Source organism: Phyllobates terribilis, unplaced genomic scaffold (genome assembly GCF_046119375.1).
Source record: "Phyllobates terribilis strain yellow unplaced genomic scaffold, ASM4611937v1 Scaffold_3__8_contigs__length_932513732, whole genome shotgun sequence".
NCBI lineage: Eukaryota > Metazoa > Chordata > Amphibia > Anura > Dendrobatidae > Phyllobates > Phyllobates terribilis.
In genome coordinates, this window is record NW_027362763.1 from 34,843,806 (window position 1) to 34,915,894 (window position 72,089).

The following is a 72,089-nucleotide window of genomic DNA, read 5'->3' on the forward strand; positions in this document are numbered from 1 at the left end:
GCGTAACATAAACTCAGCCATGCGTGCCAGACTACTAACAGGCAAGACTTCTGTGTCCTCACCAAGAGGATGACTGACCATGCTCTTCTGCTCCTCCTCCTCTCTGTCCTCTGGCCATCCACGCTGAACAGACGGTATGACAGCTGTGCAGGTAGTACTGTTTATAGTGCATGAAACTAGCTCCTGTCCTTCCTCTTCCTCCTATTCCTAATTGTCACCCAATTCACATTGGGATGAGATGAGGCTTGGCTGTGTGTAATCACCCGGTATGGTTCCTTGCTCCATCTCATCGTGCTCTGCCTGCAATGCATCCTCTTTGATTGTGAGCAGAGAGCATTTCAGAAGACAGAGAAGCGGGATGGTGACACTAATTATGACATAATCGCCGCTCACCATCTTGGTGGATTCCTCAAAGTTTTGGAGGATGGTCCATATGTCTGACATCTATGTCCACTCCTGAGGTCTTATGTGTGGAGTCTGAACTGAATACCGACGGCCTTGTTGATGCTGGTACTCAACAACTGCCCTCTTCTGCTCACAAATCCTTCCCAACATCTGCAGTGCAGAGTTTCAACACGTGGGGACATCACACATCAGTCTGTGAGACGGAAGCTGCAAATGCTGCTGAAACACTGCAAGGGCGGCGGAAGCTGTAGCTGACTTTCTAAAATGGGCACACAGGCGGTGTACTTTAACAAGCAGATCCGGCAGCTCCAGGTAGGATTTGAGAAACCGCTGAAACACGAGGTTAAGCACATGGGCCAGGCATGGTACGTGTGTGAGCTCGCCTCGCCTCAGAGCCACCATCAGGTTCCGGCCATTGTCACACACGACCATGCCTGGCTGTAGGTTCAGCGGTGTGAGCCACAGATCTGCCTGCTCTTTCAGAGCTGTCCACAACTCTTCAGCATTGTGTGGTTTTTCCCCTAAGCATATTAGCTTCAGCACAGCCTGTTGCCGCTTGGCCGAGGCAGTGCTGCAGTGCTTCCAGCTTTTGACTGATGTGGTCATTTCGGAGATGGAGGCTGAAGAGGAGAAGGAGGCTGAGGAGGATGAGGTGCAGGAGCTGTAGACCGTGGGGGCAACCCTGATTGACCTAGGGCCCGCAATCCTTGGCGTTCGGAGGACGTGTTCCGTCTCAAGGTCCGACTGGGTCCCGGCTTCCACTATGCTAACCCAGTGTTCCCTCAGCGAGATGTACTGTCCCTGCACACAAGCACTTGTCCATGTGTCCATGTTTAGGTGGACTTTACCGGTAACTACGTTGTTGTGAGCACGGCTAATGTTTTGGGACACGTGCTTGTGTAATGCGGGGATGGCACACCGGGAGAAATAGTGGCGGCCGGGAACAGAGTACCGAGGGACAGCAAGTTGCGGACTGCTTCCATCTCCACGAGCCTAAAAGGCAACATTTTGAGCGCAAGCAGTCGTGAAATGTGAGAATTTAGCAGTGTGGCCTGTGGGGCGTTGGCTGCATATTTGCGCTTGCGTTCCTAGGACTGGGGTATGGACAACTGAACGCTGCGCTGGGACGAGGACATGGACATGCTTCCTGATGCTGCTACTTGAGAGTGTGCAACGACAGGTGCAGGGCAGGAGGCGTCTTCGCATGCACCATGGACAGGGGATTGGCTTGCATGCACAACAGCGGAAGAAGCAATGGTGCCACCAGCAGACACTGTTCCTGGACCCTGGGGTTCGGCCCACAAAGTTGGGTGCTTTGCTGCCATGTGCCTGATCATGCTGGTTGTGGTCAGGCTCGTCATTTTGCCTTCCCTGCTGATGCTGGCCTGGCAGGGGGTGCAAATGGCCTTTTTGGGGCTATCGGCAGAGTCTTTAAAAAACAAGCAGACTCAGGAAGACCTAACAGTTGTATTGGCAATTTCCTTCGTGTTGGTGTTACGGGGAACAGTTGCCTGCCTTTTGTCTGCGGCTACCACACTGCTTCTTCCTGCCTGTTGGGGTGCTCTGCCTCCCTCCCCCTGTGTGCTGCTCTCCTCGCTCTGCATGTCCTCCTGCCAAGTTGGGACAGTTAGTATATCATCCACCACCTCGTCTTTGACTTCTGCACCCTGGTCCTCCTCCTGACTTTCTGGCAATTGTGTCTCATCATCGTCCACCTCTTGTGACACTTTCCCACTCCCGACTTCATGTGACCGTGGCTGCTCAAATATTTGGGCATCGCTACACGCGATCTCCTCTTGCCCCGCTTCAAGTGGACCGGGCGAGAGACCCGAATCTATAAATGGAAAAGTGAACAGCTCTTCAGAGTGTCCAAGTGTGGGATCAGTTGTCTCTGGGTACTCGGCATGGTGGGAGGAAGGAGGATCAGGGTGAGGAATATGCGGTCCAGACTCATGGCTACTGAGACTTGACCGTGTGGAAGACAGGGTGGTGGTGGCTATGTGACTGGAAGCATTATCCACTATCCAACCAACAACGTTTTAACACTGCTCTGGGTTCAATAGTGGTGTGCTGCGGTCCCCTAGAAAATAGGACAGGAAGGTCAGGCGAGAAGATGTGGGTGTTTGTTGTGGCACAATTTCGACTTGTTCACGGCCTTGTCCTCGGCCTCTGCATGCACCATTACCATCACGTCCAGTTCCCCGTCCCTTGCCACGTGCCTTTGCAATTTTAAATTGAGGACAGTATCTTCCACGCTCACTACAAATGACTGAGTTTGGAGCGAACTTATATGTGATCCGTGTGATGGAGAAAACAGAGTTTTAAATACCTGGCCTGTAGGTAAGTAGTTTGAAAAGCAAACTGCGGTGAATTGCTTCACTGACACTCTAAAGGAAATTTTTAATGGAGGCCAGAAATGGCAATATTTTCTGAAAACCTATATGTGATTTGTGTGATTGAGAAAACAGAGTTTTAAATAGCTGGATTTCTAGTGCTGTAATATGGAAAGGACCTAGCTGTATTCTGCAGTGCCAACAAGCAAATGGCGCAGAAAAACGGTGTTCTCTGGATTGCTTTTTAAGCAAATAATGAGTATTAAGATCCAAAAAAAACTATTCCTGGCCCCTGAGACCTGGGCCTTTGTATAGAGATATCTAACAGCAGCAGAAGGCAGAATTGAAATGGAGCCTCTTGTGCTAGATGCACTGCAGTCTGCTATATACACTGCCTGCCTGCCTATATACACTGCCTGCCTGATATCTCTGCAGATGGATTAGTCCTCAGAAGGACTGTTTGTTGAGATGGATATGTGTAATGTTCTTGTTTTCTCCCTACACTACCTAATACACGATCAAATCTCTCCCTAGCTCAGCAGCACCTCTCCCTACACTGTCTGATCTGGAGTGACTGTGACGAGCATGGCGGCGCCAGGTCTGATATAGACCTGATGACGCTGTGCGGCCAGCCAATCACTATAATGCCACAACCAACATGTCTACGGCATTACAGTGAGTGGCAGGCAATCCCTGCATGTTCATTAGCTCTCTAAAGAGCGCCAAATATACAGGGAGGAGACCCAAGCTCCCGCCGAGCAAGCACAGAAATACTTGCCGAGCGCCGAGCATCTCGAGCAGTAGCGAACATGCTCGCTCATCACTGCTCATAATGATCATCATAAAACAGAAAACAATTGATGGATTTGCATTTTTTTTTGCAATATCATAGTATTTTCCACTTTTCAGTACATTTTATAATAAGGTGAAAGGTTTCATTCAAAACTAAAGCATGACCTACAAAAAATAAGCTCTCATATGTTTATATAGACAGATTGATACAGATGTTATGTCTCTTCGAACAAAGGAAGGAAAAAGAGAAGCGCAAAAATGAAAATACCTGGGTTCTTAAATGATTAAGGTGGGAAAGGTAAAAGGTGTTTAGGCAAGTGGTTCCAGCCATTCCTGGCAGTGATCACTACAGCCACACAATGTACTATGCTCAGTACTTGGACAGTTTGCCCCATAGTTACTCTTCAGTAGGGTTGTCTCCTCTTTACCTTCATAAGTTTGGCACGGATAAGCTTAGGCTTATGTTATCTCCAAGGAAGACTGGTTCTCCACAGCAACAATTTATAGTTTCCCTTCTTATAGAATTATAATGTATCTGTAAAAATCGGATGCCACTGATGGTCTGTATGGCACCCATCCGATTGCAGAGTGAAATCGCAGCAAGCTGATAGCACTCGAGTTATGCACTAGTGCGAACGAGCCCTTAAGCCGAGGAGGGAGACACCAGTGGGACCATTTAAGATATTTTAAATTAGATAAATTTGAATTTTATAAAGTGAATTTCTTTAAATAGGGTGATAGAGGCATCATCTTTCTTCAATAAGGACAAAAAATTGACTTTTTTTTATTTGTGGCATTTAGTCCTTAATATTGAAATAAACTTTTATAATAGTTGAAGACTTAGGCTATGTTCACACATTGCTTTTTTTTCAGTGTTTTTTTATGCCTTTTTTTACACAAATTTTCACCTGTCTTTTACAGTACCAGCAAAGTTTATGAGATTTCAGAAATCTCATCCACACAGCTTATTTTTTTTGTCCTCACATTTTGTGCAAAACCTTAGAATGCAGCATGTCACCTCTTTCAGTGTTTTTCAGCATTTTTCACCCATTGAAAGCAATGGGTGGTGCAAAAAACGCTAAAAATGCAGGTATCAGGTTTTGTTGTGATTTTAGTAAAAAGAAAGCAATAACAGCAGTATGTGAAACCCATTTAATTTTGTGATTTTCCAAAGTTTACCATTTTGTCTTGATCGCTTGAGATGGCATGTTGGATTAGTACAGTTTAATTAAATTAGTGATGTGTAAAAAGTAAACATTGGCTGACCAAGGTGCGGCATTGATCAATGCCTGTGGCTGACCAAAGTGTGCAATTGAACAATGCCTAAACAACTCAATGGCAGACCACGGTTCGAAAGTAAATAGTGTCCTACAAAGTCAATGCTTTGCCTTTGATGTCCTGTGTTCATGCTTCTGTGGTGGAAGCAAAGCTGAACTTTGGAGTCACCAAAAAACGCACCAAGACCTGCATTTTTGATGCTGCATTTTTTTTCTGCATTTTTCACTCTTTGTTTCTTCAGTTTAGCAGACTTTGACTTTCCCACAATGAACCAATATTCAGTAATAGTGTGTGGAGGAAGTTTGATGTCGTCCAGTGGCATCCAGGACATTCAAGAGGGGATGTCAATTGGAGATAGCTGTAGACGTTCCCACACATGATGTAGGTCAGAGGGAGTACACATAGTGATCTGATTCCATCTTTGATGATAAATAGCCAGATGACCAAAGAGATACAACCAATAGTAAGCAGTGTCTCTTTCCTTATCTAGTCTAGGAATGTAGGAATGGTCTAAGTTTCCTTCATTTGCAGGAGGTTGTGGCAGACAGATTCTGGAAGAGCTTAGCTTGTGCCCCTTCATACATAATGTTAGAAAGGTCCCTAGCTTTGGCTAGGATTTCTGCGATGCACACGTAGTTCAGGAACAGCATGCAGTATGGTGGTAGAGTGTACAGTTGCACTTGTTAAATTTGAGAATTAAACTACGTATTCAAAAATTAAAAGGATTTTGATTTAGTAACAAAATTAGAGCAAATCAGTATTAGGGTCCGTGCCCACGATCAGGAATATTAGTGTTTTGGATGCTGCGTATTTTCGCTGGGTCCAAAACACAGTGCTCTACATTGCAGGCATAGTGGATGGGATTTATAGAAAATCCATGCCCCACTGTTCTTCTTTTTAACACTGCATAAACCCACCCGCGGTGATGCTAAATGTGTGGTTAGAAAGGTATGAGGAGATCCAGGATAGAGCAAGGTTTTTGACGCCAAAGGAAGAGAGGATCTGTAGTAGGAGGAAGTGGTCAAATATGTCGAAAGAAGAGGACAGGTCAAGAAGAAGGAGTACAGAAAATTGTCTGATAGCTTTGGCTGTAAGTCATTGGTGATTTTGGTAAGGGCAGTATCAGTGGAATGGTGGGGGCAGAAGCAGGATTGTCGGTTGTCGAAGAGAGAGTTAGATGAGAAGTGAGAGGAAAGTTCAGCGTTAACGTGTTGCTCAAGGAGTTTGGAGGCAAATGGGAGCAGCGATATGGGGCGGTAGCTGCACAAGGTGGTTGGGTCGAGGGATGGCTTTTTGAGGATGGGTGTGATTGTGGCATGTTTGAAGGCAGCAGGGAAGGTACCAGAAGTTAGTGATAGGTTGAAGAGATGAGTTAGGGATGGGATGAGTGTGGGGGTGAGGTTGAGGGGGAGGTGGGGTAGGATGGGGTCGAGTGCACATGTGGTGAGGTGTGATTTGGAGAGGAGACGAGTAAGGTCTCCTTCCGTGATGGTTATACTAGTTAATACTAGTTAATGCTACACAGCCACTCACATATCTTCCAATTCATTAAGGGGGTGGCTGTTGCATCAGTATTTCGCACCTGTGCCGCCCCCACCTTTATCATGGGGTTTGCCGCATCCTGCTTGTGCTTGGTAATCTGACCTGGTGTTGGTAAGACTGCTTTTTTCTGTGATGTTTTTTTCTCCTCTCTATGGGTGTCCACCCAAATCGGGGGGGGTACTGGTTGAGGTAATTGGCCCTGGAAATCCCAAAGTCGCAGCTGCTCTACTCCTGGCGAGCCAGCAGAAGGCTGAGACTGTGTAATTTTGCACCATCTTGGGTATTTGCTGAAACTGTTCTATTTGTTTTTTGTCTGCATGGTGGTTTAATAAAGAATTACCACACTGTTTTACTCTCACCCTGTGCTGCCTGAGTAATTTTATGCCCACAGAAGACCTCGGGTCTTCATTCCCTACATTTATAGGTTTATAGCATTATCCATTATGATGGATTACATTTAAATAATTCCCAAAAGGAGGATAATTTTTGCACGAATAATATAAGCCATTGCTTATTCATTGGCCAATACTCTCTTGCTTTGTTTCATACTATTAATGTCCTGGCAGGACTGGTATTTAGGGGAGGAGTCCTGAGGAGATAATTTGCATATTCCCACTGCATTTTGGGGTAAGTGAAGAGTCTCCACGAGCTCAAAGAACACTGGATTTTGGCTGTTGGAGCTGAAAAGAGAACATCGGTAAACCGCGCGCCGATAGGCGCGCGCATTTTGAAGCTTTTTTTTTAAGCTTTTTTCACTGTTTTCAGAACATTAACAATAAGAACATGGAAGAGTCCAGGAGCCATTTGGTGAGCTGCATATCCTGCTACATGTTCACAGACTTGCCAGTGGAAAAGCCAAACTTCACATGCCATAAATGCAAGCTTGTGTCCCTGTTGGAGGAAAAGTTGCGAAATCTAGAAGAGAGGTTAGCTACCTTGAAAATCATTAAGGAAGGTGAAGAGTTCTTAGACAGAGCAGAATTATCTCTTCATGATTCAGAAAGAGAAGAAATTCTCACTGCACCTGACGAAACAGAGGAATGGAAGCATGTGACCCACAGAAGCAGGAGGATCGAGAGGCAGTCAGCACCCATACTGCTCAGGAACCAGTACCAGGCTCTCACGCAGGAGAACCATGAAGAAATACAGCAAAATAAGACTTTGCCAGCAATGAATAACCTTGTAAGCCCTCAGAATCCTCCTGGATGGAGAAAGAAGAATGTTGTGAAGAAAAAACGGAGAGTGGTGGTCATGGGGGATTCCCTGTTAAGAGGAACAGAGGCCGCTATCTGCAGACCAGACATAACCTCAAGAGAAATGTGCTGTCTTCCAGGAGCAAAAATTAAAGATGTGTCTGACAGGATATCAAGACTCTTCAGACCTACAGATCACTACCCATTCCTGCTAATACATGTGGGGACAAATGACACCGCAAGAAAGGACCTGGAAACCATCTGCAGTGACTTTGAAGACTTAGGCAAGAAAGTGAAAGAATTGGGAGCGCAGGTGGTCTTCTCATCCATCCTCCCAGTGGATGGCCATGGAACAATGAGGTGGAATAAGATTCTACAGGTGAACAACTGGCTACGTCGATGGTGCCGTCAACAAGGATTTGGATTTCTGGATCACGGAATGAATTACCTATACGATGGACTACTTGCTAGAGATGGGGTGCACCTTACGAAGATTGGAAAACATGTATTTGGAAGTCGCCTTGCTACACTCATCAGAAGAGCTTTAAACTAGAACAATGTGGGAAGGGAAGCAAAAGGCCAGAAAAAACCATACTGCTACTGGAAGTGGAAAGGAAGAACAAAGACAAAACAATTTAAATAATAAAAATATGGGAGGAAGAGAAACCAATCACAAACTAAAATGTTTTTATACAAATGCACAAAGCATGGGCAACAAACAAGGAGAATTGGAACTACTAATGCAGGAAAAGGAATATGATGTCATTGGAATCACTGAAACATGGTGGGACGATACACATGATTGGAATAAAAGGCTAAAAGGATACAACTTATTTGCAAGAAACAGACTTGATAAACGAGGAGGAGGTGTTGCATTGTATGTTAGAAAAGCGTATATCTGCACAGAGATTGAAGCTTCAGAGACTGGGAGTTCTGTGGAAACTGTTTGGGTAAGAATACAAGGAGAGAACAACGGAAAGGACACCATTGTAGGCATTTACTACAGGCCACCTGGGCAAGCTGAAGATATGGATGAACTCTTTATGTATCAAATGACCAAGTTCTCCAAAAATATGACGTAGTGGTCATGGGAGATTTCAACTATCCAGACATTTGTTGGGAATCTCTCTCAAGTAAAACTAACAGGTCAAGCAAATTCTTATCCTCTCTTGCTGACAACTTTATCTTGCAAAAGGTAGGGGAGAAAACAAGGGGATCTGCTACTTTAATCTAATCCTTATAAACAGGGAGGAAATGGTTGAGGAGGTAAAGGTGGCTGGGACCCTAGGAGGCAGCGATCATGCTATTATAGAATTTTGGATAGCTAGAGGAGGAAGACATGTGAAGACTCAAACTTTAAGGTTAGATTTTAGAAAGGCAGATTTTAAGAGACTCAGAAAGAGAATAGGAGGGATCCAATGGCTGGATGTCCTTAAGGACAAAAATGTCCAGGAAGGATGGGAAATTTTTAAAAATGAGATTCTCAAAGCACAATCGTTAACAATCCCGAAAAGTAGGAAGAATGGGAAGCATTTAAGGAAACCAGGATGGATGAACACAGAACTTAAACACATGCTAAAAAGAAAGAAAGAAATGTTTATTAAATGGAAAGAGGCAGGCATATCTAAAGAAGATTATAATGCAGTCTGCAGATCCTGTAGGGCACGTATCAGGTTAGCTAAAGCTGACAATGAATTAAGGCTTGCAAGAGATGTCAAAAGCAATAAAAAAGGATTTTGGGGGTATGTCAAAAGTAAAAGAAAAGTCAAAGATGCTATAGGATTTTTACAGGATGAAAATGGAGAAATGGTAAGAGAGGATGTTGAGAAGGCCGAACTTTTTAATTCCTATTTTGCATCTGTTTTCTCTCAGAAAGAAAATGTAACATCAACTGATCTTCACTGTCCTTTTAAACGAATAGAGGAATCCAAGTTATCTGTAAACAGAAAGATTGTGAGGGAATATTTAGCTAACATAAATGAGTTCAAGTCTCCAGGTCCAGATGAATTACACCCCAGAGTACTGAAGGAGATCGTAGAAGAAATTTTAGAACCACTCTCCATAATCTTTGAAAATTCTTGGAGAACAGGAGAAGTCCCAGAAGACTGGAGAAGAGCAAATGTTGTTCCTATCTTCAAAAAGGGGAAGAAGGTGGACCCAGGGAACTATAGGCCGGTGAGTCTGACTTCTATACCAGGAAAGATCTTTGAACAAATTATTAAACAACATGTATGTAAGTACATGGATAAGAATGAAGTGATTAACCAGAGTCAGCATGGGTTTGTAACTAACAAGTCATGTCAGACTAACTTAATTTCCTTCTATGACAGAATCACTGACTGGGTGGAAAAGCATTTGACAAAGTATCTCACACCATCCTTATTGAAAAAATGACCAAGTATGCAATGGACCAGGCAACTGTTAGGTGGATTCATAACTGGCTTAGGAATCGGACTCAAAGGGTGGTTGTAAATGGCTTCACATCCAGCTGGATGAATGTCTCAAGTGGGGTACCACAGGGCTCCGTCCTGGGACCTGTATTGTTCAACATCTTTATCAATGATTTAGATGAAGGAATTGAGGGTAAACTGATTACATTTGCTGATGACGCAAAGCTAGGAGGGATAGCTAATACTAGAGAAGAGAGAGAGAGGATTCAAAAAGACCTAAATAAACTGGAGCAGTGGGCAGCAACCAACAGAATGGTTTTTAACAGGGAAAAATGCAAAGTACTACATCTGGGCAATAAAAATGAAAAAAGCATATACAGAATGGGAGGAATAGAGCTCAGCAACAGTACATGTGAAAAAGACTTAGGTATACTAATAGATCATAGACTGAACATGAGTCAACAGTGTGATGCAGCAGCAAAAAAGGCAAATACAATTCTGGGATGTATTAACAGAAGCATACAGTCTAGATCACGTGAAGTCATTATCGGTCTTTACTCCTCTTTGGTCAGACCTCATCTGGAATACTGTGTACAGTTTTGGGCACCACATTTTAAAAAAGACATAGACAAACTGGAGCAAGTTCAGAGAAGAGCGACCAGAATGGTGACTGGTCTGCAAACCATGTCCTATGAGGAACGGTTGCAGGATTTGGGAATGTTTAGCTTGCAAAAAAGAAGACTGAGAGGAGACTTAATAGCTGTCTACAAATATGTCAAGGGCTGTCACATTGTAGAAGGATCATCTTTATTCTCATTTGCACAAGGAAAGACTAGAAGCAATGGGATGAAACTAAATGGGAGGAGACACAGATTAGATATTAGAAAAAACTTTTTGACAGTTAGGGTGATCAATGAGTGGAACAGGCTGCCACGAGAGGTGGTGAGTTCCCCTTCAATGGACGTCTTCAAACAGAGGCTGGACAGACTGTCTGAGATGATCTAGTGAATCCTGCTTTGAGCAGGGGGTTGGACCAGATGACCCAGGAGGTCCCTTCCATCTCTACCATTCTATGATTCTATGATTCTATGATTCTATGATTTCATATAACAGTAAGTAGCATTGAAGAATAGAGATGAGCGTTGTTCTACTTGAACTGTTCGCCAATCTCAAATTCAAGCTGTTTTGGGCGGTGTTCGAGCCGTTCGGCGAACACGAACGATTTGAGAAAAATTCGGCTGTTCGAGGTTATGTTCGATAACTGTTCGTGCACCAAAATCATAACTGGATTTTTTCTCAGTAATGATGAAAATTAATGTTAATACGCAGTTTGAGTGTACAGCGGGGTGGGGGGAGGGGCAGGGGATGGATCTCTGCAGGAATAATGAAGATCTCCATTTTTTTTTCTCTTTCCCGCATTTACAGTGGGGAGGTGCAATCTGTCAGCCTATCAGCAGCGCACACACGGCGCGAAGTGCTTTTTTTCACACAAGCAAGGGCATGTGTCATTGGCAGTGTATGTCACATGTCCTTGCCCTATAAGACCAAGCCATTTTCCCCGTCGCCACCATTTTCTCACTGCTGCAGCTGCGTGTTAGACGGCACCGCTGTTGCTGTGTGCGCTATACCTTGTTAATTTCAAGCCAATTTTCGCACAAATCTACAGATAGCTTGGGAGTAGGGAATAGTTGTGATTGCAGTCCTTTTCAGGACTAGGTTACATCAGTTCCTATCAGTTTTTGCCAGGCAGGTCTGTGCCAGTGCTGTGCAAGTTTTTTTCACAGCATTTGGCTGAATCTAGCAAAGCTAATCCTTTTTGGCCTATTGCAGAGTGTGTTAGTCAGTGGAGTAGCCTATCTGTGTTGCAAGATATACCACCTGTGTATAGAATACCAATTTTTTTACTGCACCTAGTGAAGTAAAATCTTTTGGGCAAAGCATCATTCTATTAGTCCATCTATACTAACCTCCATCAGGTTGCAAATTGAATATAATTTTTTTCTGCATCTAGCTCTGAAAAAATATTTGGTCTTCTAGCAGTGTGTGGGACTTTCTCTATTAGTGCATCTATACTGACCTCCATCAGGTTGCAAATTGAATATGATTTTTTTCTGCATCTACCTCTGAAAAAATATTGGGCTTCTAGCTGTGTGTGGGACTTGTTGTATTAGTCCATCTATACTGACCTCCATCAGGTTGCAAACTGAATATATTTTTTTCTGCATCTACCTCTGAAAAAATATTGGGCTTCTAGCTGTGTGTGGGACTTGTTCTATTAATCGATCTATACAGACCTCCATCAGGTTGCAAACTGAATATAATTTTTTTCTGCATCTAGCTCTGAAAAAATATTTGGCCTTCTAGCAGTGTGTGGGACTTTCTCTATTAGTCCATCTATACTGACCTCCATCAGGATGCAAACTGAATATATTTTTTTCTGCATCTACCTCTGAAAAAATATTGGGCTTCTAGCTGTGTGTGGGACTTGTTCTATTAATCCATCTATACAGACCTCCATCAGGTTGCAAACTGAATATAATTTTTTTCTGCATCTACCTCTGAAAAAATATTTGGCCTTCTAGCAATGTGTGGGACTTTCTCTATTAGTCCATCTATACTGAACTCCATCAGGTTGCAAATTAAAAATATTTTTTATCTGCATCTACCTCTGAAAAAATATTTGGGCTTCTAGCTGTGTGTGGGACTTGTTCTATTACTCCATCTATACTGACCTCCATCAGGTTGCATATTGAATATAATTTTTTCTGCATCTAGCTCTGAAAAAATATTGGGCTTCTAGCTGTGTGTGGGACTTGTTGTATTAGTCCATCTATACTGACCTCCATCAGGTTGCAAACTGAATATATTTTTTTCTGCATCTAGCTCTGAAAAAATATTGGGCTTCTAGCTGTGTGTGGGACTTGTTGTATTAATCCATCTATACAGACCTCCATCAGGTTGCAAACTGAATATAATTTTTTTCTGCATCTAGCTCTGAAAAAATATTTGGCCTTCTAGCAGTGTGTGGGACTTTCTCTATTAGTCCATCTATACTGACCTCCATCAGGTTGCAAATTGAATATAATTTTTTTCTGCATCTAACCCAGCCAATAGTTTTGGCCTAATACCACAGTTTGGCCACTCAGCTCTGCTCGGTTCCCATCCATTGTTTTTTTGTGCAAACAACTCCAGAGTTGTGAATTAGTTAACCACCAAAATGAGTGGAAAAAGGCCTGCTGCTGGTGGAAAGGGGAATAGGCGTGTTGGGAAGGGGAAAAAAGGTTGTGTCTTTATGGTAGGTGTTAAAGCAACAGTAACATCTGCAGAAGAAAGACCATCTTCCAGCCAAACTAAAATGTCTACTTCTTTTAGCGGACAATGTGATAAGATCCCTTTCTTACGGCCACGCCAATCGCTACAAATTCCAGATGAGGCACAAAAACAGCAGGTGCTTCAACGGATATCAAGTGCTCCTTTAAGTGGGCTCTCCTCCACATCAACTTCAACATCACAAATACTCCAGTCCTCAAAGGTGTTACCCCAATCGCACTTGCTTCCTCACAGCTCCCAAATCTCCAGCTGCCCGTCTGAGTATGAGGTAGAACAGATGGTTGAGTCTGCAGAGCTGTTTACTCATACTATAGCCTGGGAATCAGAGGTCGACTCCAGCGTTTCTGTGAATCCAGACGAGGAAATGATCTGCACTGATACCCAGAATCTTTATGAGTCGGATCCAGGACCAGACGCAGAAGGTACTGACCATAATGTAGACCTTCATTCCCAAACTGTAACTCCTGTTGGTGGAGACAATGAGGAAGACGATGATGAGACTCAAATACCTGATTGGAGCGACAACTTTAGTTTTTTGTCAGGGCAGGAACAGGTTGGCTCTGAGGACGACGGGTGTGATAACGCACAGGGTGATGATGATGAGGTTGGAGATCGCACTTACTGTCAACCCACAGTCAGCCAAGAGATGAGGTCAGCAGAGGAGGTGGAGGAAGATGTTAGTGACGACGAGGTCAGGTTGCGCCTTCCTGGACAGAGACGTAGTACTGGAAGCACGTCAACAACTGCATCCTCAAACACAACTCTGCCTCTCACCACAAGTTGTGGTGGCTCTTCAGGTCGCATGGGTGCTAAGCCTTGCATAGCCTGGGCATTTTTTCAGATCGATAAAGATGACCCAACTCGTGTTATCTGTAACATTTGTCAGCAAAAGCTAAGTAGAGGCCAAAAAATACATAGTTTGAGTACTTCATGCATGAACCGGCACATGGACATGAAGCATAAGTTGCAGTGGGAAGCTCAGTGTGCTACAATGCGGCCTAGCCGGCCGGGCCAACCACCGTCTGCCATATCTTGTGCATCCGCGGCCTCTTCATCCTCTGTGACTGGGGGGACAGCAGTCACACCTGTTTTGGGGCGCAGACCTGCCACCTCTTTACCCGCAACAGCCAGCGTGTTTGGCAGGTCATCATTTTCTTTGGAGGTGGTAACACCAGCTGGTGTTGAGCGCTGTCCGACATCGATAGCACCACCTTTGGATCAAGGCAACCTAACATGTCCGCCTGCATCTTCCTCACAGACCGGCAGTTTGCCGGGGACACCCTTATCAACCCCGTCTAAGCACAATAGCCAGCCCTCGGTCCCTCAGATGTGGACAAGTAAAAGACCATTTCCTCCTAGCCATGAGAAAGCTAAGAGGTTGAATTTCACCATCTGCAAGCTCTTGGCTACAGAAATGCTGCCTTTCCGCCTGGTGGACACAGAGGATTTTCGAGACCTTATGTCCGTCGCAGTGCCCCAGTACCAGATGCCCAGTCGGCACTACTTCTCAAAGAAAGGTGTGCCTGCGCTCCACCAGCATGTCGCACACAACATCACCGCTTCTTTGAGAAACTCTGTGTGTGACAGGGTGCATTTCACCACAGACACTTGGACGAGTAGGCATGGACAGGGGCGTTACATGTCGCTGACTGGGCACTGGGTAACTATGGTGACAGCAGGACAAGGGGCTGCTGTCCAAGTCTTGCCGTCCCCACGAGTTGTGCGTCAATCCTCTTTATGTCAAAGTTCCTCCACTGCTTCTGCCTCCTCAACCTCCTCTCGGTCTTCCACATGCACCCAAAGCCTGTCTGGTCATGCCACAAGCTTTCTAACTGCGCAGAAGGGATCCTGCACACCTCCTTACTATGCTGGCAGTAGGGCTCAATGTCATCAGGCGGTTTTTACTTTGAAATGTCTGGGAAATGTGAGTCACACAGCTGAGGAGTTGTGGTCAGCTCTGGAGAACCAATTTCATGAATGGTTGTCTCCACTGGACCTGAAACCAGGGAAGGCCGTGTGCGACAATGCTGCAAACCTGGGTGCGGCCCTTCACCGGGGCAATGTCACACACGTGCCTTGTATGGCTCACGTGTTGAACCTGGTTGTCCAGCAATTTTTAGCCCACTATCCCAGACTAGATGGCCTTCTGCAGAGGGCACGGTCGCTGTGTGCTCACTTCCGCCGTTCGCATCCCGCAGCTCAGCGACTTACATCTCTACAGAAGTCGTTGGGCCTGCCACTTCACCGGCTAAAATGCGATGTGCCTATCCGGTGGAATTCAACTCTGCACATGTTGCAGCGACTGTGGCAGCACCGACAAGCCCTGGTGCAATACGTTCTGACGTATAGCCTGGGCCAACGAGATCCAGACGTGGGGTAAAATCACGCTGGAGGAGTGGTCTCAGATCAGGGACCTATGCACCCTTCTGCACAGTTTTGAAATGGCGACGAAGATGTTTAGTGCTGACGATGCCATTATCAGCATGACTATTCCGGTTATTTACATGCTGGAGCACATGTTAAACAGAATTCGGAGTCAGGTGGTGGCACAAGAGGAGGTGGAGGAAGTAGAGGAGGAGTTGTATGCGGAAGGGCTAACATCTGCAAGGTCCAGACGGTCGGCAGCACCAAGGCGGCAGGCATGTGAGGGTGGGGGAGATGGTTTTACCAGGGCACATGGTAGCAGCCAAACTAGTGAGGAAGGTGCAGGAGCCCAGGAAGAAGTGGAGGACGAACTGATGGAAGACTCATCAGATGAGGGAGACCTTGATCACATTTCTGTTGTGCGAGGTTGGGGCGAGAGGACAGAGGAAGGAAGCATGATTGTTACCTCGCCACCAACACAACAGGGACTTGGTGCTCCTGGATGCGCAACACACATGAGTGCCTTCTTGCTGCACTACCTGCAACATGACCCTCGAATTGGGAGAATTAGAAATAATCCTGACTACTGGGTTGCCACACTGTTAGATCCCCGGTACAAAAGTAAATTTGCAGAAATTATTCCTGCCATAGAAAGGGATGCACGCATGCAGGAGTGTCAGCAGAGACTGTTGCAGAATCTTACATGTGCTTTTCCACAAAACACCAGTGGTGCACGTAGTGAATCTCACAGTTCCAACTTGCCAACCGTGGGACCGTCAAGTGTTCAACACTCAAACCATAACAGAACCACAGTATCTGCTGGTAACATCAATTTTGCGCAATCATTTCACCACTTTTTTAGCCCATCCTTTGCAAGGCCACAGGAGACAAGAAGTCTGACACATAGTCAACGCCTAGAGACGATGGTACAGGAGTATCTCCAAGTAAGCATTGAAGCCATGACTGTGTCACTGGACCCTTGCTCTTTTTGGGCTTCCAATCTGGATAAATGGCCGGAGCTAGCCACTTACGCCATGGAAATCTTGTCATGCCTCGCAGCCAGCGTTCTGTCTGAACGTGTGTTCAGCGCTGCTGGTGGTGTGCTGACAGATAAGCGCACGCGGCTCTCCACTGATAATGTAGACAGACTCACGTTCATAAAGATGAACAAATCATGGATCCGAAACGACATTTCTACCCCTGTGTCATCCTGGGGAGAGTAAAAGCTTGATGATTGGTTAAAATCACCCTACCAACCGTTTTAAGCTTTCAAATTACTAATCATGTTTATCTGTATCTTGGCTGGAAAATAATTTGGGCTTTGTAGCAGTGTGCAGCACTGATTCTTTTAGGCCATCTATAATAAGCTCCACCAGATTTAAAATTACTAATCATGTTTATCTGTATCTTGGCTGGAAAATAATTTGGGCTTTGTAGCAGTGTGCAGCACTGATCCTATTAGGCCATCTATACTAAGCTCCACCAGATTTAAAATTAATAATAATTTTTAGCTGCATCTAGCCCGGAAAATAATTTTGGGGCTCCGAGATGCGCAAGACACATAAGTGCCTTCTTGCTGCACTACCTGCAACATGACCCTCATATTGTCAGAATTCGAAGTAATCATGACTACTGGGTTGCCACACTCTTAGATCCGCCAAACTTTTCGATCAACCTTTTCATTTTAATAAAGACCAAAAAAATGGTCATTTTTGAAATTATAAGCATTAGCAGGTTATTAGAAACTGAAATCAAACAGTTTTCAACTCAAAACTTTATTCTAGGTGATGTTACATTTTCACATAGGACCCCTTGTTCGAAAGGAGCTTCTGAACTCTCTCGTCCATTGAATTTGTCAGGTTTTGGATGGTTTCTGCTTCAATTGTTTTGCATGAGGACAGAATACCCTCCCAGAGCTGTTGCTTAGATGTGAACTGCCTGCCGCCATCATAGACACTCCTTTTGATGATGCTCCAGAGGTTCTGAATGGGGTAGAGGTCAGGGGAGCATGGGGGTCACACCATAAGTTTGTCCCCTTTTATGCCCATATCAGCCAGAGATGCAGATGTTTTATGTGCAGCATGAGATGGTGCATTATCATGCAAAAAAATGATCTTGCTGTGAAATACACGGTTCTTCTTCTTGAACCAAGGCAGGAAGTGCTGTTTGAGAAAATCCACATACATTATGGAGTTCATCTTTAGCGCCTTCAGGGATCCTAAAGGGGCCGACAATCTCTCTCCCCATGATTCCAGCCCAAAACATTACTCCACCTCCTCCTTGTTGGCGCTGTAGCCGTGTTTGCGTGAGGTGTCCATCAACCAGCCATCCTCCACTCCATCCATCTGGACCATCGAGCGCTGCACGGCACTCATCCGTGAACAAAACAGTTTTGAAATCAGTCTTCATGTAATGTTTGGCCCACTGGAGACGTTTCTGCTTGTGTGAAGTGGATAGAGGAGGTCGACAGGATGGCGTATGCACAGCTGCAAACCTCTGAAGGACCCTGCATCTTGTTGTTCGGGGGACGTTGGAGGCACCAGCAGCTTCAAAAACTTGTCTGCTACTATGACAAGGCTTTTTTGCCGCTGCTCTTTTAACCTGACGTAATTGCTTGTAGGAAAGAGTCCTCAATTTGCCCTTATCAGCACGCACACGTGTGTACTGTGAATCAGCTACATACTTCTTGATTGCCAAGACACTTCATCCTGATCATCGCACAATGTTGATTGTAGTCATGCCTTGACCTAAACACTCCACAATTTGTTGCTTCTCAGCAGCCGACACATCCTTTTTCTTTCCCATTTTGGCAGAAAATGTAGGCTGCTTAATAATGTGAGACAGCCTTCTTAAGTAGTCTTGCCTTTCATTGGACACACCTGCCAAACTAATTAGCACAGGTGTCTGCAATTGCTTACAGTGATATAAAGAGCCCTGACACACATCACCATCAATGAGTTTAACTGACAAACAAACAAATTCTTCCCTTATCACTCCTAAACACTTTTTGCATAATAATTTGGAACACAGTGTACATGTGCTTTTCCACAAAACACCAGTGGTTCACGTAGTGAATCTTACAGTTCTAACTTGCCAACCGTGGTCTGTATGGAGTTGTTCAATAAAGGGCCCAAAATTAAGATAACATAGATGGGAGAGGTCTCTATGAATAGGAATTCCTAAGTATTTGATACCCTGTGAGGGCCAGGCAAAGGGAAAGTTGGACTGGATGGAATCCTATATGGATTTGGGGAGGGAGACATCGAGGGCCTCAGACTTCGCTGCATTGATTTTAAAATTTGACCATGTAACAAAGTGATCTATTTCAGCCATAACAGCATGGATGGATATATGTGATTGAGTGATATATACTAGGACATCATCAGCAAATAGAGAGCACTTGTACTCGGTGCCTCCCACCTCAATCCACCTAATATTGGGGTTATGGCGAATTGATGAGAGCGGGTGCTCCGTCACTAGGATGTATAAGAGAGGGGACAGAGGACATCCCTGCCTTGTCCCATTGGTGATTGTGAAAGGTGATGAAAATGTTCTGACGCACCCCCTGGGCCTTGGGACACCCGGAGCCGGACCCTTTTTGGTGGATGCTGGTGGTTGTAGTCTCCGTGGCGGCGACCCGGTTCCGTGGCTCAGGGCGGTCAAACCAGTGGCGGAACTATTTATGTGGTTTTGATGTTTAAATGTCCGACTACGCCACCCGTGGATTGCGGTCAGAGTGAACCGCCGCTCCAGGGCAGACCGCTGAGGCTGGTGTTGTGGGTGCAGCAGAGCGTAGCATAACTCCCCACGGGAGGAGTATAGCCTCAGGGCAGTGTATGCGGAGGAAGGGGGTGATGGTGCAGGGCAGCAGCAGTAATGACACGGAGTCAGTGATGCAGTCCAGGGCCTTTACTCACAGTTCTTATTATCCAGACCACGTCTGCAGGTAACGGCTGCCCACGTCGTACTGTGCTCACCAGGTGAGGGGCTCAGACAACTCCCAGATAACTTTGGAGCGCTTCACAGGACCCCCTTTGTGTGTCCTTTGTCTGGCCTTTCTTACCAACCCTTCTGTCCGGCTGCATCGGGCCTCCTCTTGGTAAACTTGGCGCCAGTTTCCCTGACCCTATGTGGTGCCTTTTAGCGGGTGTAGCGAGGGGCTGCGCCACTTAAAATGTCACAGCCTCCGGTTTCTAGCTGAGGGTCGTTTCCTGCCTCCACTAGTTTCGGGGACCGGTCTCCCCCTTTGGCCTGACCCCTCCACGCAGGTGGATTCGGGCGTGCGGTGGCGACTCGCCCATCTGCACCCCTGGGATCCCTTCATTCCTCGTTCCTGGAGCCTTCTCCGCTCCTCTTCCTTCCTTCTCCCTCTTCCAGGCCTGGGCCTCTGTTACTAGGCCCGCCTCCGGAGCAGAGCTCATGCAGAGCCCCTGCTCCCTGCCACTTCTGCTCAGACTTCTCTGCACTGAACTAAGATGGTGCCCACCTTTTATACTCCCTTCTCAATGCACCCAGGAACTGCTTCCTCCCTGCTCCTGGACTACAGGGTTCCCCTTCCTCAGTGTTCCCTCCCCCCACTCCAGCCAGGGACAGGGACTGTCGTGCCCATCTCAGGGGCATATTGGTCGCCCTGCCCCACGGCAATGTGGTGTAATGCATGCAGGTGTCGGGTCCTGATCCACACTCCATCCTTACCTGAGAGTGAGATATCACACCTCTGGGTGAGGTGCAATACCTCTGTAGCAACCGAGCCCTCAGGGTAATACAGTTCCATTTATCTTCAGCCTAGGTGACGTATTGTGATACAGGGCCGTGATTTTGGCTATAAAAGGGTCCCCTAGACCCCTACCCCAAGCTTTTTAAGAGAATCATATATGGCGTGCCAGGAGACTCTATGGAATGCTTTCTCAGCATCCAACGAGAGTATCTAATTACAAATTTTTAACTGCATCTAGCCCAGGAAATACTTTGTGCCTAGTAGCAGTGATTATCCCGGCTGTTAAGCAAGCTACACCACCTGTAGTTTTGACACTTAATTTTTTCAAAGGAAATGCTTCGGGACCACGGGATACTCAGTGAAGAGCATCAGGAGGCACCCCAAGGCATAGGGGCTGGGACTGGCAGTAGGATGCCTTGCGGTGGACAGCCGAGCTCGATCCTTATAAAAGCTTTTTAACTGTAGCAGCTTTAGTGGACGCTACTGGAGCTGGAATTACGCGGCTGCTGGCATGAGACTTGTCCTCCAATAGATCCTTGTAAATGGATTTAAAGTGTATTCATTCAAATTAGAGAGACAATTTAAATTAAAAAGCTTAGAGCTGCCTCCACCACAGGGGGGCTCGCTCGACCCACCAGCGGACAGGTACCAGTATTGGGAGAGGGGGGCTGGCCGTCAGGGTTGACCGCGGCTCTGGCACAGACCCGGCGACACGGAGGTGGCACGGGCAGGAGCGGACTGAACGTGTCGGCTTCTCACTTTTTGGATTTTAGAAGGGCATGACATGCCTATATCTGTGTCTCCCCCTCCTTTTACTCCTCCACCTCTTTTCTTTTCACATGACTATATGTACTTGTCACTTTTCCATGTGTTAGTTGTGTCTTCAGAGCAGTTTGTCAGCTTTTGGACACCTTTGAAGGTGTTTTCTATGTGCTTCTATGTGTTTTTGTTTGCCTGCCATTGGTTTTAACGGTGTTCGAAGGTGTTCGACGAACAGTTCGACGAACAGTTCGGCGAACACACGGGTGTTCGACGAACCGAACCGAACTCGAACACTACGGGAGTGGCTCAACACTATTGAAGAAGTTATTTTTAGTGTCTCTCAAAGAAAAGAGATGTCCAGTTGTTTGAGGATTTGTGTTTCCAAGTAAAAATGATATGTCAACGAGGCTAAGCTGTTCATATAGACTTTTTCTTTGACCTATTTTGGAACTTTGGGTTTGGGAAAGTTTGATAGTAGGATAAGATTTTTTCTAAAGGCTCCTTTTACTTCATTATTCCTCAGACTGTAGATCAAAGGGTTAAGCGCAGGAGTTATAACTCCATAAATAAGACAAAGATATTTCAGATAAGATGAGTAACCTCCCGCCTGTCCCATGTACACGACAATAATTGTAAGGTAATACAACGAGACCACAGTGAGGTGGGAAGCGCAGGTGGAGAAGGCTTTAGATCTACCTCCCGCTGACCGAATTTTTAATATTGAAATAATGATATAAATGTAAGAGACAACAATAAAAACGGGTGATGAAACAAGTGTAAAAAAACTAATAACAACTATAGCTATCTTATAAAAGGAGAGGTCTCCACACGCCACCTCTAGAAGAACCAAAAGCTCACAAACAAAATGGTTCAATATATTCTCTTTGCAGAATACAAGAGGTCTTACCATAGTGGGAACAGTCGATACAAGAAAACTTCCTGCCCACATAATGACGGTGATGTTCCTACATACCCTCCAGCTCATAATGGTGGTGTACCGTAAGGGGAGGCATATGGCGATGTACCGGTCATAGGCCATCACTGCTAATAATAAACATTCAGTTCCTGCTAGAAATACACCAAGATTCATTTGTGTCAGGCAGAAGAAGATTGAAATTCTTCTACTTTTTGAAAACATATCGATTAACATTTTTGGAACAGAATTTGAGGAGTAGCACATGTCCAAAAATGACAAGTTACAGAGGAAGTAATACATCGGAGTGTGCAACTTAGGGGTGACAATGACGGTGACGATCAGGAAACTGTTCCCCAAGATGGTTAGTACATAAATTATATAAAATGTGACAAAAAGTAAAATGCAAGCCTGCAAGTCCTAGGAAAATCCAATCAGGATGAATTCCTTAACAAGAGTCTGATTTGAGTGCGCCATGATGTATTCCACAATTCACAGCCTTGTAATAAATGCAGACAAGAGGATTCAGTACTCAGAATGGATATTTCTTCTTACTACCTAATTTGAGTCAAAATAAGAGGAATGAAAATTTAGATTAAAATCTCCTATCTGTGCATACACAGCAACCTGTTAGCAGAGCCGGTTTAGGCAAATTTTGGTCCTGGGTTAAATTGCAAGTGGGGCCCCCCAATCCTAAAATACTCCACTAAAATACACTGACAATTCAGTATGCTGAAACCAATATAATCATGTGAGACAAGGAGCACAAAGTTCTCTTTGAAACAATTGTGTCTACAGATTCCAGGTCTCTCTTTAGCTCTCCAAAAGTGGTTCTTGGCTCTTCTAATAATTGTTTTCACTCCTCCATCTGTAATCTTGTGGGGAGCACCTGGTTGTGGCCAGTTTATGGTGAAATTATGTTCTTTACACTTGCGGATTATCGCCCCAACAGTGCTCACTGGAACCTTCAGTAGTTTAGAAATTCTTCTGTCAATGCCATCAGTACGTTTTGCAACAATAAGGTTGCAAAGGTCTTGAGACAGCTCACTGTCTATATGCATCTGTCTTTTATTTCTTCGTCTGTGTGGATTGGATGGGTTGTTACCGATATCTGGGGAGAATTGCATGTCAGTAGCACATTTAGAAATATATTTACTCAGAAAATTGGTGATGCGTTCAATACTTATCCCCCCCCCCCTATATGTATATATATAGTGCTCAGCATAAATGAGCACACCCCTTTGAAAAGTAAGATTTTAATCAATATCTTACTGGACACAAGAACAATTTCCTGTATTTTGACAAGACTGAGTTTCATAGAACATTTTTTTAACCCATACCATGACAGTAAAGTGGATAATATAATAAATGTTCAGTTATATTCAAATTAGTTAATGCATAAATGAGTACATCCCAAACAAAAAACTGCTATTGAGGTTATTTAGTATTGTATATAATCTCCATGATTTGAAAGGAAAGCACCAAGTCTTCTAGACGTGGAATGAACAAGTTGCTACATCTCTCTTTTCCATTCTTCAGAACAAGCACTTTTAGAGCCTGGATGCTGGTTGGAGAGTGATGACAGCTTGTCTCTTCAGAACTTCCCATGGGTGCTCTGCTGGGGTCAGATCAGGAGACACTTGGCCAAAGAGTCACTGTCACCCTGTTCTACTTCAAAAATTCAGCATAAGTTCATTGTCATGGTTGAAAATTGCTCATCTACTGAGGGCCTGGAGTAATGGTGGCATCTTCTCTGTCACTCTACAGCAGTACATTTACTATTGTGGTTACCACTATTATGTGGGCTAACGTAGGACATAGGCATAGGATAGTATGTTTGATATAGAGATTGAAAAGTGAGAAGGCTGTCAAATCAAAGATGTCCGTGTGTTACAGTCTACAGAGACGAGTCATGGATGGAAAAAGTTGTCATGACTATCTGGGTCAAAAAAAGAAGAAAAATGGAAAGTGAACAAGTGTGACCAGAGAGACATCTCTGGTGAGTCTCTGGATTTATCTGGTCAGTATTCACATACATGGTCTTCAAAAGGCTGATATCTACCACTACCTGGTTGCTTTTGTGTAGGAGAACATCTTTGGTACTAGCAAAATGGCTTGGACATTACAATCAGCCATGTAGTTTTGCGGGTGAAACAGCATTCCTTCTGTAAGATTAAGTGATTGGTAAACAGATTCGAACATGTCATGGTCAGAATAAGACCCCCACTTTTTCAGGCTTTATTCTTAATATCTGGATTGGGGTGCACCAAACTGGATTTATTACCTTGGTGAAGGAACACCTATCTACATCTCTGATGGAAGGCATGCGTGTAACCACGTTGCACAAATGATCAAAAACTCAAATATCAGGTGAACACTGTATGGATTGCATGGTTATAGGGATAGTTACATCTGTATTCACATGCATTAGGAAAAATGCAACTCTCGCGAAGGAGAAATGACAATGCTGTGAACATCTCACCTAGTAACATTCCCCAGGAGTTATCACTAGATATCGTTCCAAGTGAACACAGTATTAGTGGTGTAAGAGCAAAAACAAAAAGGTACCAGGAAAATAAAACTAAAAAAGTATTTAGTCAGCCACCAATTGTGCAAGTTCTCCCACTTAAAAAGATGAGAGAGGCCTGTAATTGACATCATAGATCGACCTCAACTATGAGAGACAAAATGAGAAAACAAATCCTGAAAATCACATTCTCTGATTTGGAAAGAATTTTTTTCAAATTTTGGTGGAAAATAAGTATTTGGTCAATTACAAACAAGCAAGATTTCTGTCTCTCACAGACCTGTAACTTCTTCTTTAAGAGGCTCCTCTGTCCTCCACTCATTACCTGTAGTACTGGCTCCTCTGTCCTCCACTCATTACCTGTAGTACTGGCTCCTCTGTCCTCCACTCATTACCTGTAGTACTGGCACCTGTTTGAACTTGTTATCAGTATAAAAGATACCTGTCCGCAACCGCAAACAGTCACACTCCAAACTCCACTATGGTGAAGACCAAAGAGCTGTCGAAGGACACCAGAAACAAAATCAGGACTTCGCTGACCATAGGGGCTTACACTCTACAGGAGAGCGAGGACCCTACTGACCATAAGATCTTACACTCTACAGAAGAGAGAGGATTCCCGCTGACCATAGGGGCTTACACTCTACAGGAGAGAGAGGACCCCACTGACCATAAGAGCTTATACTCTACAGGAGAGAGAGAGGACCCCACTGACCATAAGAGCTTACACTCTACAGGAGAGCGAGGACCCTACTGACCATAAGATCTTACACTCTACAGAAGAGAGAGGATTCCCGCTGACCATAGGGGCTTATACTCTACAGGAGAGAGAGAGAGGACCCCACTGACCATAAGAGCTTATACTCTACAGGAGAGAGAGAGGACCCCACTGACCATAAGAGCTTACACTCTACAGGAGAGAGAGAGGACCCCACTGACCATAAGAGCTTACACTCTACAGAAGAGAGAGGATCCCGCTGACCATAGGGGCTTACACTCAACAGGAGAGCGGCAAGGACCCTACTGACCATGAGAGCTTATACTCTACAGGAGAGAAAGGACCTCGCTGACCATAGGGGCTTACACTCTACAGGACGGAGTGACTTACCCAGTGACTCTGAAGATGACTTTATCGTATGAACTGTGCTCCACTGAGAATTGCTGATCTGTGATGGCCCCGGTACTGACCACCTCTGTAGGAGATATGATGATTTGCTAGATGTCATAGCTTTAGGGCATTATGCTACATGGCAATTCCAAAATCCAGTAGTTCGTGCTCAGATCTTTCAGCAGTGTGGGAAATGGGGCCAGGTAATTTTAATTTTCTTTTTGAGAATTGAATCTTAAAGTTTTTGAATTTGCTTGAAACTGAGAATTGGAGACAATTCAACTCGAACTTGATCCTCCAGAAATCAATCAACTAATTGTAAAATAACGTACAGTAATTTTTAGGCTCAAGAATTAAATCTTATTAAGTCTAAAACTTAAATAATAGAAAGAATAGAATAGAAACTAACCAAAAAAAAATCTGACAAACATCAGTCTTAAGTTATAAATCATCTTATAGAAATATGAAAATCAGAACATAGTAAACAGGGTAAGATTTATTTTCTGTAAAAAAAAAATATATATTGAGAGAAATTCTACCAAGGACATGCATCGTATCTTCCACACCTGAATTGCTCCTCAACCTTCCATATTATGGATTTTATTTGTCTTTCTTTTTCCTTGAGGGGAAAAAAATAAAAGCACCAGAGAGTAACGTGTGCCCTGCACAACAGGTGCATTTATTTTTAAGTATGAGATTTCATATTTAATGGTTTAATATCAATATGTTTCATACATTAAAAAAAATGTCTCCAGGTGATGCCAAATGCAGTACAGATAAAATGAAATGTAACTGATGCAATGTGTGTATATACAGGGTGGGCCATTTATATGGATTCACCTACTGTAAATCAAATGGGAATGGTTGGTGATATCAACTTCCTGTTTGTGGCACATTAGTATATGGGGGGAGAAACTTTTCCAGATGGGTGGTGACCATGGCGGCCATTTTGAAGTCGGCCATTTTTTATCCAACTTTGTTTTTTTCAATGGGAAGAAGGTCATGTGACACATCAAACTTATTGAGAATTTCATAAGAAAAACAATGGTGTGCTTGGTTTTAACGTAACTTTATTCTTTCATGAGTTTTTTACAAGTTTATAAACACTTATAAAATGTGTTCAAAGTTCTGCCCATTGTGTTGGATTGCCAATGCAACCCACTTCTCCCGCTCTTGACACACTGATAGCAACACCGCAGAAGAAATGCTAGCACAGTCTTCCAGTATCCGTTGTTTCAGATGCTGCACATCTCATATCTTCACAGCATAGACAATTGCCTTCAGATGACCCCAAAGATAAAAGTCTAAGGGGGTCAGATCGGGAGGCCTTGGTGGTCATTCAACTGGCCCACGACGACCTATCCACTTTCCAGGAAACTGTTCATGTAGGAATGCTCGGCCCTGACACCCATAATGTGGTGGTGACCATCTTGTTGGAAAAACTCAGGGAACGTGACATCTTCAGTGCATAAAGAGGGAAACACATCATCATGTAGCAATTTCAGATATCCAGTGGCATTGAGGTTTCCATTGATGAAGAATGGCTCCACTATCTTTGTTCCCCATATACCACACCATACCATCAAGATACAAGATGTGCAGCATCTGAAACAACGGATACTGGAAGCCTGTGCTAGCATTTCTTCTGCGGTGTTGCTATCAGTGTGTCAAGAGTGGGAGAAGAGGGTTGCATTGACAATCCAACACAATGGGCAGCACTTTGAACACATTTTATAAGTGGTCATAAACTTGTAAAAAACTCATGAAAAATAAAGTTACGTTATAACCAAGCACACCATTGTTTTTCTTATGAAATTCTCAATAAGTTTGATGTGTCAAATGACCCTCTTCCCATTGAAAAAAATAAAGTTGGATCCAAAATGGCCGACTTCAAAATGGCCACCATGGTCACCACCCATCTGGAAAAGCTTTCCCCCTCCCAAATACAAATGTGCCACAAACAGAAAATTTATATCACCAATCATTTCCATTTAATCTAGATGTATCCATATAAATTGCCCACCCTGTATATATATATATATATATACATATATATATATATATATATATATATATACAAACTATTCAGCCCGTTCTTCGCCCGGGTGGTGAGCATTTTTATTGGTATATGGTCTCCCATGCTGGTATTTGCTGCCCCCATCCCGGTATTTGTGCTGCCCCCATCCTGGTATTTGTCCTGCCCCCATCCTGGTATTTGTGCTGACCCCATCCTGGTATTTGTGCTGACCCCATCCTGGTATTTGTGCTTGCCAATCCTGTTTCCCAATCCTGTAATGTGCTGCCCTCATCCCTATCCTGGTATGCATTGAACGTCTTATCCCTATCCTGGTATGCATGGCATGCCTCATCCCCCAATCCTGGTATGCATGGTACTCCTCACCCCTCTATCCTGGTATGCATGGCAACCCTCTTCCCCCAATCCTGGTATGCATGACACCCCTTATACCCAATCATCAGATGCATGGCACCCCCATCCCCCAATCCTGCTATGCATGGTACCCCTCATCCCCCAATCCAGGTATGCGTGGCCCCCTCATCCCCCAATCTCCAGTGGCCCTCTGTAAGTATACAGTGCTGTATTCTACAGCTGTGACATTAGTGATGGCTGATGTCACAGCTGTAGAAATGATCCGGATCATCATGGGACAGTCGTGATCGTGGACTGCGTCGTTGACGTCGGACAGGTGAGGGATATTGTTGTTTGTTTTTGTACGTTTTTTTCAGGAGATCGAGGGCTTTGCGGAGGCGTGTAATAAAAAAAATTGTAGAACCGTGTTTGTTTTATTTAATTAAAATACTTTATTCTGGCCGTGTCTTTTATTGAAGAAGCGGCGACCATTTTACCACACAGTTAGTAAGGGGGGTGTCTTCTAGACGCCCTTCATTACTAACCTGGGTTTCACGTCAGCCGCCAATACAAGACTGACGTGAACCCCAACCCCATTACCCCCTGCCACCGCTACAGGGCAGTGTGGAAGAGCGAGGCTAAGCGCCAGATTTGGCGCATCTTATGGATGCGCCATTTCTGGGACTGCTGAGGGGTGATATTAAAAGCCGCAGAGAGGGCTAGTATTCATGGCCCCTTCCATAGCTACTAATATCAGCCTGCAGATGTCTAGTTTAGCCTTTGCTGGCTCGATTTTATAGGGGGACCCCATATCAATTTTTTTCTGGGGTCCCCCTGTAATCTAGCCAGTAAAAGCTAAACAAACAGCTGTGGGCTGATATTAATAGCCATGGAACATTGTTGGCTAATGGCCCCTTCCGGAGCTAATAATATCATCCCCCAGCAGTGGGCTTTCCCTCTGCTGGTTATAAAAATGATGCGGGAGCCCACGACAATTTTTCTTTTAATTTTAGGCTTTGTGCCCATAATTTAGACGTAGCAGCGCTTTGGACGCAAATTTTTGCTGCGTCCAAAACATTGCATTCTATTGAATCCAGGTAAATCCACTGTACCATGCGGATTTACTGCATTCTGTACATTCTAGTGGTCAAATTTCTGTTGTGGACTCCACAAGAGAGTTTGACATGCTGTGGTCCTGAAAGACGCACCACATGTCACTGTCCGTGGGTGATTCGCAGCCTCAGATGCACGCATAGCGGACATGAGATTTCTATAGATTCCATCCGCTATGCTGTAACATCTGAACGCTGCGGGTTTGACACTGCATAAACTCGCAGTGTCAAACTTGCAGCTGCTCCTGACCGTGGCCACGTACCCAAACTCACCCGCAGCATGTCAACTTCTGTAGTGGACATGCTAGTCTCCGCTGTTGATTTTGACCGATTGAAGTGTCATTATATCCAGTGGATTCACATTTACCGACAACAAAAGTGCGGAATCATAACGCCAAGTTTTAGATGCAGCATAAATACGTTGTGTCCAAAGCGCTGCTGAGTGCTGATTGGGGAGGGGGGACATAGGGGATATCGAACAAGTTGTGATATGTTAATTATGGCCAGGGAAAATGGTTGCCTAGTGGCACATTCCCAGGCTAAAAAAACAGCTCAGAGCAGTCACATAAATTACGTGAATAGAAATGCTACTGAAGATTGGGTGAATGGGACTAGCTGACACCCAGCTCTTTTGTTTGTTGATGTCAAGGTGTCAATCAGACCTTTTCATGACCAAACAAAGTAAAGAAACACACAGACGCAGTGTAAACACTTTATTTGAAATACAGCAGACCCATTCTTTAATCATTTAAATTAACCAATATATTCACCAAAGTTCTTCTGGTAATCCAATGGCTTAAGCAATGTCCCACCAACTTTATTTAGCTCCAAAAATCATTCATTGATGCTCAAAAACGCTTAAAAAACACTTAAAAAAATGCATGTGAAAACCGCATATGTTTTTTTTTTGGTAAGGAAAGACAAAAACGCTCATGAAATTTCTGCTTCAAATCTGCATCATGGGCACATACCTTATAACTGTAAGGCTGAGTTCAAATGATGCGTTTTTAATGCGTTTCCGCTGCGTTTTTGCAGCTGCGTAAACGCCGCGGAAAAGCATTAAAAACGCATGGTAGAAGGGCAGCAATGTTCCCCACTTGAAATCCGCATGTGCTGTGCCCATGATGCGAATTTTTCCGCAGCGTAAATGCTGCGCTCAAAAATCCGCAGCATGTCAATTAATTTTGCGTAAACGCGGCGTTTTCGCCGCCATTGACTTGCATTAGAACGCGCCAATTCCGCAAGACTGCATTTGTACTTGCGTTATTGGCGCGTTCTAATGTGCGAATGGTACCCGAGTGTGGAGAAGATGAGACTCTCCTCCACACCCAGGTACCATTTAAAAAGCAAGGGCATGTGTCATTGGCAGTGTATGTCACATGTCCTTGCCCTATAAGACCAAGCCATTTTCCCCGTCGCCACCATTTTCTCACTGCTGCAGCTGCGTGTTAGACGGCACCGCTGTTGCTGTGTGCGCTATACCTTGTTAATTTCAAGCCAATTTTCGCACAAATCTACAGATAGCTTGGGAGTAGGGAATAGTTGTGATTGCAGTCCTTTTCAGGACTAGGTTACATCAGTTCCTATCATTTTTTGCCAGGCAGGTCTGTGCCAGTGCTGTGCAAGTTTTTTTCACAGCATTTGGCTGAATCTAGCAAAGCTAATCCTTTTTGGCCTATTGCAGAGTGTGTTAGTCAGTGGAGTAGCCTAACTGTGTTGCAAGATACACCACCTGGGTATAGAATACCAATTTTTTTACTGCACCTAGTGAAGTAAAATCTTTTGGGCATAGCATCATTCTATTAGTCCATCTATACTGACCTCCATCAGGTTGCAAATTGAATATAATTTTTTTCTGCATCTAGCTCTGAAAAAATATTTGGCCTTCTAGCAGTGTGTGGGACTTTCTCTATTAGTCCATCTATACTGACCTCCATCAGGTTGCAAACTGAATATAATTTTTTTCTGCATCTAGCTCTGAAAAAATATTTGGCCTTCTAGCAGTGTGTGGGACTTTCTCTATTAGTCCATCTATACTGACCTCCATCAGGTTGCAAACTGTATATATTTTTTTTCTGCATCTACCTCTGAAAAAATATTGGGCTTCTAGCTGTGTGTGGGACTTGTTCTATTAATCCATCTATACAGACCTCCATCAGGTTGCAAACTGAATATAATTTTTTTCTGCATCTACCTCTGAAAAAATATTTGGGCTTCTAGCTGTGTGTGGGACTTGTTCTATTAGTCCATCTATACTGACCTCCATCAGGTTGCAAATTAAAAATAATTTTTACTGCATCTACCTCTGAAAAAATATTTGGGCTTCTAGCTGTGTGTGGGACTTGTTCTATTAGTCCATCTATACTGACCTCCATCAGGTTGCAAACTGAATATAATTTTTTTCTGCATCTAGCTCTGAAAAAATATTTGGCCTTCTAGCAGTGTGTGGGACTTTCTCTATTAGTCCATCTATACTGACCTCCATCAGGTTGCAAATTAAAAAGAATTTTTATCTGCATCCAGCTCTGAAAAAATATTTGGCCTTCTAGCAGTGTGTGGGACTTGTTCTATTAGTCCATCTATACTGAGCTCCATCACGCTGCAAATTAAAAATAAATTTTTGTCTGCATCTAGCTCTGAAAAAATATTTGGCCTTCTAGCAGTGTGTGGGACTTTCTCTATTAGTCCATCTATACTGACGTCCATCAGGTTGCAAACTGAATATATTTTTTTTCTGCATCTACCTCTGAAAAAATATTGGGCTTCTAGCTGTGTGTGGGACTTGTTCTATTAATCCATCTATACAGACCTCCATCAGGTTGCAAACTGAATATAATTTTTTTCTGCATCTACCTCTGAAAAAATATTTGGGCTTCTAGCTGTGTGTGGGACTTGTTCTATTAGTCCATCTATACTGACCTCCATCAGGTTGCAAACTGAATATAATTTTTTTCTGCATCTACCTCTGAAAAAATATTTGGCCTTCTAGCAGTGTGGGACTTTCTCTATTAGTCCATCTATACTGACCTCCATCAGGTTGCAAATTAAAAATTATTTTTATCTGCATCTACCTCTGAAAAAATATTTGGGCTTCTAGCTGTGTGTGGGACTTGTTCTATTAAACCATCTATACAGACCTCCATCAGGTTGCAAACTGAATATAATTTTTATCTGCATCTACCTCTGAAAAAATATTTGGCCTTCTAGCAGTGTGTGGGACTTTCTCTATTAATCCGTCTATACTGACCTCCATCAGGTTGCAAATTAAAAATAATTTTTATCTGCATCTACCTCTGAAAAAATATTTGGGCTTCTAGCTGTGTGTGGGACTTGTTCTATTACTCCATCTATACTGACCTCCATCAGGTTGCAAATTGAATATAATTTTTTTCTGCATCTAGCTCTGAAAAAATATTGGGCTTCTAGCTGTGTGTGGGACTTGTTGTATTAGTCCATCTATACTGACCTCCATCAGGTTGCAAACTGAATATATTTTTTTCTGCATCTAGCTCTGAAAAAATATTGGGCTTCTAGCTGTGTGTGGGACTTGTTGTATTAATCCATCTATACAGACCTCCATCAGGTTGCAAACTGAATATAATTTTTTTCTGCATCTAGCTCTGAAAAAATATTGGGCTTGTAGCAGTGTGTGGGACTTGTTCTATTAGTCCATCTATACTGACCTCCATCAGGTTGCAAACAGAATATAATTTTTTTCTGCATCTAGCTCTGAAAAAATATTTGGCCTTCTAGCAGTGTGTGGGACTTTCTCTATTAGTCCATCTATACTGACCTCCATCAGGTTGCAAATTTAAAATAATTTTTATCTGCATCTACCTCTGAAAAAATATTTGGGCTTCTAGCAGTGTGTGGGACTTGTTCTCTTAATCCATCTATACTGACCTCCATCAGGTTGCAAACTGAATATATTTTTTTCTGCATCTAGCTCTGAAAAAATATTGGGCTTCTAGCTGTGTGTGGGACTTGTTGTATTAGTCCATCTATACTGACCTCCATCAGGTTGCAAACTGAATATATTTTTTTCTGCATCTACCTCTAAAAAAATATTGGGCTTCTAGCTGTGTGTGGGACTTTCTCTATTAGTCCATCTATACAGACCTCCATCAGGTTGCAAACTGAATATAATTTTTTTCTGCATCTAGCTCTGAAAAAATATTTGGCCTTCTAGCAGTGTGTGGGACTTTCTCTATTAGTCCATCTATACTGACCTCCATCAGGTTGCAAACTGAATATAATTTTTTTCTGCATCTAGCTCTGAAAAAATATTTGGCCTTCTAGCAGTGTGTGGGACTTTCTCTATTAGTCCATCTATACTGACCTCCATCAGGTTGCAAATTGAATATAATTTTTTTCTGCATCTAACCCAGCCAATAGTTTTGGCCTAATACCACAGTTTGGCCACTCAGCTCTGCTCGGTTCCCATCCATTGTTTTTTTGTGCAAACAACTCCAGAGTTGTGAATTAGTTAACCACCAAAATGAGTGGAAAAAGGCCTGCTGCTGGTGGAAAGGGGAATAGGCGTGTTGAGAAGGGGAAAAAAGGTTGTGTCCGTGGGGTAGGTGTTAAAGCAACAGTAACATCTGCAGAAGAAAGACCATCTTCCAGCCAAACTAAAATGTCTACTTCTTTTAGCGGACAATGTGATAAGATCCCTTTCTTACGGCCACGCCAATCGCTACAAATTCCAGATGAGGCACAAAAAAAGCAGGTGCTTCAACGGATATCAAGTGCTCCTTTAAGTGGGCTCTCCTCCACATCAACTTCAACATCACAAATACTCCAGTCCTCAAAGGTGTTACCCCAATCGCACTTGCTTCCTCACAGCTCCCAAATCTCCAGCTGCCCGTCTGAGTATGAGGTAGAACAGATGGTTGAGTCTGCAGAGCTGTTTACTCATACTATAGCCTGGGAATCAGAGGTCGACTCCAGCGCTTCTGTGAATCCAGACGAGGAAATGATCTGCACTGATGCCCAGAATCTTTATGAGTCGGATCCAGGACCAGACGCAGAAGGTACTGACCATAATGTAGACCCTCATTCCCAAACTGTAACTCCTGTTGGTGGAGACAATGAGGAAGACGATGATGAGACTCAAATACCTGATTGGAGCGACAACTTTAGTTTTTTGTCAGGGCAGGAACAGGTTGGCTCTGAGGACGACGGGTGTGATAACGCACAGGGTGATGATGATGAGGTTGGAGATCGCACTTACTGTCAACCCACAGTCAGCCAAGAGATGAGGTCAGCAGAGGAGGTGGAGGAAGATGCTAGTGACGACGAGGTCAGGTTGCGCCTTCCTGGACAGAGACGTAGTACTGGAAGCACGTCAACAACTGCATCCTCAAACACAACTCTGCCTCTCACCACAAGTCGTGGTGGCTCTTCAGGTCGCATGGGTGCTAAGCCTTGCATAGCCTGGGCATTTTTTCAGATCGATAAAGATGACCCAACTCGTGTTAATTGTAACATTTGTCAGCAAAAGCTAAGTAGAGGCCAAAAAATACATAGTTTGAGTACTTCATGTATGAACCGGCACATGGACATGAAGCATAAGTTGCAGTGGGAAGCTCAGTGTGCTACAATGCGGCCTAGCCGGCCGGGCCAGCCACCGTCTGCCATATCTTGTGCATCCGTGGCCTCTTCATCCTCTGTGACTGGGGGGACAGCAGTCACACCTGTTTTGGGGCGCAGACCTGCCACCTCTTTACCCCCAACAGCCAGCGTGATTGGCAGGTCATCATTTTCTTTGGAGGTGGTAACACCAGCTGGTGTTGAGCGCTGTCCGACATCGATAGCACCACCTTTGGATCAAGGCAACCTAACATGTCCGCCTGCATCTTCCTCACAGACCGGCAGTTTGCCGGGGACACCCTTATCAACCCCGTCTAAGCACAATAGCCAGCCCTCGGTCCCTCAGATGTGGACAAGTAAAAGACCATTTCCTCCTAGCCATGAGAAAGCTAAGAGGTTGAATTTCACCATCTGCAAGCTCTTGGCTACAGAAATGCTGACTTTCCGCCTGGTGGACACAGAGGATTTTCGAGACCTTATGTCCGTCGCAGTGCCCCAGTACCAGATGCCCAGTCGGCACTACTTCTCAAAGAAAGGTGTGCCTGCGCTCCACCAGCATGTCGCACACAACATCACCGCTTCTTTGAGAAACTCTGTGTGTGACAGGGTGCATTTCACCACAGACACTTGGACGAGTAGGCATGGACAGGGGCGTTACATGTCGCTGACTGGGTACTGGGTAACTATGGTGACAGCAGGACAAGGGGCTGCTGTCCAAGTCTTGCCGTCCCCACGAGTTGTGCGTCAATCCTCTTTATGTCAAAGTTCCTCCACTGCTTCTGCCTCCTCAACCTCCTCTCGGTCTTCCACATGCACCCAAAGCCTGTCTGGTCATGCCACAAGCTTTCTAACTGCGCAGAAGGGATGCTGCACACCTCCTTACTATGCTGGCAGTAGGGCTCAATGTCATCAGGCGGTTTTTACTTTGAAATGTCTGGGAAATGTGAGTCACACAGCTGAGGAGTTGTGGTCAGCTCTGGAGAACCAATTTCATGAATGGTTGTCTCCACTGGACCTGAAACCAGGGAAGGCCGTGTGCGACAATGCTGCAAACCTGGGTGCGGCCCTTCGCCGGGGCAATGTCACACACGTGCCTTGTATGGCTCACGTGTTGAACCTGGTTGTCCAGCAATTTTTAGCCCACTATCCCAGACTAGATGGCCTTCTGCAGAGGGCACGGTCGCTGTGTGCTCACTTCCGCCGTTCGCATCCCGCAGCTCAGCGACTTACATCTCTACAGAAGTCGTTGGGCCTGCCACTTCACCGGCTAAAATGCGATGTGCCTATCCGGTGGAATTCAACTCTGCACATGTTGCAGCGACTGTGGCAGCACCGACAAGCCCTGGTGCAATACGTTCTGACGTATAGCCTGGGCCAACGAGATCCAGACGTGGGGCAAATCACGCTGGAGGAGTGGTCTCAGATCAGGGACCTATGCACCCTTCTGCACAGTTTTGAAATGGCGACGAAGATGTTTAGTGCTGACGATGCCATTATCAGCATGACTATTCCGGTGATTTACATGCTGGAGCACATGTTAAACAGAATTCGGAGTCAGGTGGTGGCACAAGAGGAGGTGGAGGAAGTAGAGGAGGAGGAGTTGTATGCGGAAGGGCTAACATCTGCAAGGTCCAGACGGTCGGCAGCACCAAGGCGGCAGGCCTGTGAGGGTGGGGGAGATGGTTTTACCAGGGCGCATGGTAGCAGCCAAACTAGTGAGGAAGGTGCAGGAGCCCAGGAAGAAGTGGAGGACGAACTGATGGAAGACTCATCAGATGAGGGAGACCTTGATCACATTTCTGTTGTGCGAGGTTGGGGGGAGAGGACAGAGGAAGGAAGCATGATTGTTACCTCGCCACCAACACAACAGGGACTTGGTGCTCCTGGATGCGCAACACACATGAGTGCCTTCTTGCTGCACTACCTGCAACATGACCCTCGAATTGGGAGAATTAGAAATAATCCTGACTACTGGGTTGCCACACTGTTAGATCCCCGGTACAAAAGTAAATTTGCAGAAATTATTCCTGCCATAGAAAGGGATGCACGCATGCAGGAATATCAGCAGAGACTGTTGCAGAATCTTACATGTGCTTTTCCACAAAACACCAGTGGTGCACGTAGTGAATCTCACAGTTCCAACTTGCCAACCGTGGGACCGTCAAGTGTTCAACACTCAAACCATAACAAAACCACAGTATCTGCTGGTAACATCAATTTTGCGCAATCATTTCACCACTTTTTTAGCCCATCCTTTGCAAGGCCACAGGAGACAAGAAGTCTGACACATAGTCAACGCCTAGAGACGATGGTACAGGAGTATCTCCAAGTAAGCATTGAAGCCATGACTGTGCCACTGGACCCTTGCTCTTTTTGGGCTTCCAATCTGGATAAATGGCCGGAGCTAGCCACTTCGCCTTGGAGATCTTGTCATGCCCCGCAGCCAGCGTTCTGTCTGAACGTGTGTTCAGCGCTGCTGGTGGTGTGCTGACAGATAAGCGCACGCGGCTCTCCACTGATAATGTAGACAGACTCACGTTCATAAAGATGAACAAATCATGGTTCCGAAACGACTTTTCTACCCCTGTGTCATCCTGGGGAGAGTAAAAGCTTGATGATTGGTTAAAATCACCCTACCAACCGTTTTAAGCTTTCAAATTACTAATCATGTTTATCTGTATCTTGGCTGGAAAATAATTTGGGCTTTGTAGCAGAGTGCAGCACTGATTCTATTAGGCCATCTATAATAAGCTCCACCAGGTTTAAAATTACTAATCATGTTTATCTGTATCTTGGCTGGAAAATAATTTGGGCTTTGTAGCAGTGTGCAGCACTGATCCTATTAGGCCATCTATACTAAGCTCCACCAGATTTAAAATTAATAATAATTTTTAGCTGCATCTAGCCCGGAAAATAATTTTGGGGCTCCGAGATGCGAAAGACACATAAGTGCCTTCTTGCTGCACTACCTGCAACATGACCCTCATATTGTCAGAATTCGAAGTAATCATGACTACTGGGTTGCCACACTCTTAGATCCGCCAAACTTTTCGATCAACCTTTTCATTTTAATAAAGACCAAAAAAATGGTCATTTTTGAAATTATAAGCATTAGCAGGTTATTAGAAACTGAAATCAAACAGTTTTCAACTCAAAACTTTATTCTAGGTGATGTTACATTTTCACATAGGACCCCTTGTTCGAAAGGAGCTTCTGAACTCTCTCGTCCATTGAATTTGTCAGGTTTTGGATGGTTTCTGCTTCAATTGTTTTGCATGAGGACAGAATACCCTCCCAGAGCTGTTGCTTAGATGTGAACTGCCTCCCGCCATCATAGACACTCCTTTTGATGATGCTCCAGAGGTTCTGAATGGGGTAGAGGTCAGGGGAGCATGGGGGTCACACCATAAGTTTGTCCCCTTTTATGCCCATATCAGCCAGAGATGCAGATGTTTTATGTGCAGCATGAGATGGTGCATTATCATGCAAAAAAATGATCTTGCTGTGAAATACACGGTTCTTCTTCTTGAACCATGGCAGGAAGTGCTGTTTGAGAAAATCCACATACATTATGGAGTTCATCTTTAGCGCCTTCAGGGATCCTAAAGGGGCCGACAATCTCTCTCCCCATGATTCCAGCCCAAAACATTACTCCACCTCCTCCTTGTTGGCGCTGTAGCCGTGTTTGCGTGGGGTGTCCATCAACCAGCCATCCTCCACTCCATCCATCTGGACCATCGAGCGCTGCACGGCACTCATCCGTGAACAAAACAGTTTTGAAATCAGTCTTCATGTAATGTTTGGCCCACTGGAGACGTTTCTGCTTGTGTGAAGTGGATAGAGGAGGTCGACAGGATGGCGTATGCACAGCTGCAAACCTCTGAAGGACCCTGCATCTTGTTGTTCGGGGGACGTTGGAGGCACCAGCAGCTTCAAAAACTTGTCTGCTGCTATGACAAGGCTTTTTTGCCGCTGCTCTTTTAACCTGACGTAATTGCTTGTAGGAAAGAGTCCTCAATTTGCCCTTATCAGCACGCACACGTGTGTACTGTGAATCAGCTACATACTTCTTGATTGCCAAGACACTTCATCCTGATCATCGCACAATGTTGATTGTAGTCATGCCTTGACCTAAACACTCCACAATTTGTTGCTTCTCAGCAGCCGACACATCCTTTTTCTTTCCCATTTTGGCAGAAAATGTAGGCTGCTTAATAATGTGAGACAGCCTTCTTAAGTAGTCTTGCCTTTCATTGGACACACCTGCCAAACTAATTAGCACAGGTGTCTGCAATTGCTTACAGTGATATAAAGAGCCCTGACACACATCACCATCAATGAGTTTAACTGACAAACAAACAAATTCTTCCCTTATCACTCCTAAACACTTTTTGCATAATAATTTGGAACACAGTGTACATGTGCTTTTCCACAAAACACCAGTGGTTCATGTAGTGAATCTTACAGTTCTAACTTGCCAACCGTGGTCTGTATGGAGTTGTTCAATAAAAGGCCCAAAATTAAGATAACATAGATGGGAGAGGTCTCTATGAATAGGAATTCCTAAGTATTTGATACCCTGTGAGGGCCAGGCAAAGGGAAAGTTGGACTGGATGGAATCCTATATGGATTTGGGGAGGGAGACATCGAGGGCCTCAGACTTCGCTGCATTGATTTTAAAATTTGACCATGTAACAAAGTGATCTATTTCAGCCATAACAGCAGGGATGGATATATGTGATTGAGTGATATATACTAGGACATCATCAGCAAATAGAGAGCACTTGTACTCGGTGCCTCCCACCTCAATCCACCTAATATTGGGGTTATGGCGAATTGATGAGAGCAGGTGCTCCGTCACTAGGATGTATAAGAGAGGGGACAGAGAACATCCCTGCCTTGTCCCATTGGTGATTGTGAAAGGTGATGAAAATGTTCTGATGCGCCCCCTGGGCCTTGGGACACCCGGAGCCGGACCCTTTTTGGTGGATGCTGGTGGTTGTAGTCTCCGTGGCGGCGACCCGGTTCCGTGGCTCAGGGCGGTCAAACCAGTGGCGGAACTATTTATGTGGTTTTGATGCTTAAATGTCCGACTACGCCACCCGTGGATTGCGGTCAGAGTGAACCGCCGCTCCAGGGCAGACCGCTGAGGCTGGTGTTGTGGGTGCAGCAGAGCGTAGCATAACTCCCCACGGGAGGAGTATAGCCTCAGGGCAGTGTATGCGGAGGATGGGGGTGATGGTGCAGGGCAGCAGCAGTAATGACACGGAGTCAGTGATGCAGTCCAGGGCCTTTACTCACAGTTCTTATTATCCAGACCACGTCTGCAGGTAACGGCTGCCTACGTCGTACTGTGCTCACCAGGTGAGGGGCTCAGACAACTCCCAGATAACTTTGGAGCGCTTCACAGGACCCCCTTTGTGTGTCCTTTGTCTGGCCTTTCTTACCAACCCTTCTGTCCGGCTGCATCGGGCCTCCTCTTGGTAAACTTGGCGCCAGTTTCCCTGACCCTATGTGGTGCCTTCCTAGCGGGTGTAGCGAGGGGCTGCGCCACATAAAATGTCACAGCCTCCGGTTTCTAGCTGAGGGTCGTTTCCTGCCTCCACTAGTTTCGGGGACCGGTCTCCCCCTTTGGCCTGACCCCTCCACGCAGGTGGATTCGGGCGTGCGGTGGCGACTCGCCCGTCCGCACCCCTGGGATCCCTTCATTCCTCGTTCCTGGAGCCTTCTCCGCTCCTCTTCCTTCCTTCTCCCTCTTCCAGGCCTGGGCCTCTGTTACTAGGCCCGCCTCCGGAGCAGAGCTCATGCAGAGCCCCTGCTCCCTGCCACTTCTGCTCAGACTTCTCTGCACTGAACTAAGATGGTGCCCACCTTTTATACTCCCTTCTCAATGCACCCAGGAACTGCTTCCTCCCTGCTCCTGGACTACAGGGTTCCCCTTCCTCAGTGTTCCCTCCCCCCACTCCAGCCAGGGACAGGGACTGTCGTGCCCATCTCAGGGGCATATTGGTCGCCCTGCCCCACGGCAATGTGGTGTAATGCATGCCGTTGTCGGGTCCTGATCCACACTCCATCCTTACCTGAGAGTGAGATATCACACCTCTGGGTGAGGTGCAATACCTCTGTAGCAACCGAGCCCTCAGGGTAATACAGTTCCATTTATCTACAGCCTAGGTGACGTATTGCGATACAGGGCCGTGATTTTGGCTATAAAAGGGTCCCCTAGACCCCTACCCCAAGCTTTTTAAGAGAATCATATATGGCGTGCCAGGAGACTCTATGGAATGCTTTCTCAGCATCCAACGAGAGTATCTAATTACAAATTTTTAACTGCATCTAGCCCAGGAAATACTTTGTGCCTAGTAGCAGTGTCTGCTAGTCAGCGGATTATCCCGGCTGTTAAGCAAGCTACTCCACCTGTAGTTTTGACACTTAATTTTTTCAAAGGAAATGCTTCGGGACCACGGGATACTCAGTGAAGAGCATCAGGAGGCACCCCTAGGCATAGGGGCTGGGACTGGCAGTAGGATGCCTTGCGGTGGACAGCCGAGCTCGATCCTTATAAAAGCTTTTTAACTGCAGCAGCTTTAGTGGACGCTACTGGAGCTGGAATTACGCGGCTGCTGGCATGAGACTTGCCCTTCAATAGATCCTTGTAAATGGATTTAAAGTGTATTCATTCAAATTAGAGAGACAATTTAAATTAAAAAGCTTAGAGCTGCCTCCACCACAGGGGGGCTCGCTCGACCCACCAGCGGACAGGCACCAGTATTGGGAGAGGGGGGCTGGCCGTCAGGGTTGACCGCGGCTCTGGCACAGACCCGGCGATACGGAGGTGGCACGGGCAGGAGCGGACTGAACGTGTCGGCTTCTCACTTTTTGGATTTTAGAAGGGCATGACATGCCTATATCTGTGTCTCCCCCTCCTTTTACTCCTCCACCTCTTTTCTTTTCGCATGACTATATGTACTTGTCACTTTTCCATGTGTTAGTTGTGTCTTCTGAGCAGTTTGTCAGCTTTTGGACACCTTTGAAGGTGTTTTCTATGTGTTTCTATGTGTTTTTGTTTGCCTGCCATTGGTTTTAACGGTGTTCGAAGGTGTTCGACGAACAGTTCGGCGAACACACGGGTGTTCGACGAACCGAACCGAACTCGAACACTACGGGGGTGGCTCAACACTATTGAAGAAGTTATTTTTAGTGTCTCTCAAAGAAAAGAGATGTCCAGTTGTTTGAGGATTTGTGTTTCCAAGTAAAAATGATATGTCAACGAGGCTAAGCTGTTCATATAGACTTTTTCTTTGACTTATTTTGGAACTTTGGGTTTGGGAAAGTTTGATAGTAGGATAAGATTTTTTCTAAAGGCTCCTTTTACTTCATTATTCCTCAGACTGTAGATCAAAGGGTTAAGCGCAGGAGTTATAACTCCATAAATAAGACAAAGATATTTCAGATAAGATGAGTAACCTCCCGCCTGTCCCATGTACACGACAATAATTGTAAGGTAATACAACGAGACCACAGTGAGGTGGGAAGCGCAGGTGGAGAAGGCTTTAGATCTACCTCCCGCTGACCGATTTTTTAATATTGAAATAATGATATAAATGTAAGAGACAACAATAAAAACGGGTGATGAAACAAGTGTAAAAAAACTAATAACAACTATAGCTATCTTATAAAAGGAGAGGTCTCCACACGCCACCTCTAGAAGAACCAAAAGCTCACAAACAAAATGGTTCAATATATTCTCTTTGCAGAATACAAGAGGTCTTACCATAGTGGGAACAGTCGATACAAGAAAACTTCCTGCCCACATAATGACGGTGATGTTCCTACATACCCTCCAGCTCATAATGGTGGTGTACCGTAAGGGGAGGCATATGGCGATGTACCGGTCATAGGCCATCACTGCTAATAATAAACATTCAGTTCCTGCTAGAAATACACCAAGATTCATTTGTGTCAGGCAGAAGAAGATTGAAATTCTTCTACTTTTTGAAAACATATCGATTAACATTTTTGGAACAGAATTTGAGGAGTAGCACATGTCCAAAAATGACAAGTTACAGAGGAAGTAATACATCGGAGTGTGCAACTTAGGGGTGACAATGACGGTGACGATCAGGAAACTGTTCCCCAAGATGGTTAGTACATAAATTATATAAAATGTGACAAAAAGTAAAATGCAAGCCTGCAAGTCCTAGGAAAATCCAATCAGGATGAATTCCTTAACAAGAGTCTGATTTGAGTGCGCCATGATGTATTCCACAATTCACAGCCTTGTAATAAATGCAGACAAGAGGATTCAGTACTCAGAATGGATATTTCTTCTTACTACCTAATTTGAGTCAAAATAAGAGGAATGAAAATTTAGATTAAAATCTCCTGTCTGTGCATACACAGCAACCTGTTAGCAGAGCCGGTTTAGGCAAATTTTGGTCCTGGGTTAAATTGCAAGTGGGGCCCCCCAATCCTGAAATACTCCACTAAAATACACTGACAATTCAGTATGCTGAAACCAATATAATTATGTGAAACAAGGAGCACAAAGTTCTCTTTGAAACAATTGTGTCTACAGATTCCAGGTCTTTCTTTAGCTCTCCAAAAGTGGTTCTTGGCTCTTCTAATAATTATTTTCACTCCTCCATCTGTAATCTTGTGGGGAGCACCTGGTTGTGGCCAGTTTATGGTGAAATTATGTTCTTTACACTTGCGGATTATCGCCCCAACAGTGCTCACTGGAACCTTCAGTAGTTTAGAAATTCTTCTGTCAATGCCATCAGTACGTTTTGCAACAATAAGGTTGCAAAGGTCTTGAGACAGCTCACTGTCTATATGCATCTGTCTTTTATTTCTTCGTCTGTGTGGATTGGATGGGTTGTTACCGATATCTGGGGAGAATTGCATGTCAGTAGCACATTTAGAAATATATTTACTCAGAAAATTGGTGATGCGTTCAATACTTATCCCCCCCCCCTATATGTATATATATAGTGCTCAGCATAAATGAGCACACCCCTTTGAAAAGTAAGATTTTAATCAATATCTTACTGGACACAAGAACAATTTCCTGTATTTTGACAAGACTGAGTTTCATAGAACATTTTTTTAACCCATACCATGACAGTAAAGTGGATAATATAATAAATGTTCAGTTATATTCAAATTAGTTAATGCATAAATGAGTACATCCCAAACAAAAAACTGCTATTGAGGTTATTTAGTATTGTATATAATCTCCATGATTTGAAAGGAAAGCACCAAGTCTTCTAGACGTGGAATGAACAAGTTGCTACATCTCTCTTTTCCATTCTTCAGAACAAGCACTTTTAGAGCCTGGATGCTGGTTGGAGAGTGATGACAGCTTGTCTCTTCAGAACTTCCCATGGGTGCTCTGCTGGGGTCAGATCAGGAGACACTTGGCCAAAGAGTCACTGTCACCCTGTTCTACTTCAAAAATTCAGCATAAGTTCATTGTCATGGTTGAAAATTGCTCATCTACTGAGGGCCTGGAGTAATGGTGGCATCTTCTCTGTCACTCTACAGCAGTACATTTACTATTGTGGTTACCACTATTATGTGGGCTAACGTAGGACATAGGCATAGGATAGTATGTTTGATATAGAGATTGAAAAGTGAGAAGGCTGTCAAATCAAAGATGTCCGTGTGTTACAGTCTACAGAGACGAGTCATGGATGGAAAAAGTTGTCATGACTATCTGGGTCAAAAAAAGAAGAAAAATGGAAAGTGAACAAGTGTGACCAGAGAGACATCTCTGGTGAGTCTCTGGATTTATCTGGTCAGTATTCACATACATGGTCTTCAAAAGGCTGATATCTACCACTACCTGGTTGCTTTTGTGCAGGAGAACATCTTTGGTACTAGCAAAATGGCTTGGACATTACAATCAGCCATGTAGTTTTGCGGGTGAAACAGCATTCCTTCTGTAAGATTAAGTGATTGGTAAACAGATTCGAACATGTCATGGTCAGAATAAGACCCCCACTTTTTCAGGCTTTATTCTTAATATCTGGATTGGGGTGCACCAAACTGGATTTATTACCTTGGTGAAGGAACACCTATCTACATCTCTGATGGAAGGCATGCGTGTAACCACGTTGCACAAATGATCAAAAACTCAAATATCAGGTGAACACTGTATGGATTGCATGGTTATAGGGATAGTTACATCTGTATTCACATGCATTAGGAAAAATGCAACTCTCGCGAAGGAGAAATGACAATGCTGTGAACATCTCACCTAGTAACATTCCCCAGGAGTTATCACTAGATATCGTTCCAAGTGAACACAGTATTAGTGGTGTAAGAGCAAAAACAAAAAGGTACCAGGAAAATAAAACTAAAAAAGTATTTAGTCAGCCACCAATTGTGCAAGTTCTCCCACTTAAAAAGATGAGAGAGGCCTGTAATTGACATCATAGATCGACCTCAACTATGAGAGACAAAATGAGAAAACAAATCCTGAAAATCACATTCTCTGATTTGGAAAGAATTTTTTTCAAATTTTGGTGGAAAATAAGTATTTGGTCAATTACAAACAAGCAAGATTTCTGTCTCTCACAGACCTGTAACTTCTTCTTTAAGAGGCTCCTCTGTCCTCCACTCATTACCTGTAGTACTGGCTCCTCTGTCCTCCACTCATTACCTGTAGTACTGGCTCCTCTGTCCTCCACTCATTACCTGTAGTACTGGCTCCTGTCTGAACTTGTTATCAGTATAAAAGATACCTGTCCGCAACCGCAAACAGTCACACTCCAAACTCCACTATGGTGAAGACCAAAGAGCTGTCGAAGGACACCAGAAACAAAATCAGGACTTCGCTGACCATAGGGGCTTACACTCTACAGGAGAGCGAGGACCCTACTGACCATAAGATCTTACACTCTACAGAAGAGAGAGGATTCCCGCTGACCATAGGGGCTTACACTCTACAGGAGAGAGAGGACCCCACTGACCATAAGAGCTTATACTCTACAGGAGAGAGAGAGGACCCCACTGACCATAAGAGCTTACACTCTACAGGAGAGCGAGGACCCTACTGACCATAAGATCTTACACTCTACAGAAGAGAGAGGATTCCCGCTGACCATAGGGGCTTATACTCTACAGGAGAGAGAGAGAGGACCCCACTGACCATAAGAGCTTATACTCTACAGGAGAGAGAGAGGACCCCACTGACCATAAGAGCTTACACTCTACAGGAGAGAGAGAGGACCCCACTGACCATAAGAGCTTACACTCTACAGAAGAGAGAGGATCCCGCTGACCATAGGGGCTTACACTCAACAGGAGAGCGGCAAGGACCCTACTGACCATGAGAGCTTATACTCTACAGGAGAGAAAGGACCTCGCTGACCATAGGGGCTTACACTCTACAGGACGGAGTGACTTACCCAGTGACTCTGAAGATGACTTTATCGTATGAACTGTGCTCCACTGAGAATTGCTGATCTGTGATGGCCCCGGTACTGACCACCTCTGTAGGAGATATGATGATTTGCTAGATGTCATAGCTTTAGGGCATTATGCTACATGGCAATTCCAAAATCCAGTAGTTCGTGCTCAGATCTTTCAGCAGTGTGGGAAATGGGGCCAGGTAATTTTAATTTTCTTTTTGAGAATTGAATCTTAAAGTTTTTGAATTTGCTTGAAACTGAGAATTGGAGACAATTCAACTCGAACTTGATCCTCCAGAAATCAATCAACTAATTGTAAAATAACGTACAGTAATTTTTAGGCTCAAGAATTAAATCTTATTAAGTCTAAAACTTAAATAATAGAAAGAATAGAATAGAAACTAACCAAAAAAAAATCTGACAAACATCAGTCTTAAGTTATAAATCATCTTATAGAAATATGAAAATCAGAACATAGTAAACAGGGTAAGATTTATTTTCTGTAAAAAAAAAATATATATTGAGAGAAATTCTACCAAGGACATGCATCGTATCTTCCACACCTGAATTGCTCCTCAACCTTCCATATTATGGATTTTATTTGTCTTTCTTTTTCCTTGAGGGGAAAAAAAATAAAAGCACCAGAGAGTAACGTGTGCCCTGCACAACAGGTGCATTTATTTTTAAGTATGAGATTTCATATTTAATGGTTTAATATCAATATGTTTCATACATTAAAAAAAATGTCTCCAGGTGATGCCAAATGCAGTACAGATAAAATGAAATGTAACTGATGCAATGTGTGTATATACAGGGTGGGCCATTTATATGGATTCACCTACTGTAAATCAAATGGGAATGGTTGGTGATATCAACTTCCTGTTTGTGGCACATTAGTATATGGGGGGAGAAACTTTTCCAGATGGGTGGTGACCATGGCGGCCATTTTGAAGTCGGCCATTTTGTATCCAACTTTGTTTTTTTCAATGGGAAGAAGGTCATGTGACACATCAAACTTATTGAGAATTTCATAAGAAAAACAATGGTGTGCTTGGTTTTAACGTAACTTTATTCTTTCATGAGTTTTTTACAAGTTTATAAACACTTATAAAATGTGTTCAAAGTTCTGCCCATTGTGTTGGATTGCCAATGCAACCCACTTCTCCCGCTCTTGACACACTGATAGCAACACCGCAGAAGAAATGCTAGCACAGTCTTCCAGTATCCGTTGTTTCAGATGCTGCACATCTCATATCTTCACAGCATAGACAATTGCCTTCAGATGACCCCAAAGATAAAAGTCTAAGGGGGTCAGATCGGGAGGCCTTGGTGGTCATTCAACTGGCCCACGACGACCTATCCACTTTCCAGGAAACTGTTCATGTAGGAATGCTCGGCCCTGACACCCATAATGTGGTGGTGACCATCTTGTTGGAAAAACTCAGGGAACGTGACATCTTCAGTGCATAAAGAGGGAAACACATCATCATGTAGCAATTTCAGATATCCAGTGGCATTGAGGTTTCCATTGATGAAGAATGGCTCCACTATCTTTGTTCCCCATATACCACACCATACCATCAAGATACAAGATGTGCAGCATCTGAAACAACGGATACTGGAAGCCTGTGCTAGCATTTCTTCTGCGGTGTTGCTATCAGTGTGTCAAGAGTGGGAGAAGAGGGTTGCATTGACAATCCAACACAATGGGCAGCACTTTGAACACATTTTATAAGTGGTCATAAACTTGTAAAAAACTCATGAAAAATAAAGTTACGTTATAACCAAGCACACCATTGTTTTTCTTATGAAATTCTCAATAAGTTTGATGTGTCAAATGACCCTCTTCCCATTGAAAAAAATAAAGTTGGATCCAAAATGGCCGACTTCAAAATGGCCACCATGGTCACCACCCATCTGGAAAAGCTTTCCCCCTCCCAAATACAAATGTGCCACAAACAGAAAATTTATATCACCAATCATTTCCATTTAATCTAGATGTATCCATATAAATTGCCCACCCTGTATATATATATATATATATACATATATATATATATATATATATATATATATACAAACTATTCAGCCCGTTCTTCGCCCGGGTGGTGAGCATTTTTATTGGTATATGGTCTCCCATGCTGGTATTTGCTGCCCCCATCCCGGTATTTGTGCTGCCCCCATCCTGGTATTTGTCCTGCCCCCATCCTGGTATTTGTGCTGACCCCATCCTGGTATTTGTGCTGACCCCATCCTGGTATTTGTGCTTGCCAATCCTGTTTCCCAATCCTGTAATGTGCTGCCCTCATCCCTATCCTGGTATGCATTGAACGTCTTATCCCTATCCTGGTATGCATGGCATGCCTCATCCCCCAATCCTGGTATGCATGGTACTCCTCACCCCTCTATCCTGGTATGCATGGCAACCCTCTTCCCCCAATCCTGGTATGCATGACACCCCTTATACCCAATCATCAGATGCATGGCACCCCCATCCCCCAATCCTGCTATGCATGGTACCCCTCATCCCCCAATCCAGGTATGCGTGGCCCCCTCATCCCCCAATCTCCAGTGGCCCTCTGTAAGTATACAGTGCTGTATTCTACAGCTGTGACATTAGTGATGGCTGATGTCACAGCTGTAGAAATGATCCGGATCATCATGGGACAGTCGTGATCGTGGACTGCGTCGTTGACGTCGGACAGGTGAGGGATATTGTTGTTTGTTTTTGTACGTTTTTTTCAGGAGATCGAGGGCTTTGCGGAGGCGTGTAATAAAAAAAATTGTAGAACCGTGTTTGTTTTATTTAATTAAAATACTTTATTCTGGCCGTGTCTTTTATTGAAGAAGCGGCGACCATTTTACCACACAGTTAGTAAGGGGGGTGTCTTCTAGACGCCCTTCATTACTAACCTGGGTTTCACGTCAGCCGCCAATACAAGACTGACGTGAACCCCAACCCCATTACCCCCTGCCACCGCTACAGGGCAGTGTGGAAGAGCGAGGCTAAGCGCCAGATTTGGCGCATCTTATGGATGCGCCATTTCTGGGACTGCTGAGGGGTGATATTAAAAGCCGCAGAGAGGGCTAGTATTCATGGCCCCTTCCATAGCTACTAATATCAGCCTGCAGATGTCTAGTTTAGCCTTTGCTGGCTCGATTTTATAGGGGGACCCCATATCAATTTTTTTCTGGGGTCCCCCTGTAATCTAGCCAGTAAAAGCTAAACAAACAGCTGTGGGCTGATATTAATAGCCATGGAACATTGTTGGCTAATGGCCCCTTCCGGAGCTAATAATATCATCCCCCAGCAGTGGGCTTTCCCTCTGCTGGTTATAAAAATGATGCGGGAGCCCACGACAATTTTTCTTTTAATTTTAGGCTTTGTGCCCATAATTTAGACGTAGCAGCGCTTTGGACGCAAATTTTTGCTGCGTCCAAAACATTGCATTCTATTGAATCCAGGTAAATCCACTGTACCATGCGGATTTACTGCATTCTGTACATTCTAGTGGTCAAATTTCTGTTGTGGACTCCACAAGAGAGTTTGACATGCTGTGGTCCTGAAAGACGCACCACATGTCACTGTCCGTGGGTGATTCGCAGCCTCAGATGCACGCATAGCGGACATGAGATTTCTATAGATTCCATCCGCTATGCTGTAACATCTGAACGCTGCGGGTTTGACACTGCATAAACTCGCAGTGTCAAACTTGCAGCTGCTCCTGACCGTGGCCACGTACCCAAACTCACCCGCAGCATGTCAACTTCTGTAGTGGACATGCTAGTCTCCGCTGTTGATTTTGACCGATTGAAGTGTCATTATATCCAGTGGATTCACATTTACCGACAACAAAAGTGCGGAATCATAACGCCAAGTTTTAGATGCAGCATAAATACGTTGTGTCCAAAGCGCTGCTGAGTGCTGATTGGGGAGGGGGGACATAGGGGATATCGAACCAGTTGTGATATGTTAATTATGGCCAGGGAAAATGGTTGCCTAGTGGCACATTCCCAGGCTAAAAAAACAGCTCAGAGCAGTCACATAAATTACGTGAATAGAAATGCTACTGAAGATTGGGTGAATGGGACTAGCTGACACCCAGCTCTTTTGTTTGTTGATGTCAAGGTGTCAATCAGACCTTTTCATGACCAAACAAAGTAAAGAAACACACAGACGCAGTGTAAACACTTTATTTGAAATACAGCAGACCCATTCTTTAATCATTTAAATTAACCAATATATTCACCAAAGTTCTTCTGGTAATCCAATGGCTTAAGCAATGTCCCACCAACTTTATTTAGCTCCAAAAATCATTCATTGATGCTCAAAAACGCTTAAAAAACACTTAAAAAAATGCATGTGAAAACCGCATATGGTTTTTTTTTGGTAAGGAAAGACAAAAACGCTCATGAAATTTCTGCTTCAAATCTGCATCATGGGCACATACCTTATAACTGTAAGGCTGAGTTCAAATGATGCGTTTTTAATGCGTTTCCGCTGCGTTTTTGCAGCTGCGTAAACGCCGCGGAAAAGCATTAAAAACGCATGGTAGAAGGGCAGCAATGTTCCCCACTTGAAATCCGCATGTGCTGTGCCCATGATGCGAATTTTTCCGCAGCGTAAATGCTGCGCTCAAACATCCGCAGCATGTCAATTAATTTTGCGTAAACGCGGCGTTTTCGCCGCCATTGACTTGCATTAGAACGCGCCAATTCCGCAAGACTGCATTTGTACTTGCGTTATTGGCGCGTTCTAATGTGCGAATGGTACCCGAGTGTGGAGAAGATGAGACTCTCCTCCACACCCAGGTACCATTTAAAAAGCAAGGGCATGTGTCATTGGCAGTGTATGTCACATGTCCTTGCCCTATAAGACCAAGCCATTTTCCCCGTCGCCACCATTTTCTCACTGCTGCAGCTGCGTGTTAGACGGCACCGCTGTTGCTGTGTGCGCTATACCTTGTTAATTTCAAGCCAATTTTCGCACAAATCTACAGATAGCTTGGGAGTAGGGAATAGTTGTGATTGCAGTCCTTTTCAGGACTAGGTTACATCAGTTCCTATCATTTTTTGCCAGGCAGGTCTGTGCCAGTGCTGTGCAAGTTTTTTTCACAGCATTTGGCTGAATCTAGCAAAGCTAATCCTTTTTGGCCTATTGCAGAGTGTGTTAGTCAGTGGAGTAGCCTAACTGTGTTGCAAGATACACCACCTGGGTATAGAATACCAATTTTTTTACTGCACCTAGTGAAGTAAAATCTTTTGGGCATAGCATCATTCTATTAGTCCATCTATACTGACCTCCATCAGGTTGCAAATTGAATATAATTTTTTTCTGCATCTAGCTCTGAAAAAATATTTGGCCTTCTAGCAGTGTGTGGGACTTTCTCTATTAGTCCATCTATACTGACCTCCATCAGGTTGCAAACTGAATATAATTTTTTTCTGCATCTAGCTCTGAAAAAATATTTGGCCTTCTAGCAGTGTGTGGGACTTTCTCTATTAGTCCATCTATACTGACCTCCATCAGGTTGCAAACTGTATATATTTTTTTTCTGCATCTACCTCTGAAAAAATATTGGGCTTCTAGCTGTGTGTGGGACTTGTTCTATTAATCCATCTATACAGACCTCCATCAGGTTGCAAACTGAATATAATTTTTTTCTGCATCTACCTCTGAAAAAATATTTGGGCTTCTAGCTGTGTGTGGGACTTGTTCTATTAGTCCATCTATACTGACCTCCATCAGGTTGCAAATTAAAAATAATTTTTACTGCATCTACCTCTGAAAAAATATTTGGGCTTCTAGCTGTGTGTGGGACTTGTTCTATTAGTCCATCTATACTGACCTCCATCAGGTTGCAAACTGAATATAATTTTTTTCTGCATCTAGCTCTGAAAAAATATTTGGCCTTCTAGCAGTGTGTGGGACTTTCTCTATTAGTCCATCTATACTGACCTCCATCAGGTTGCAAATTAAAAATAATTTTTATCTGCATCCAGCTCTGAAAAAATATTTGGCCTTCTAGCAGTGTGTGGGACTTGTTCTATTAGTCCATCTATACTGAGCTCCATCACGCTGCAAATTAAAAATAAATTTTTGTCTGCATCTAGCTCTGAAAAAATATTTGGCCTTCTAGCAGTGTGTGGGACTTTCTCTATTAGTCCATCTATACTGACGTCCATCAGGTTGCAAACTGAATATATTTTTTTTCTGCATCTACCTCTGAAAAAATATTGGGCTTCTAGCTGCGTGTGGGACTTGTTCTATTAATCCATCTATACAGACCTCCATCAGGTTGCAAACTGAATATAATTTTTTTCTGCATCTACCTCTGAAAAAATATTTGGGCTTCTAGCTGTGTGTGGGACTTGTTCTATTAGTCCATCTATACTGACCTCCATCAGGTTGCAAACTGAATATAATTTTTTTCTGCATCTACCTCTGAAAAAATATTTGGCCTTCTAGCAGTGTGGGACTTTCTCTATTAGTCCATCTATACTGACCTCCATCAGGTTGCAAATTAAAAATTATTTTTATCTGCATCTACCTCTGAAAAAATATTTGGGCTTCTAGCTGTGTGTGGGACTTGTTCTATTAATCCATCTATACAGACCTCCATCAGGTTGCAAACTGAATATAATTTTTATCTGCATCTACCTCTGAAAAAATATTTGGCCTTCTAGCAGTGTGTGGGACTTTCTCTATTAATCCGTCTATACTGACCTCCATCAGGTTGCAAATTAAAAATAATTTTTATCTGCATCTACCTCTGAAAAAATATTTGGGCTTCTAGCTGTGTGTGGGACTTGTTGTATTAGTCCATCTATACTGACCTCCATCAGGTTGCAACTGAATATATTTTTTTCTGCATCTAGCTCTGAAAAAATATTGGGCTTCTAGCTGTGTGTGGGACTTGTTGTATTAATCCATCTATACAGACCTCCATCAGGTTGCAAACTGAATATAATTTTTTTCTGCATCTAGCGCTGAAAAAATATTGGGCTTGTAGCAGTGTGTGGGACTTGTTCTATTAGTCCATCTATACTGACCTCCATCAGGTTGCAAACAGAATATAATTTTTTTCTGCATCTAGCTCTGAAAAAATATTTGGCCTTCTAGCAGTGTGTGGGACTTTCTCTATTAGTCCATCTATACTGACCTCCATCAGGTTGCAAATTTAAAATAATTTTTATCTGCATCTACCTCTGAAAAAATATTTGGGCTTCTAGCAGTGTGTGGGACTTGTTCTCTTAATCCATCTATACTGACCTCCATCAGGTTGCAAACTGAATATATTTTTTTCTGCATCTAGCTCTGAAAAAATATTGGGCTTCTAGCTGTGTGTGGGACTTGTTGTATTAGTCCATCTATACTGACCTCCATCAGGTTGCAAACTGAATATATTTTTTTCTGCATCTACCTCTAAAAAAATATTGGGCTTCTAGCTGTGTGTGGGACTTTCTCTATTAGTCCATCTATACTGACCTCCATCAGGTTGCAAACTGAATATAATTTTTTTCTGCATCTAGCTCTGAAAAAATATTTGGCCTTCTAGCAGTGTGTGGGACTTTCTCTATTAGTCCATCTATACTGACCTCCATCAGGTTGCAAACTGAATATAATTTTTTTCTGCATCTAGCTCTGAAAAAATATTTGGCCTTCTAGCAGTGTGTGGGACTTTCTCTATTAGTCCATCTATACTGACCTCCATCAGGTTGCAAATTGAATATAATTTTTTTCTGCATCTAACCCAGCCAATAGTTTTGGCCTAATACCACAGTTTGGCCACTCAGCTCTGCTCGGTTCCCATCCATTGTTTTTTTGTGCAAACAACTCCAGAGTTGTGAATTAGTTAACCACCAAAATGAGTGGAAAAAGGCCTGCTGCTGGTGGAAAGGGGAATAGGCGTGTTGGGAAGGGGAAAAAAGGTTGTGTCCGTGGGGTAGGTGTTAAAGCAACAGTAACATCTGCAGAAGAAAGACCATCTTCCAGCCAAACTAAAATGTCTACTTCTTTTAGCGGACAATGTGATAAGATCCCTTTCTTACGGCCACGCCAATCGCTACAAATTCCAGATGAGGCACAAAAAAAGCAGGTGCTTCAACGGATATCAAGTGCTCCTTTAAGTGGGCTCTCCTCCACATCAACTTCAACATCACAAATACTCCAGTCCTCAAAGGTGTTACCCCAATCGCACTTGCTTCCTCACAGCTCCCAAATCTCCAGCTGCCCGTCTGAGTATGAGGTAGAACAGATGGTTGAGTCTGCAGAGCTGTTTACTCATACTATAGCCTGGGAATCAGAGGTCGACTCCAGCGCTTCTGTGAATCCAGACGAGGAAATGATCTGCACTGATGCCCAGAATCTTTATGAGTCGGATCCAGGACCAGACGCAGAAGGTACTGACCATAATGCAGACCCTCATTCCCAAACTGTAACTCCTGTTGGTGGAGACAATGAGGAAGACGATGATGAGACTCAAATACCTGATTGGAGCGACAACTTTAGTTTTTTGTCAGGGCAGGAACAGGTTGGCTCTGAGGACGACGGGTGTGATAACGCACAGGGTGATGATGATGAGGTTGGAGATCGCACTTACTGTCAACCCACAGTCAGCCAAGAGATGAGGTCAGCAGAGGAGGTGGAGGAAGATGCTAGTGACGACGAGGTCAGGTTGCGCCTTCCTGGACAGAGACGTAGTACTGGAAGCACGTCAACAACTGCATCCTCAAACACAACTCTGCCTCTCACCACAAGTCGTGGTGGCTCTTCAGGTCGCATGGGTGCTAAGCCTTGCATAGCCTGGGCATTTTTTCAGATCGATAAAGATGACCCAACTCGTGTTAATTGTAACATTTGTCAGCAAAAGCTAAGTAGAGGCCAAAAAATACATAGTTTGAGTACTTCATGTATGAACCGGCACATGGACATGAAGCATAAGTTGCAGTGGGAAGCTCAGTGTGCTACAATGCGGCCTAGCCGGCCGGGCCAGCCACCGTCTGCCATATCTTGTGCATCCGTGGCCTCTTCATCCTCTGTGACTGGGGAGACAGCAGTCACACCTGTTTTGGGGCGCAGACCTGCCACCTCTTTACCCCCAACAGCCAGCGTGATTGGCAGGTCATCATTTTCTTTGGAGGTGGTAACACCAGCTGGTGTTGAGCGCTGTCCGACATCGATAGCACCACCTTTGGATCAAGGCAACCTAACATGTCCGCCTGCATCTTCCTCACAGACCGGCAGTTTGCCGGGGACACCCTTATCAACCCCGTCTAAGCACAATAGCCAGCCCTCGGTCCCTCAGATGTGGACAAGTAAAAGACCATTTCCTCCTAGCCATGAGAAAGCTAAGAGGTTGAATTTCACCATCTGCAAGCTCTTGGCTACAGAAATGCTGACTTTCCGCCTGGTGGACACAGAGGATTTTCGAGACCTTATGTCCGTCGCAGTGCCCCAGTACCAGATGCCCAGTCGGCACTACTTCTCAAAGAAAGGTGTGCCTGCGCTCCACCAGCATGTCGCACACAACATCACCGCTTCTTTGAGAAACTCTGTGTGTGACAGGGTGCATTTCACCACAGACACTTGGACGAGTAGGCATGGACAGGGGCGTTACATGTCGCTGACTGGGTACTGGGTAACTATGGTGACAGCAGGACAAGGGGCTGCTGTCCAAGTCTTGCCGTCCCCACGAGTTGTGCGTCAATCCTCTTTATGTCAAAGTTCCTCCACTGCTTCTGCCTCCTCAACCTCCTCTCGGTCTTCCACATGCACCCAAAGCCTGTCTGGTCATGCCACAAGCTTTCTAACTGCGCAGAAGGGATGCTGCACACCTCCTTACTATGCTGGCAGTAGGGCTCAATGTCATCAGGCGGTTTTTACTTTGAAATGTCTGGGAAATGTGAGTCACACAGCTGAGGAGTTGTGGTCAGCTCTGGAGAACCAATTTCATGAATGGTTGTCTTCACTGGACCTGAAACCAGGGAAGGCCGTGTGCGACAATGCTGCAAACCTGGGTGCGGCCCTTCGCCGGGGCAATGTCACACACGTGCCTTGTATGGCTCACGTGTTGAACCTGGTTGTCCAGCAATTTTTAGCCCACTATCCCAGACTAGATGGCCTTCTGCAGAGGGCACGGTCGCTGTGTGCTCACTTCCGCCGTTCGCATCCCGCAGCTCAGCGACTTACATCTCTACAGAAGTCGTTGGGCCTGCCACTTCACCGGCTAAAATGCGATGTGCCTATCCGGTGGAATTCAACTCTGCACATGTTGCAGCGACTGTGGCAGCACCGACAAGCCCTGGTGCAATACGTTCTGACGTATAGCCTGGGCCAACGAGATCCAGACGTGGGGCAAATCACGCTGGAGGAGTGGTCTCAGATCAGGGACCTATGCACCCTTCTGCACAGTTTTGAAATGGCGACGAAGATGTTTAGTGCTGACGATGCCATTATCAGCATGACTATTCCGGTGATTTACATGCTGGAGCACATGTTAAACAGAATTCGGAGTCAGGTGGTGGCACAAGAGGAGGTGGAGGAAGTAGAGGAGGAGGAGTTGTATGCGGAAGGGCTAACATCTGCAAGGTCCAGACGGTCGGCAGCACCAAGGCGGCAGGCCTGTGAGGGTGGGGGAGATGGTTTTACCAGGGCGCATGGTAGCAGCCAAACTAGTGAGGAAGGTGCAGGAGCCCAGGAAGAAGTGGAGGACGAACTGATGGAAGACTCATCAGATGAGGGAGACCTTGATCACATTTCTGTTGTGCGAGGTTGGGGGGAGAGGACAGAGGAAGGAAGCATGATTGTTACCTCGCCACCAACACAACAGGGACTTGGTGCTCCTGGATGCGCAACACACATGAGTGCCTTCTTGCTGCACTACCTGCAACATGACCCTCGAATTGGGAGAATTAGAAATAATCCTGACTACTGGGTTGCCACACTGTTAGATCCCCGGTACAAAAGTAAATTTGCAGAAATTATTCCTGCCATAGAAAGGGATGCACGCATGCAGGAATATCAGCAGAGACTGTTGCAGAATCTTACATGTGCTTTTCCACAAAACACCAGTGGTGCACGTAGTGAATCTCACAGTTCCAACTTGCCAACCGTGGGACCGTCAAGTGTTCAACACTCAAACCATAACAAAACCACAGTATCTGCTGGTAACATCAATTTTGCGCAATCATTTCACCACTTTTTTAGCCCATCCTTTGCAAGGCCACAGGAGACAAGAAGTCTGACACATAGTCAACGCCTAGAGACGATGGTACAGGAGTATCTCCAAGTAAGCATTGAAGCCATGACTGTGCCACTGGACCCTTGCTCTTTTTGGGCTTCCAATCTGGATAAATGGCCGGAGCTAGCCACTTCGCCTTGGAGATCTTGTCATGCCCCGCAGCCAGCGTTCTGTCTGAACGTGTGTTCAGCGCTGCTGGTGGTGTGCTGACAGATAAGCGCACGCGGCTCTCCACTGATAATGTAGACAGACTCACGTTCATAAAGATGAACAAATCATGGTTCCGAAACGACTTTTCTACCCCTGTGTCATCCTGGGGAGAGTAAAAGCTTGATGATTGGTTAAAATCACCCTACCAACCGTTTTAAGCTTTCAAATTACTAATCATGTTTATCTGTATCTTGGCTGGAAAATAATTTGGGCTTTGTAGCAGAGTGCAGCACTGATTCTATTAGGCCATCTATAATAAGCTCCACCAGGTTTAAAATTACTAATCATGTTTATCTGTATCTTGGCTGGAAAATAATTTGGGCTTTGTAGCAGTGTGCAGCACTGATCCTATTAGGCCATCTATACTAAGCTCCACCAGATTTAAAATTAATAATAATTTTTAGCTGCATCTAGCCCGGAAAATAATTTTGGGGCTCCGAGATGCGAAAGACACATAAGTGCCTTCTTGCTGCACTACCTGCAACATGACCCTCATATTGTCAGAATTCGAAGTAATCATGACTACTGGGTTGCCACACTCTTAGATCCGCCAAACTTTTCGATCAACCTTTTCATTTTAATAAAGACCAAAAAAATGGTCATTTTTGAAATTATAAGCATTAGCAGGTTATTAGAAACTGAAATCAAACAGTTTTCAACTCAAAACTTTATTCTAGGTGATGTTACATTTTCACATAGGACCCCTTGTTCGAAAGGAGCTTCTGAACTCTCTCCTCCATTGAATTTGTCAGGTTTTGGATGGTTTCTGCTTCAATTGTTTTGCATGAGGACAGAATACCCTCCCAGAGCTGTTGCTTAGATGTGAACTGCCTCCCGCCATCATAGACACTCCTTTTGATGATGCTCCAGAGGTTCTGAATGGGGTAGAGGTCAGGGGAGCATGGGGGTCACACCATAAGTTTGTCCCCTTTTATGCCCATATCAGCCAGAGATGCAGATGTTTTATGTGCAGCATGAGATGGTGCATTATCATGCAAAAAAATGATCTTGCTGTGAAATACACGGTTCTTCTTCTTGAACCATGGCAGGAAGTGCTGTTTGAGAAAATCCACATACATTATGGAGTTCATCTTTAGCGCCTTCAGGGATCCTAAAGGGGCCGACAATCTCTCTCCCCATGATTCCAGCCCAAAACATTACTCCACCTCCTCCTTGTTGGCGCTGTAGCCGTGTTTGCGTGGGGTGTCCATCAACCAGCCATCCTCCACTCCATCCATCTGGACCATCGAGCGCTGCACGGCACTCATCCGTGAACAAAACAGTTTTGAAATCAGTCTTCATGTAATGTTTGGCCCACTGGAGACGTTTCTGCTTGTGTGAAGTGGATAGAGGAGGTCGACAGGATGGCGTATGCACAGCTGCAAACCTCTGAAGGACCCTGCATCTTGTTGTTCGGGGGACGTTGGAGGCACCAGCAGCTTCAAAAACTTGTCTGCTGCTATGACAAGGCTTTTTTGCCGCTGCTCTTTTAACCTGACGTAATTGCTTGTAGGAAAGAGTCCTCAATTTGCCCTTATCAGCACGCACACGTGTGTACTGTGAATCAGCTACATACTTCTTGATTGCCAAGACACTTCATCCTGATCATCGCACAATGTTGATTGTAGTCATGCCTTGACCTAAACACTCCACAATTTGTTGCTTCTCAGCAGCCGACACATCCTTTTTCTTTCCCATTTTGGCAGAAAATGTAGGCTGCTTAATAATGTGAGACAGCCTTCTTAAGTAGTCTTGCCTTTCATTGGACACACCTGCCAAACTAATTAGCACAGGTGTCTGCAATTGCTTACAGTGATATAAAGAGCCCTGACACACATCACCATCAATGAGTTTAACTGACAAACAAACAAATTCTTCCCTTATCACTCCTAAACACTTTTTGCATAATAATTTGGAACACAGTGTACATGTGCTTTTCCACAAAACACCAGTGGTTCATGTAGTGAATCTTACAGTTCTAACTTGCCAACCGTGGTCTGTATGGAGTTGTTCAATAAAAGGCCCAAAATTAAGATAACATAGATGGGAGAGGTCTCTATGAATAGGAATTCCTAAGTATTTGATACCCTGTGAGGGCCAGGCAAAGGGAAAGTTGGACTGGATGGAATCCTATATGGATTTGGGGAGGGAGACATCGAGGGCCTCAGACTTCGCTGCATTGATTTTAAAATTTGACCATGTAACAAAGTGATCTATTTCAGCCATAACAGCAGGGATGGATATATGTGATTGAGTGATATATACTAGGACATCATCAGCAAATAGAGAGCACTTGTACTCGGTGCCTCCCACCTCAATCCACCTAATATTGGGGTTATGGCGAATTGATGAGAGCAGGTGCTCCGTCACTAGGATGTATAAGAGAGGGGACAGAGAACATCCCTGCCTTGTCCCATTGGTGATTGTGAAAGGTGATGAAAATGTTCTGATGCGCCCCCTGGGCCTTGGGACACCCGGAGCCGGACCCTTTTTGGTGGATGCTGGTGGTTGTAGTCTCCGTGGCGGCGACCCGGTTCCGTGGCTCAGGGCGGTCAAACCAGTGGCGGAACTATTTATGTGGTTTTGATGCTTAAATGTCCGACTACGCCACCCGTGGATTGCGGTCAGAGTGAACCGCCGCTCCAGGGCAGACCGCTGAGGCTGGTGTTGTGGGTGCAGCAGAGCGTAGCATAACTCCCCACGGGAGGAGTATAGCCTCAGGGCAGTGTATGCGGAGGATGGGGGTGATGGTGCAGGGCAGCAGCAGTAATGACACGGAGTCAGTGATGCAGTCCAGGGCCTTTACTCACAGTTCTTATTATCCAGACCACGTCTGCAGGTAACGGCTGCCTACGTCGTACTGTGCTCACCAGGTGAGGGGCTCAGACAACTCCCAGATAACTTTGGAGCGCTTCACAGGACCCCCTTTGTGTGTCCTTTGTCTGGCCTTTCTTACCAACCCTTCTGTCCGGCTGCATCGGGCCTCCTCTTGGTAAACTTGGCGCCAGTTTCCCTGACCCTATGTGGTGCCTTCCTAGCGGGTGTAGCGAGGGGCTGCGCCACATAAAATGTCACAGCCTCCGGTTTCTAGCTGAGGGTCGTTTCCTGCCTCCACTAGTTTCGGGGACCGGTCTCCCCCTTTGGCCTGACCCCTCCACGCAGGTGGATTCGGGCGTGCGGTGGCGACTCGCCCGTCCGCACCCCTGGGATCCCTTCATTCCTCGTTCCTGGAGCCTTCTCCGCTCCTCTTCCTTCCTTCTCCCTCTTCCAGGCCTGGGCCTCTGTTACTAGGCCCGCCTCCGGAGCAGAGCTCATGCAGAGCCCCTGCTCCCTGCCACTTCTGCTCAGACTTCTCTGCACTGAACTAAGATGGTGCCCACCTTTTATACTCCCTTCTCAATGCACCCAGGAACTGCTTCCTCCCTGCTCCTGGACTACAGGGTTCCCCTTCCTCAGTGTTCCCTCCCCCCACTCCAGCCAGGGACAGGGACTGTCGTGCCCATCTCAGGGGCATATTGGTCGCCCTGCCCCACGGCAATGTGGTGTAATGCATGCCGTTGTCGGGTCCTGATCCACACTCCATCCTTACCTGAGAGTGAGATATCACACCTCTGGGTGAGGTGCAATACCTCTGTAGCAACCGAGCCCTCAGGGTAATACAGTTCCATTTATCTACAGCCTAGGTGACGTATTGCGATACAGGGCCGTGATTTTGGCTATAAAAGGGTCCCCTAGACCCCTACCCCAAGCTTTTTAAGAGAATCATATATGGCGTGCCAGGAGACTCTATGGAATGCTTTCTCAGCATCCAACGAGAGTATCTAATTACAAATTTTTAACTGCATCTAGCCCAGGAAATACTTTGTGCCTAGTAGCAGTGTCTGCTAGTCAGCGGATTATCCCGGCTGTTAAGCAAGCTACTCCACCTGTAGTTTTGACACTTAATTTTTTCAAAGGAAATGCTTCGGGACCACGGGATACTCAGTGAAGAGCATCAGGAGGCACCCCTAGGCATAGGGGCTGGGACTGGCAGTAGGATGCCTTGCGGTGGACAGCCGAGCTCGATCCTTATAAAAGCTTTTTAACTGCAGCAGCTTTAGTGGACGCTACTGGAGCTGGAATTACGCGGCTGCTGGCATGAGACTTGTCCTCCAATAGATCCTTGTAAATGGATTTAAAGTGTATTCATTCAAATTAGAGAGACAATTTAAATTAAAAAGCTTAGAGCTGCCTCCACCACAGGGGGGCTCGCTCGACCCACCAGCGGACAGGCACCAGTATTGGGAGAGGGGGGCTGGCCGTCAGGGTTGACCGCGGCTCTGGCACAGACCCGGCGACACGGAGGTGGCACGGGCAGGAGCGGACTGAACGTGTCGGCTTCTCACTTTTTGGATTTTAGAAGGGCATGACATGCCTATATCTGTGTCTCCCCCTCCTTTTACTCCTCCACCTCTTTTCTTTTCACATGACTATATGTACTTGTCACTTTTCCATGTGTTAGTTGTGTCTTCAGAGCAGTTTGTCAGCTTTTGGACACCTTTGAAGGTGTTTTCTATGTGCTTCTATGTGTTTTTGTTTGCCTGCCATTGGTTTTAACGGTGTTCGAAGGTGTTCGACGAACAGTTCGACGAACAGTTCGGCGAACACACGGGTGTTCGACGAACCGAACCGAACTCGAACACTACGGGAGTGGCTCAACACTATTGAAGAAGTTATTTTTAGTGTCTCTCAAAGAAAAGAGATGTCCAGTTGTTTGAGGATTTGTGTTTCCAAGTAAAAATGATATGTCAACGAGGCTAAGCTGTTCATATAGACTTTTTCTTTGACTTATTTTGGAACTTTGGGTTTGGGAAAGTTTGATAGTAGGATAAGATTTTTTCTAAAGGCTCCTTTTACTTCATTATTCCTCAGACTGTAGATCAAAGGGTTAAGCGCAGGAGTTATAACTCCATAAATAAGACAAAGATATTTCAGATAAGATGAGTAACCTCCCGCCTGTCCCATGTACACGACAATAATTGTAAGGTAATACAACGAGACCACAGTGAGGTGGGAAGCGCAGGTGGAGAAGGCTTTAGATCTACCTCCCGCTGACCGAATTTTTAATATTGAAATAATGATATAAATGTAAGAGACAACAATAAAAACGGGTGATGAAACAAGTGTAAAAAAACTAATAACAACTATAGCTATCTTATAAAAGGAGAGGTCTCCACACGCCACCTCTAGAAGAACCAAAAGCTCACAAACAAAATGGTTCAATATATTCTCTTTGCAGAATACAAGAGGTCTTACCATAGTGGGAACAGTCGATACAAGAAAACTTCCTGCCCACATAATGACGGTGATGTTCCTACATACCCTCCAGCTCATAATGGTGGTGTACCGTAAGGGGAGGCATATGGCGATGTACCGGTCATAGGCCATCACTGCTAATAATAAACATTCAGTTCCTGCTAGAAATACACCAAGATTCATTTGTGTCAGGCAGAAGAAGATTGAAATTCTTCTACTTTTTGAAAACATATCGATTAACATTTTTGGAACAGAATTTGAGGAGTAGCACATGTCCAAAAATGACAAGTTACAGAGGAAGTAATACATCGGAGTGTGCAACTTAGGGGTGACAATGACGGTGACAATCAGGAAACTGTTCCCCAAGATGGTTAGTACATAAATTATATAAAATGTGACAAAAAGTAAAATGCAAGCCTGCAAGTCCTGGGAAAATCCAATCAGGATGAATTCCTTAACAAGAGTCTGATTTGAGTGCGCCATGATGTATTCCACAATTCACAGCCTTGTAATAAATGCAGACAAGAGGATTCAGTACTCAGAATGGATATTTCTTCTTACTACCTAATTTGAGTCAAAATAAGAGGAATGAAAATTTAGATTAAAATCTCCTGTCTGTGCATACACAGCAACCTGTTAGCAGAGCCGGTTTAGGCAAATTTTGGTCCTGGGTTAAATTGCAAGTGGGGCCCCCCAATCCTAAAATACTCCACTAAAATACACTGACAATTCAGTATGCTGAAACCAATATAATCATGTGAGACAAGGAGCACAAAGTTCTCTTTGAAACAATTGTGTCTACAGATTCCAGGTCTCTCTTTAGCTCTCCAAAAGTGGTTCTTGGCTCTTCTAATAATTGTTTTCACTCCTCCATCTGTAATCTTGTGGGGAGCACCTGGTTGTGGCCAGTTTATGGTGAAATTATGTTCTTTACACTTGCGGATTATCGCCCCAACAGTGCTCACTGGAACCTTCAGTAGTTTAGAAATACTTCTGTCAATGCCATCAGTACGTTTTGCAACAATAAGGTTGCAAAGGTCTTGAGACAGCTCACTGTCTATATGCATCTGTCTTTTATTTCTTCGTCTGTGTGGATTGGATGGGTTGTTACCGATATCTGGGGAGAATTGCATGTCAGTAGCACATTTAGAAATATATTTACTCAGAAAATTGGTGATGCGTTCAATACTTATCCCCCCCCCCCTATATGTATATATATAGTGCTCAGCATAAATGAGCACACCCCTTTGAAAAGTAAGATTTTAATCAATATCTTACTGGACACAAGAACAATTTCCTGTATTTTGACAAGACTGAGTTTCATAGAACATTTTTTTAACCCATACCATGACAGTAAAGTGGATAATATAATAAATGTTCAGTTATATTCAAATTAGTTAATGCATAAATGAGTACATCCCAAACAAAAAACTGCTATTGAGGTTATTTAGTATTGTATATAATCTCCATGATTTGAAAGGAAAGCACCAAGTCTTCTAGACGTGGAATGAACAAGTTGCTACATCTCTCTTTTCCATTCTTCAGAACAAGCACTTTTAGAGCCTGGATGCTGGTTGGAGAGTGATGACAGCTTGTCTCTTCAGAACTTCCCATGGGTGCTCTGCTGGGGTCAGATCAGGAGACACTTGGCCAAAGAGTCACTGTCACCCTGTTCTACTTCAAAAATTCAGCATAAGTTCATTGTCATGGTTGAAAATTGCTCATCTACTGAGGGCCTGGAGTAATGGTGGCATCTTCTCTGTCACTCTACAGCAGTACATTTACTATTGTGGTTACCACTATTATGTGGGCTAACGTAGGACATAGGCATAGGATAGTATGTTTGATATAGAGATTGAAAAGTGAGAAGGCTGTCAAATCAAAGATGTCCGTGTGTTACAGTCTACAGAGACGAGTCATGGATGGAAAAAGTTGTCATGACTATCTGGGTCAAAAAAAGAAGAAAAATGGAAAGTGAACAAGTGTGACCAGAGAGACATCTCTGGTGAGTCTCTGGATTTATCTGGTCAGTATTCACATACATGGTCTTCAAAAGGCTGATATCTACCACTACCTGGTTGCTTTTGTGCAGGAGAACATCTTTGGTACTAGCAAAATGGCTTGGACATTACAATCAGCCATGTAGTTTTGCGGGTGAAACAGCATTCCTTCTGTAAGATTAAGTGATTGGTAAACAGATTCGAACATGTCATGGTCAGAATAAGACCCCCACTTTTTCAGGCTTTATTCTTAATATCTGGATTGGGGTGCACCAAACTGGATTTATTACCTTGGTGAAGGAACACCTATCTACATCTCTGATGGAAGGCATGCGTGTAACCACGTTGCACAAATGATCAAAAACTCAAATATCAGGTGAACACTGTATGGATTGCATGGTTATAGGGATAGTTACATCTGTATTCACATGCATTAGGAAAAATGCAACTCTCGCGAAGGAGAAATGACAATGCTGTGAACATCTCACCTAGTAACATTCCCCAGGAGTTATCACTAGATATCGTTCCAAGTGAACACAGTATTAGTGGTGTAAGAGCAAAAACAAAAAGGTACCAGGAAAATAAAACTAAAAAAGTATTTAGTCAGCCACCAATTGTGCAAGTTCTCCCACTTAAAAAGATGAGAGAGGCCTGTAATTGACATCATAGATCGACCTCAACTATGAGAGACAAAATGAGAAAACAAATCCTGAAAATCACATTCTCTGATTTGGAAAGAATTTTTTTCAAATTTTGGTGGAAAATAAGTATTTGGTCAATTACAAACAAGCAAGATTTCTGTCTCTCACAGACCTGTAACTTCTTCTTTAAGAGGCTCCTCTGTCCTCCACTCATTACCTGTAGTACTGGCTCCTCTGTCCTCCACTCATTACCTGTAGTACTGGCTCCTCTGTCCTCCACTCATTACCTGTAGTACTGGCACCTGTTTGAACTTGTTATCAGTATAAAAGATACCTGTCCGCAACCGCAAACAGTCACACTCCAAACTCCACTATGGTGAAGACCAAAGAGCTGTCGAAGGACACCAGAAACAAAATCAGGACTTCGCTGACCATAGGGGCTTACACTCTACAGGAGAGCGAGGACCCTACTGACCATAAGATCTTACACTCTACAGAAGAGAGAGGATTCCCGCTGACCATAGGGGCTTACACTCTACAGGAGAGAGAGGACCCCACTGACCATAAGAGCTTATACTCTACAGAAGAGAGAGAGGACCCCACTGACCATAAGAGCTTACACTCTACAGGAGAGCGAGGACCCTACTGACCATAAGATCTTACACTCTACAGAAGAGAGAGGATTCCCGCTGACCATAGGGGCTTATACTCTACAGGAGAGAGAGAGAGGACCCCACTGACCATAAGAGCTTACACTCTACAGGAGAGAGAGAGGACCCCACTGACCATAAGAGCTTACACTCTACAGAAGAGAGAGGATCCCGCTGACCATAGGGGCTTACACTCAACAGGAGAGCGGCAAGGACCCTACTGACCATGAGAGCTTATACTCTACAGGAGAGAAAGGACCTCGCTGACCATAGGGGCTTACACTCTACAGGACGGAGTGACTTACCCAGTGACTCTGAAGATGACTTTATCGTATGAACTGTGCTCCACTGAGAATTGCTGATCTGTGATGGCCCCGGTACTGACCACCTCTGTAGGAGATATGATGATTTGCTAGATGTCATAGCTTTAGGGCATTATGCTACATGGCAATTCCAAAATCCAGTAGTTCGTGCTCAGATCTTTCAGCAGTGTGGGAAATGGGGCCAGGTAATTTTAATTTTCTTTTTGAGAATTGAATCTTAAAGTTTTTGAATTTGCTTGAAACTGAGAATTGGAGACAATTCAACTCGAACTTGATCCTCCAGAAATCAATCAACTAATTGTAAAATAACGTACAGTAATTTTTAGGCTCAAGAATTAAATCTTATTAAGTCTAAAACTTAAATAATAGAAAGAATAGAATAGAAACTAACCAAAAAAAAATCTGACAAACATCAGTCTTAAGTTATAAATCATCTTATAGAAATATGAAAATCAGAACATAGTAAACAGGGTAAGATTTATTTTCTGTAAAAAAAAAATATATATTGAGAGAAATTCTACCAAGGACATGCATCGTATCTTCCACACCTGAATTGCTCCTCAACCTTCCATATTATGGATTTTATTTGTCTTTCTTTTTCCTTGAGGGGAAAAAAAATAAAAGCACCAGAGAGTAACGTGTGCCCTGCACAACAGGTGCATTTATTTTTAAGTATGAGATTTCATATTTAATGGTTTAATATCAATATGTTTCATACATTAAAAAAAATGTCTCCAGGTGATGCCAAATGCAGTACAGATAAAATGAAATGTAACTGATGCAATGTGTGTATATACAGGGTGGGCCATTTATATGGATTCACCTACTGTAAATCAAATGGGAATGGTTGGTGATATCAACTTCCTGTTTGTGGCACATTAGTATATGGGGGGAGAAACTTTTCCAGATGGGTGGTGACCATGGCGGCCATTTTGAAGTCGGCCATTTTGTATCCAACTTTGTTTTTTTCAATGGGAAGAAGGTCATGTGACACATCAAACTTATTGAGAATTTCATAAGAAAAACAATGGTGTGCTTGGTTTTAACGTAACTTTATTCTTTCATGAGTTTTTTACAAGTTTATAAACACTTATAAAATGTGTTCAAAGTTCTGCCCATTGTGTTGGATTGCCAATGCAACCCACTTCTCCCGCTCTTGACACACTGATAGCAACACCGCAGAAGAAATGCTAGCACAGTCTTCCAGTATCCGTTGTTTCAGATGCTGCACATCTCATATCTTCACAGCATAGACAATTGCCTTCAGATGACCCCAAAGATAAAAGTCTAAGGGGGTCAGATCGGGAGGCCTTGGTGGTCATTCAACTGGCCCACGACGACCTATCCACTTTCCAGGAAACTGTTCATGTAGGAATGCTCGGCCCTGACACCCATAATGTGGTGGTGACCATCTTGTTGGAAAAACTCAGGGAACGTGACATCTTCAGTGCATAAAGAGGGAAACACATCATCATGTAGCAATTTCAGATATCCAGTGGCATTGAGGTTTCCATTGATGAAGAATGGCTCCACTATCTTTGTTCCCCATATACCACACCATACCATCAAGATACAAGATGTGCAGCATCTGAAACAACGGATACTGGAAGCCTGTGCTAGCATTTCTTCTGCGGTGTTGCTATCAGTGTGTCAAGAGTGGGAGAAGAGGGTTGCATTGACAATCCAACACAATGGGCAGCACTTTGAACACATTTTATAAGTGGTCATAAACTTGTAAAAAACTCATGAAAAATAAAGTTACGTTATAACCAAGCACACCATTGTTTTTCTTATGAAATTCTCAATAAGTTTGATGTGTCAAATGACCCTCTTCCCATTGAAAAAAATAAAGTTGGATCCAAAATGGCCGACTTCAAAATGGCCACCATGGTCACCACCCATCTGGAAAAGCTTTCCCCCTCCCAAATACAAATGTGCCACAAACAGAAAATTTATATCACCAATCATTTCCATTTAATCTAGATGTATCCATATAAATTGCCCACCCTGTATATATATATATATATATACATATATATATATATATATATATATATATACATATATATACAAACTATTCAGCCCGTTCTTCGCCCGGGTGGTGAGCATTTTTATTGGTATATGGTCTCCCATGCTGGTATTTGCTGCCCCCATCCCGGTATTTGTGCTGCCCCCATCCTGGTATTTGTCCTGCCCCCATCCTGGTATTTGTGCTGACCCCATCCTGGTATTTGTGCTGACCCCATCCTGGTATTTGTGCTTGCCAATCCTGTTTCCCAATCCTGTAATGTGCTGCCCTCATCCCTATCCTGGTATGCATTGAACGTCTTATCCCTATCCTGGTATGCATGGCATGCCTCATCCCCCAATCCTGGTATGCATGGTACTCCTCACCCCTCTATCCTGGTATGCATGGCAACCCTCTTCCCCCAATCCTGGTATGCATGACACCCCTTATACCCAATCATCAGATGCATGGCACCCCCATCCCCCAATCCTGCTATGCATGGTACCCCTCATCCCCCAATCCAGGTATGCGTGGCCCCCTCATCCCCCAATCTCCAGTGGCCCTCTGTAAGTATACAGTGCTGTATTCTACAGCTGTGACATTAGTGATGGCTGATGTCACAGCTGTAGAAATGATCCGGATCATCATGGGACAGTCGTGATCGTGGACTGCGTCGTTGACGTCGGACAGGTGAGGGATATTGTTGTTTGTTTTTGTACGTTTTTTTCAGGAGATCGAGGGCTTTGCGGAGGCGTGTAATAAAAAAAATTGTAGAACCGTGTTTGTTTTATTTAATTAAAATACTTTATTCTGGCCGTGTCTTTTATTGAAGAAGCGGCGACCATTTTACCACACAGTTAGTAAGGGGGGTGTCTTCTAGACGCCCTTCATTACTAACCTGGGTTTCACGTCAGCCGCCAATACAAGACTGACGTGAACCCCAACCCCATTACCCCCTGCCACCGCTACAGGGCAGTGTGGAAGAGCGAGGCTAAGCGCCAGATTTGGCGCATCTTATGGATGCGCCATTTCTGGGACTGCTGAGGGGTGATATTAAAAGCCGCAGAGAGGGCTAGTATTCATGGCCCCTTCCATAGCTACTAATATCAGCCTGCAGATGTCTAGTTTAGCCTTTGCTGGCTCGATTTTATAGGGGGACCCCATATCAATTTTTTTCTGGGGTCCCCCTGTAATCTAGCCAGTAAAAGCTAAACAAACAGCTGTGGGCTGATATTAATAGCCATGGAACATTGTTGGCTAATGGCCCCTTCCGGAGCTAATAATATCATCCCCCAGCAGTGGGCTTTCCCTCTGCTGGTTATAAAAATGATGCGGGAGCCCACGACAATTTTTCTTTTAATTTTAGGCTTTGTGCCCATAATTTAGACGTAGCAGCGCTTTGGACGCAAATTTTTGCTGCGTCCAAAACATTGCATTCTATTGAATCCAGGTAAATCCACTGTACCATGCGGATTTACTGCATTCTGTACATTCTAGTGGTCAAATTTCTGTTGTGGACTCCACAAGAGAGTTTGACATGCTGTGGTCCTGAAAGACGCACCACATGTCACTGTCCGTGGGTGATTCGCAGCCTCAGATGCACGCATAGCGGACATGAGATTTCTATAGATTCCATCCGCTATGCTGTAACATCTGAACGCTGCGGGTTTGACACTGCATAAACTCGCAGTGTCAAACTTGCAGCTGCTCCTGACCGTGGCCACGTACCCAAACTCACCCGCAGCATGTCAACTTCTGTAGTGGACATGCTAGTCTCCGCTGTTGATTTTGACCGATTGAAGTGTCATTATATCCAGTGGATTCACATTTACCGACAACAAAAGTGCGGAATCATAACGCCAAGTTTTAGATGCAGCATAAATACGTTGTGTCCAAAGCGCTGCTGAGTGCTGATTGGGGAGGGGGGACATAGGGGATATCGAACCAGTTGTGAGATGTTAATTATGGCCAGGGAAAATGGTTGCCTAGTGGCACATTCCCAGGCTAAAAAAACAGCTCAGAGCAGTCACATAAATTACGTGAATAGAAATGCTACTGAAGATTGGGTGAATGGGACTAGCTGACACCCAGCTCTTTTGTTTGTTGATGTCAAGGTGTCAATCAGACCTTTTCATGACCAAACAAAGTAAAGAAACACACAGACGCAGTGTAAACACTTTATTTGAAATACAGCAGACCCATTCTTTAATCATTTAAATTAACCAATATATTCACCAAAGTTCTTCTGGTAATCCAATGGCTTAAGCAATGTCCCACCAACTTTATTTAGCTCCAAAAATCATTCATTGATGCTCAAAAACGCTTAAAAAACACTTAAAAAAATGCATGTGAAAACCGCATATGGTTTTTTTTTGGTAAGGAAAGACAAAAACGCTCATGAAATTTCTGCTTCAAATCTGCATCATGGGCACATACCTTATAACTGTAAGGCTGAGTTCAAATGATGCGTTTTTAATGCGTTTCCGCTGCGTTTTTGCAGCTGCGTAAACGCCGCGGAAAAGCATTAAAAACGCATGGTAGAAGGGCAGCAATGTTCCCCACTTGAAATCCGCATGTGCTGTGCCCATGATGCGAATTTTTCCGCAGCGTAAATGCTGCGCTCAAAAATCCGCAGCATGTCAATTAATTTTGCGTAAACGCGGCGTTTTCGCCGCCATTGACTTGCATTAGAACGCGCCAATTCAGCAAGACTGCATTTGTACTTGCGTTATTGGCGCGTTCTAATGTGCGAATGGTACCCGAGTGTGGAGAAGATGAGACTCTCCTCCACACCCAGGTACCATTTAAAAAGCAAGGGCATGTGTCATTGGCAGTGTATGTCACATGTCCTTGCCCTATAAGACCAAGCCATTTTCCCCGTCGCCACCATTTTCTCACTGCTGCAGCTGCGTGTTAGACGGCACCGCTGTTGCTGTGTGCGCTATACCTTGTTAATTTCAAGCCAATTTTCGCACAAATCTACAGATAGCTTGGGAGTAGGGAATAGTTGTGATTGCAGTCCTTTTCAGGACTAGGTTACATCAGTTCCTATCATTTTTTGCCAGGCAGGTCTGTGAAAGTGCTGTGCAAGTTTTTTTCACAGCATTTGGCTGAATCTAGCAAAGCTAATCCTTTTTGGCATATTGCAGAGTGTGTTAGTCAGTGGAGTAGCCTAACTGTGTTGCAAGATACACCACCTGGGTATAGAATACCAATTTTTTTACAGCACCTAGTGAAGTAAAATCTTTTGGGCATAGCATCATTCTATTAGTCCATCTATACTGACCTCCATCAGGTTGCAAATTGAATATAATTTTTTTCTGCATCTAGCTCTGAAAAAATATTTGGCCTTCTAGCAGTGTGTGGGACTTTCTCTATTAGTCCATCTATACTGACCTCCATCAGGTTGCAAACTGAATATAATTTTTTTCTGCATCTAGCTCTGAAAAAATATTTGGCCTTCTAGCAGTGTGTGGGACTTTCTCTATTAGTCCATCTATACTGACCTCCATCAGGTTGCAAACTGTATATATTTTTTTTCTGCATCTACCTCTGAAAAAATATTGGGCTTCTAGC